Source organism: Gymnoscopelus braueri (genome assembly GCF_963280865.1).
Source record: "Gymnoscopelus braueri genome assembly, chromosome: 14".
Classification (NCBI taxonomy): domain Eukaryota; kingdom Metazoa; phylum Chordata; class Actinopteri; order Myctophiformes; family Myctophidae; genus Gymnoscopelus; species Gymnoscopelus braueri.
The window spans coordinates 16,446,970-16,519,058 of NC_137619.1; the positions used below are offsets into that span (position 1 = coordinate 16,446,970).

At 40.8% G+C, this 72,089-nt stretch overlaps 4 protein-coding genes across 5 annotated transcripts in view; 3 read left to right on the plus strand and 1 right to left on the minus strand.

Annotated features, from left to right (window-relative positions):
• Positions 1-217: 217 nt before the first annotated feature.
• On the minus strand, positions 218-8,037 carry mocos (molybdenum cofactor sulfurase). Its single transcript, XM_080449012.1, has 15 exons — positions 7,924-8,037; positions 7,740-7,829; positions 6,642-6,708; positions 5,887-6,531; positions 5,662-5,738; positions 5,331-5,530; positions 5,093-5,209; positions 4,615-4,998; positions 4,269-4,431; positions 4,070-4,151; positions 3,429-3,553; positions 1,103-1,199; positions 821-962; positions 559-663; positions 218-449 (listed from the first exon to the last, which is right to left on the minus strand). The coding sequence occupies exons 1-15, from the start codon at positions 8,033-8,035 to the stop codon at positions 354-356; spliced, it is 2,502 nt and encodes an 833-aa protein (XP_080305138.1). The 5' UTR covers positions 8,036-8,037; the 3' UTR covers positions 218-353.
• A 3,933-nt stretch (positions 8,038-11,970) lies between these two features.
• LOC308100798 (poly(rC)-binding protein 3) lies at positions 11,971-25,000 on the plus strand (the record flags this gene model as incomplete). Of its 2 annotated transcripts, none has more annotated exons than XM_080449909.1 (14): positions 11,971-12,256; positions 13,910-13,950; positions 15,533-15,641; positions 16,760-16,783; positions 16,890-16,922; positions 17,480-17,596; positions 17,819-17,950; positions 18,711-18,839; positions 19,261-19,353; positions 20,702-20,743; positions 21,174-21,252; positions 22,356-22,408; positions 22,861-23,030; positions 24,676-25,000. In XM_080449909.1, the coding sequence occupies exons 3-14, from the start codon at positions 15,564-15,566 to the stop codon at positions 24,710-24,712; spliced, it is 987 nt and encodes a 328-aa protein (XP_080306035.1). In that variant the 5' UTR covers positions 11,971-12,256; positions 13,910-13,950; positions 15,533-15,563. The 2 variants fall into 2 exon arrangements, with proteins under 2 accessions (XP_080306035.1, XP_080306034.1); XM_080449908.1 differs by lacking the exon at positions 24,676-25,000 and adding an exon at positions 23,423-23,768.
• A 14,728-nt stretch (positions 25,001-39,728) lies between these two features.
• Positions 39,729-60,250, plus strand: vwc2 (von Willebrand factor C domain containing 2; the record flags this gene model as incomplete). The annotated part of the gene is made up of 3 exons (XM_080449024.1): positions 39,729-40,403; positions 42,673-42,802; positions 60,099-60,250. 3 exons carry the CDS (start codon positions 39,729-39,731, stop codon positions 60,248-60,250), a joined length of 957 nt encoding a protein of 318 aa, XP_080305150.1.
• Positions 60,251-71,519: 11,269 nt separating this feature from the next.
• The window catches only part of spmip7 (sperm microtubule inner protein 7), a gene marked incomplete at both ends in the record, with an annotated part of 12,042 nt that continues 11,472 nt past the window's right edge, over positions 71,520-72,089 (plus strand). The window contains one exon of the mRNA XM_080449609.1: positions 71,520-71,809. Coding sequence (XP_080305735.1) covers positions 71,520-71,809 — 290 coding nt within the window. The remainder of the gene's footprint in view (positions 71,810-72,089) is intronic.

Below are 72,089 nucleotides of genomic sequence, written 5' to 3' on the forward strand. Positions count from 1 at the left end.
GTCAGAAAACATTACTTATGAATAAATAGATGTCAAGTAAATTTGCATTTAAGTGTCATATTTTGTTTTCATATTTCTTAAATTACCTATTGATATTCACTCCAATGTGCACACCACCCAGGTACAACAAATCCCATTCCTCCAAGACATAACAATGCACAGTGAAATTTTACAAGCAAATTTAATGAGGCAAACGATTTATGTGCATGTAAGTAAATATAACTGTGTGTCATATATTCAGTGCATATTCATGTAAATAAATGTCCTACACAGTATATATCTAAATTAAAATACATTACAATATTGCAGATTATAAATGATTGACAAACATGGCCATTTAAGCTCAAATTTGCTCACAAAGAAACATCTGGTAGTATTACAGAACCAACAGAGAGGGTACTGGCTGAGTCCTCTTGAAGCTGATGGGTCAGGTACACACCAAAGGTCACCTAAAAAATTATAATAATAAATGGGTTAACTGATTTCAGTTTCTATAGATTTTCTATAGCACTTCACCATAATCACCTAACCTGGTGTAGCAGCATTTCATTGACTAACCTTCCCGTTGCGATATGAAGAGAGAGACAGTAGAGGTTCCTTGGCCTTGGCCCCTGTTTCCTGGTCAACACCAATCATTTGACACCTTGCACACTGACCTGCAACCTGGAAGTCAGTCACACAGGCTACAGGTTACAGGTCTTCATTCAATCCTTTATAATACACAGCAACTCTGACAGTGAACAAATACACCAGTTCAGTTCTAACACTGACAGTTGAATTAAGATTGTGCTGTGTACATACTGTATGGTGTGTCACTCACCAGGAATCGAGTCTTGCCGATAATCAAGTGTGACCAATTATCTTCTTCAAATGGCTCCACGCCAGTAATTACTAAATTAGCCCGGAAACGACTTATAAGGTTCTGTACATCAAAAAGCTGATGGCCTGCGGAAAGCACCTGTCTGTTTAATGGCACAGAAAAAGAAAAGCCCATGTTGACATCTGATCTGTCACATGTATGTATTGTATTCACTAATTAGTGTCAGTGTGTCAAATCATCCTCATATTCTTCACAAGCGGAACACATATACAAACATTGTACCTGCTGTTCATATGCTTCTGAATGAGGTCCACACTGGCGCGGTTGATCATAAGGTATTGAGCTTCATTCACCAAAGAGAGAGCAGTAGAGTTGGCACCTGAAAAAGATACAGTAATCATCACCTGGAATGGATACAGGCCCTGCCTGGCACATTCAGTAGTGAAAAAAACATCTTAGATATCTACAGCCATTAAATACACCTTGCTGCTTTGATACAGCACGAGAGCAATATGCTGCAGATTCAGAACTGTGGTATGGAAGGAGAGACAGGGGTTAATGTACGTGGGTTTCAATGATGTAACGTCACAGGTTGCGATCGGATGACCACTAGTATGACCCAGAAAGCACGTACAAACTAGCAAGCAATTCTGCAGGAAAATATGACCTAGTACCAGTTAATAGAGATGTGGTGATGAATTCAACCAAATCATCCGCAGTGTTCAACAAACCAGTACTTACCCATGAAGCGTGAACATAATGTGGTTGAATCCCAAGTTTTGTGTGTGGGTGAGGGGTAACAGAATACATGTAAATGCAATGCCTTTCCAATCCACATATAAAAATGACATAAATCCAACTAGGTCGTACAGGTTCAATACTAGTTTGTTTCTATGTCTACACATTTGTCCACCAGAGGGTACTGAAAACACCAAAACAAACTTGGGCTGAAACTAGACAGTACCAGACACTCCAAATGAAAGGTATTGAGCCAGGCGGCACACAAAACTTTTACTCTGCAGGTGATTGTATATAATAACAGGACAAATGTTCATGACTGTGGTGCAAAAAGGCCACAGAAGGGGCAGAATAAAAACTGGAAGAAGAGGAAGAAGAGGTTGACAGAAGGCTCAGTGAGACCTGTCCCAGAGAGATTGCAGATATATGCAATTCAATGCATTTGGGGGGGGGGGGGGCAGGGCACTCTTGAGGGGACCTTCTGATAAATCATTTTAAAATTCACCGCTGTACGCTGATATCCTATCATAAACACAAATGGTCACTTATTGAGCAGAGCAAACAAGCCACAAGACAAGCTTGTAAAATGCAAAAACCAAGGACAGCACACATCGTTTGCATCAATTTGCCGAAAGCTTCAGCACCACCACCAATGGACAGCGACAGATCATGCTCTCTGTGACTCAGCACGATGCCTTTTTTACAAGGGCATAAAATACACAGGAGAGCAAAGCAGCATACAGAGCTGCCACCTGACTCTCTCCAGTCTCCACAGAAGCAGGATGTTTGTAGTTAAGCCATTAACAACACAACAAATTCAGCGATAGATGTGAAGACATAGAACACACATAGAATGCAATGATGGAATGATGCTGTTGACAAATGAGTTGTAATTTTGTAGAACACTCTCTGTCTTGTTACGCAGTTGCAATCAAACACAAATTACTAATTTCTTGTGGTGAGAAAGAGAACTTTGTATTTTGTGAGAATCTTGCCAAATGCAATGTTCTCTTTAAACTCTAAACATTAAAAGACAAAGTAGATGTGGCGGTCTACAACATTGCAAAGGCCTATTAAAAGATAGGCAAGGAGGTAGGGACAGGCGCAGCTGTGCATCATTTGATTAAATAAGCAACACAAGCTCAGATTGATTCCAGGATCCAATTAAATCAAATGATAAAGCCTTTTTGACATGTTGTATAGCACTGACGATATACGGTACACTTTGATTGGTACATCGTTGAAAAAATAAATGGTGAAAAATTGGTGACAAAACAGCCCTCACGTTCACAGGGCCCCTAGTGAGTCATGGGACCTGGAGTGCTTGCTCTCTCTGCGAATGGAGAATATATTGCATGGGTATTTTTATGTATTACTTGAATGACCTCCATCCCAGAGGAGTTTGAATAACGGAGGCTGTACTATAATACATTGGGTAGAAACATCACCAAACATCAGTGTATTGATTCAATAAATGTGTTCTCATTAGACTCACTCAATTTTCAATTGCAGTTCTCTCAACAAAACACTAATTGGGAAAACCTGAACCGCACATTTGTATTCTAGATATTCAGCTGGGGCTCTGGTCCTACAACGAGTGTAAGACCAGCTGCAAATTAACACATTGCAAAATCCTGAGTGTTCATTTAACCCCAAGTGTAGGAATGGACCTATGCAGGTCCAGGATTTTGCTGTGCAGATTGGCAACATTACAAACAGTCAATAAGGGGTGCAAAGCATGCAAAGCTACAGTATCCAAACAATACATCAAATACTCTTATTTCCCTGCTAGACAGTTACCATACATCAAAGACGTGCTTGGTAAAGAAAACAAGAAGGGGACAGAAGGGGTCAAATCGGCTTTACATACCTCTACCAGCGCTTTTTTTCATATCTCGGGTATGATCAGAACATTGTCTTATGAGGCGGCAGGCCTGTCCAAGAAACTCTGAAAGCCATGACGCGGCTTCATCCCCGCAGTCGACAGTCTGCACCCTGGGGAAAAGGAGGATTGTACTTACGGAGAGCCCAGGGAAATCTATTGCTTTTGATACCTCTTTCTTGGTTCGCTATTCTCTGCTACATCTAATCTTAGAAACAAGGAAGAAATTCTTTTTTTTCCACTTGTGATTTGCTATACACAGGTTTCTGTCAGAAGAGATTAACATTGTTCCTTGTACTGCGTTTGCTTTTGAGAGCGGGAGGTACTATTGTGTTACAGAATGGAGCCACTTTCCAGATTTCAAGAAGCTTCACCTATTTTTAACCTTATCTCCATACATCCAGGCGTGTAACGTTTTACAGAATTCACGGTTGGGTAGCCTACATATTGGGTTTAGGTTAATGGTTCAAAATATTTTCAATACAAAAGAGAAAAAAAGAGCCAACAATTATAAAATTGCTTTCTGTCATTAATTTTTTTGTAAAACAAGTTACGGCCCATTTTGTGATGGTTTCAGATATGGTCAAAATGAAAGTGTGTAAAGTGTGTTCCTTTAAATGCCAACTCACCTGTCCCCACAAACCTTACTTTGACACACCCTTTGGCTTGTGTGCAGTTCGTTTTCCAGGGGAACCGAAATGGTATTCATCCCTACAGACAGAGGGGAGAATATCCCTCTATTAAAGCTCATTTGAGGCAGAAAATGCTTGCGCAGAAGTGCACTGAATATGAATTGACTTGGGATAAAATATTCATACATCTTCCTACCTGTGGCCTGTAGAAGCAGTTTCTTTGAGGGCAGGTGGACCTGTGGGTGAATAAGGCACAGGCGTGGCTCCCTCTTCTGGCTCAGGAATACACCATTTCCATTCACCAGCATCCAACCTCTGTCATACAGCAGGCCCAAAGGACCCAGTGGCCAGTCACTGACCTGCAAGAATAAGTGTGTGTTTCAGGGAGAGAGAGAAGAGCGAAGGACAAAGAAAAAGAAAGAGGGAGCTAAATGGAAAGAGATATTGCCTTGACGAACACATAAAAGTTAGTCAGTCTTAAAAGAACTGTAATCTGATTGGGATTTAGGATTGAGAGAGAGAGAGTGATGGTCATACAGTACCTCAAATGCTCCACATGATTTGATGGGGTAAATGTAGATGTTTGTGAGATTGTATGTCCCTGCTTGTTTGTTTGCATTTGTTGTGACAGCTATGTCTCCATTTAAGTTCAACAATGGTTCTATGGGGTTATAGTTCTCTACATGCTCCATTTTGCCACTAGTGCCCTGGATTGAGGGACCATGACTTGAGGATGTTGCAGCTGTTCTTAGTCTCTCCAGTCTGACTTGGTTGACTTGCACAGGTTTCTCTACAAAGCAGTCGACAACAAAGTTGAGGAGGTTTTGACAGTCTTCAAAGGTTGACATGTAGCCAAAGGACACACGCACAGATCCTGTCGGTTGGCCATCCACAATGTCAATGCTGTCCCCACACACATGGCCAGCCTCCAACAGAAAAATATGTTATACTCTTGGCAAAAATCTCATTTATTTTGCTTAGTTAGAATACTGTATATTTTTCTTCTGATTTTCTGCTCACCTGCAGATTCCTCTTCACCTCAGCATTGCTGGTGCAGAGAAAGAATTGGCAGGCCCCAGTGTTGCAGAAACAACCTGTGCGTATGTGAATGTTGTAAAGACTAGCCAGCTTGTCTACCTGAGAAGGAACAGAATAATTGAGCTGTGGCAAAACGCATCAGCAGTAGCAGCAGCAGTGCACATGAATTGAGTAATTACATTGTTTTGAAACAGAAATGAAGCCCATTCTTTGTATGCACCTGAGAGTACCCAATCACTTGTCCATGACAATCCATCAGATTGAAGTTAAGGATCGCACCCTGTGTGCTTGGACTCTCAAATTCGCCTTCGGTGTATATCTTTGCCACTGGCTGCCCGTTGCTATGGCAAAGACTTGACAGCAGCATGTAAGTGTAGTGCGCTAAGCCAAACGTGTGCAACTGGATGTCGGCCATGCCCCCTGAAGCAGAAGAGGGGGTTAAAGGAAGGGTTGTTGTTGGTGTATCCTTGATTCTGATTATTATGACACAGCCGTAATTTTACGGCTTTCCTTTGTTCCATTTCAAACCGTCAAATCAAATGTCACAATACCTGTGAGCCTGTTCAGTGCTTCAAACCCATGATTTAGAGCAATGATGTCCAAGAAAGATATGGTGCCGTCCTCAAATCTGTTTCAAGGGAAAAGACGTACAGTGTGATATTACAAAAGCATACAAGAGCAATGAATAAATTAGGATCTTATCACTGGCATCTTTTGAATGATTTAATTTCACAGGATTTCAGATGTTTCAATTCTGTGCTTGTATAATATTTCACCTGTCAGAAATGCTTTGTGTAGGAACATAATAATCTTCCCCTGCGAGGTAAGCCGCCGCTGTACCCCCACCAAAATAAGTCTTCTTCAGCAAGGCTGCTGTGTCGTTACGGACGAGAAGGGCCCCTAGACCCGTGGGGAAACCAAACATCTTGTAGAAGGAGATGGGAATAAAGTCAGCACGGCACTTCTGGAGGTCTAGAGGGGAGCAGGCGACATGAGCGGCAGCATCCAGCATCACAAACCAACGGCCCTGGTGGTCGCACGCTGGGTAGAGGCGTCTCGCCTGGATGCCTCCAACATGGCTCAGTGGATACTTTCTGCCAGAGAAATTGCTCTGGGCTGGGTAACAGAACAGGTGTGGTGTCTGGCAACCACTGTCTTCACCCAGAGGCTCATCCTTAGCCCTGCTCTCTACTTCCCACGGTGGAACTGGGAGGGTAACTACTCCCTGGCCAGACGTCAGCCCTCGGATGCCAACAACTGAAGTATGGTTGTCAGTGATGTAGCTGAAGACACTCCCAGCCTCAATTGCAGTCTGGGGCCTCCAGGGAAAGCTCTCGGCCACTAATTTGAGAGCCGCTGTACAGCCTGGGATGAAAATGACGGAGTATTCCTCAGGGGTGGTATTGAAATGCTGCAACACCCTGTAAGAAGTTGAAGCTTTTTAGTTTTTTTCGCTCTATAATATCACTTGACCATTAATAGCTGTGAAAATGGAAGACAACATTGGCTGCTTGCCTCTAGTTGGCTTTACCTGTATCTCACATGTTCCACTGTGTCATGTGTCAGTTTGCTGCTGGGGTTATGGCTATGGGGGTTGCCTGTTGGTTCAAATACCATGTCAAGTTTTGGAGACAACAGTAGCACACTCAAATGTTTTGTAGTTTGCTAACAGTCAAAATACATTGTTACAAGTTTTTTTTAACAAGATTTTGTATTAACTTATAACGATTTGTTTTTCATGTTATAACAACATATTTTCATGTTATTTTGACACACTTATCTTGTTATATCAATACCATTTAGGCCTTTATATCTTGTTATAAAGTGAAACGTTTCATGTTATTTATAACCGGATAACTTTTTACCTTATTGTGTTCTAATGTTTCAAGTTAAAACAATTATCACTTATATTTTTAAGTTCATTATCAAGTTATAATGTGCACGCTATAAATAAATAGTATAGTATGTGATAATAAGTATATTGTAACCTGGAGTAAAGAAATGTCACAGACTCATTCATTTTTCTTTTTCTGCAATGGCAGAAATATTGCACATAGTAATAACAGAGCAGTGGTGTAAAGTAACTAAGTACATTTACTCAAATACTGTACTTAAGTACAATTTTGAGATATTTTTACTTTACTGGAGAATTTCCAATTTTCAGTACTTTTACTTCTACTCAACTACATCTCAGAGGCAAATATTGTACTTTTACTCCACTACAATTATTTGAAGACTTTAGTAACTAGGCTAGTTACTTTGAAGATTTTGATTATTATTGCAAAACATACAGTAACCACTTCAGCCCTATACATTTCCGCCATTTGAAAATAGCCGATCTACAAGCTCACAATGTGTCACATCGTAGATCTGCTATTTTCAAATTATATTTATACATTTTATACGTTTGAAAATGAAAACTTGTGAAATGGGACAACCAATACTTTTGTACTTTTACTCTAGTACATTTTGAATTCCGGACTTTTACTTGTAACAGAGTATTTCTACATTGAAGTATTGATACTTTTACTTAAGTAAAACATTTGAGTACTTTTCCCACCACTGTAACAGTAATTTGAGGTACAGTATATCCATTGGGTTTCCATTAGGCCATGCCTACTTTTCTCACCATACACATTGCTTGAAATGTCCAGGCAGAAATCTCTCACTAATGACTCTGGATAGAGAGTGGCAGCTGCATGGTCCAAATAGGTTATTCCTGTTCAAAATAAACAGCATGGCCAACATGTAAACGATCACACAGCGACAACACTGCCATTCGCCTCACTTCCCCCCCATTGTGTTTTTACTACCTTTAATCCTTGTGAACTCCTGTTCAATCACGTCTTGCAATTTTTTCGAGTAGCCATAATGACTCCAAACTTTCTGGAAACTTTCGAAAGTACACAGTTGTTGAAAATCCATGTCCTTGTCGTGCATTGATCGCAATAAAGCAGAGCCGAAGAAACGCCCCAAGTATTTGGACGTTAAATCGCTTTTAAAGAGCCTGTCTACTCATTGACATGGTTAAGTTCATTATACCAAATCGACCTTTTTTCTGCTGTCTCTGGGTCTTCACGAGTTCGTGTCCAAATGATTAACTCTGCATTCCTCTGTAAACAAACAGGAACAGTATCGTCTTGTCAGTCTTGCGACAAGAGTATGGAAATGAAACTAAATTGTGATGGTTAGAATATGTTGTAATACATGCATTAAACGGTTGAAAATCACGGCAACACCACAAAGCAGAGCAGACTTCAGTGACATGTCACTCCAGCTTGCTTGTAGTACTGCTCTCTCTGCGTGGGGTTACAATTATGCGTTTACCCCTTTGGAACATGCATGCATGCATGCATGCAGGTAAGATCAAGGTCCTCTCCTTCCCCTACGACAGCCAAACATTGACACGTGGTGTGTGTGTGTGTGTGTGTGTGTGTGTGTGTGTGTGTGTGTGTGTGTGTGTGTGTGTGTGTGTGTGATACGGTACGCAAAGCAAATGGTCTCCAGTTAGATGATTTTACAGCAGTTTCATGAGGTTATGGAAAGGATTAAAGTTAGGGTAGGCATGTTTAAAATATTTGAATTTATTTTTAAGTTAAAGCTCTATTTTAAAGCATATTCTGAGCATTGTTCAGTAAAGGTCTCCCCACCTCTACAGTTTTTTAGTAAACAGAAAATACATTTTCAGTTGGGATACAATTGTATCCAATCAGGACAAAGAACTCCACAAATATCATTCATCATCAGCTTCAAATTTGTAGTGTTCCTTCCAGTTCCAATTGTATCTTGTTTCATCACTTCCAATTTAACTTGTGTAGGCTAGCCTGTATCCTATGAGTTCTCTCTCCTGATTGGATAAGATTGGTATCCCGACCTGCACATATGAGGAGACCCCTAGTTACTGAACAAACAAAATAATAATTTGATTCCCGTCTCCTACCGGCTAATGTATCCGGTAGGAGACACAAAGTAGATTATTTGTGTCTCCTACCGGATACACACCCGGTCATCAAATTATTGGCTTAGGAATGCCACAAAAACAAAAATAAATCCATGAATTCAAGGCTTCATGGGGTGTGCAATTGATAGAAAATAAGTCATTTTTTGGGTGAACTCCTCCTTTAACACTGTTTTTTTTACCAAAAATATCACAAACATGTACTACCTTTAACCTTTAACATCAACCAGGGAAACCATTCGGTTGTGTGACATGCTCTGCAGACTGAAGCTAAGCTGTTACAGGAGAGACAGGACAGTGACTCTCTCTGCATATATATGTATGTAGACGAGAAGGGAGCAGGCGACAGGGTGACTGATTTCCTGTGGTGTAGTCACACTTCAATCTGAGATCAGTAGTTTCGTTCTGTCCGGGTGTGACTGCTTCAATCAGCCGGTGAGCACATGTGCAGGCATTCCCATTGAGGTGAGGTATAATCTTTATTTTCAAGATTTGACATGATTGTAGACTATGCCACATGGTGAATTATCTTCATGTTCTATATGGTACAATAAAAAAGATTATAATTTGTTAACCATTTTGAATCTATGGACTCAAAATACAAATTTACCCATTACTTTACATGTAATGTGTAGGCACAAGTATACTGTATACAATGTCTTTAATGAGTCTATTTCAGCATCTCCATACACATGCACACATATTACTTGGCTCAGTGTTTGTAACAAAGGACAGAGACCAAGTCGTTTCCAAAAGCGAAAAAAAAGGTTTATTGTAAATTATTAGTACAGTGTACTCTGCAGTATATCGTTGCCATCGGGCAGAAACCTCTTGTCTCCATATATATTAACTTTTTGTGTTTTTTCGTAAATGAATGCCCATGTGTTTTGAGCTTGATGATCTGCTATTTTTGCTATTTTTTTAATTGGATCCTGAAAGTTAACAGCTTTGGACATTTCCACCCGACAGAGACGATATGCAAGGTGTGTGTGTGTGTGTGTGTGCGCGTGCGTGCGTGTGTGAAGTCTGGGTAACTTACAGCCGCCACATCAAGACCCTAGAGCAGTTCCACACACGCTGCCTTCAGCGCATCCTGAATTACCTGGCGTGATCGTGTGCCTCATTCCGAAATACTCTCAAAAACCAACTGCAGGAGTATTGAGGCTACGATCGCCCAGCACCAGCTACGATGGCTGGGCCATGTAGTGAGGATGCCCTCAAACCGCCTGCCTCGCGGAGTGTTATATGGCCAACTACACCATGGGCAACGCTCAGCTGGAGGAGAGAAGAAGCGCTACAAAATCAGACCTGAGGCCCTGGAGGATGTTGCTGCTGACCGTAACGGTAACACCTGTCGTCAGCTGTGCCTGGAGGAGGAAAGGACAGCCAGGAGACAGGATAGGAGACTCAGGAGGAACACACCCACGGTTGCCATTGCCACTGCCACCACATATACATATCCTACCTGCAATAGGACCTGTGGGTCCAGGATAGGGCTATTCAGCCACCAAAGAACTCACCGATAGAAGTGGACAACCATAAGCAAGCATGTGTGTGTGTGTGTGTGTGTGTGTGTGTGTGTGTGTGTGTGTGTGTGTGTGTGTGTGTGTGTGTGTGTGTGTGTGTGTGTGTGTGTGTGAGCTTGTAGATCGGCTATTATTGGCAAAGAGATTTGGTGTAGAATATAGATGGAAAGAAGCGGTCCAAGTACAGTCGTAACTCAGGCTCAGTTTACTAAGTCTTGAGGGTCCGAACCACAATGAACCAAAACACGTAATCCAGGAGAGAGTGAGAGAGCAGCTATGTTCTACTCTGGCCTTTCTGAGGCCTTCATCTAACTTCGATGCTCACTGGTTTCATATAGGTGTCCTTGGAGAGTCTCCTGTGTCCCCCCTCCGTCCTGCATGCTATCTAAAATACTCAATAGGAATAATTTAGCTACTGTATGTGACATGGAGTAATGATGTTTTCTTACATCTTACTCATCTTACATCTTATCTTACCCCATGTAATAATACTGGCAACATGTTGAAGGTAAACTTACAGTAGTACTGTAAGTTATAATACATTTGAAAGTAAGAAAACCCACACCCGCCCCCACCCCAAAACACAATTGAATTCCCACACTTCACAATTGAATATATATATTATTACTGTAACTCTCTGAAGTTACAGTTACAGTTACAACATGAGCTTAATGTCTGCAGTCTGTTGTATTAGATGTAGGAAGCCAGAGCACTTAGTCTGAGAGAGGCTGCCATGAGGCTCACAGCAGCCATCATTGTCTTCGTGCAATGCAGTGAAAAGTAATTAAATATGCCACTTATGCTTCGCTGAATCATTTCCTTTGCGATTTTGAAGCTCAACTGAATGCCCTTTTCTCTGCAGAAGGGTTGTATTGTATCCACTATGGCCTCATTACTGGGACACAAGGGCTTGGTGTGGGGTGGGGGAAGGGCAGCTGAGGGAACGGGGGTCGAAGCACCCCGTGAAGACATTGTACTTAACAAAACTAAACACCTCAAATATGTCATTGCCCTCCCTGGTACTCAATTAGTCGGGTGTTTATGTGCCACGACTGTCTTGTACAAAGCACCGACTTCATACAGAGGGATTTATTTTTAGAGAAAATCTGGCCTCGTGGAAGCAGGAAGCTCTCTGAGAATCTAATGATCAGTGCAGCAGTCAAGCACAGACATTAGTCACAAGGCCACATCAGTTAACAACGCTTCTATTTTTTTCCCACCAAGCAATGTCTCTGCATTCGTTTTCGGTTCCTGCAAAAGGGTAGACCTCCCCGTTTTGTCATACTGTCTGCAACTGTAGCATGCCCTCTCTGAGTCGGACAGTGTCCCGCCGAACGAAGATCCACTTTGACTTACCCTCAGGCCTCTTCAGCAAGCGGATCTGTCTTCAGAGGAACGCCAATAACACTGACAGGGAGAATTAGGCGAGAGATGTGGGTTCCCTTGCCCTGCATAGGGGCTTATCTTGGGCTAAGCTGAGGGACTAATAGCAAAGCCAGCCTCACTCCAGCCGGTCTGAGGGCACAGGGAGCCATCTGTCCACTCTCTGCCCAATAACCGACAACAAAGGGGACAAACATATACACAACCTCCAAACTGAACGGGCATTCATTGAGAAGATACCACGAGTAAAGAAGCGCAACCAGCATAATCAAATAGAAGGTCAGTACTTTATACTACTCATTGTTGTTGCATTACAGGCCTTTCAGTCACACACAGGCTCTTAACTTCTAAGATTTCTTCTTGCAACAACACTGCAGGCTGGAACAGAATTGAGTTTTAGCTACTGTAGACATTTAAAATTCAGAATTATTTTAAGGTAATTGGCTTTTATCTAGACATGTAATCCATGTAAGACATTTTAACATGTAATCTGTAAAAGTATCCAAAGATGTAAAGTCTTTGCTTTTCTGTATATTTATCTGTTGATCATTGCTTTCAGACATCTTATAGTTAAACACTTTTAAACCAATAGGCTCTAGGTTAAAGACAGTTTTTTTGGTCAAATACAATGACTATACTGTAGACTGGATTTGAGACAGATTATTTGCCCCATTAGTCCAGTTAACAGTCAAATCCTTTATCTTTAAGACTTTCATACTTTTGGGTGGAATGCAATGGCCTGATGAAACAATGTTAGGCCCCATGTGTAGCTTGATGTGTGCAAGCTCAGAAATAAAACTTAAAGCTGCAATCAGTAACTTTGTCCTACTGTCCACTGACATTTCTACTGTTGAGCCATAACAGAGTTAATTTTTGGTTCGGAAGGCGGGATATTTCCCTTTGAATTTCATGCAGTACCGTGCTTGTCAATCAGTAGTTGTCCTACCCGACCACAGGATATGTGTGGGAAACCACCTCCAACCACTGCAGTTGTGTTAGTTATATTGTATTAACAATACATCATACAGATTGGTTATAATAACATTTTATTCACAAAAAGAAAAGTTAAGGATTGCAAATTTAACAGATACAACTTTTTTGTAGCAATCCATACTGTAGAATACTATATGTGATATACTATGTGTGATATAAAATAAGGTATACATTATAACCTAACATTGCATTTGTGGAAAATCATACCGGCTGTTACAGTATCTTAAGTCCTTTGTTTATGAATTAGTGGCATTATTGAGGATGTAATCCCACCCTGTTATCTTCAAATTATTCAGCATGTTTGATTGTTTGTTTTGCAAAGTGATTAGATATATTAAACTAAAAAGCCCTAACAATAATCCACTTTCATATAACCTCCAAAAAACTAAAACTAAAAAACACATAGAATTTTGATAAACAATGAATGCCCTATATTTATTGCCTGCTGCACATTTCTGACAGAGTCAGTGTGTTGGGAGTTGCGTTACATTGTCTTAATATCATATTTTCTTTGTGGTTGTAGTTTTTTGTTCTAAAGTCTTCAGTGTGCGCTGACATGTTAGAGGTGACAGAAATGGGTCAAAAGGGTGTTAGCGTTAGCTAAATAAATCCTGGCCTATAGGATTAGACGGTGATGTTGCCGTTTGTATGATGCACACTGTAACTACACAATTACACACAGAAATAAGAAAAATAACACAGCATTATTGTGTAGATTAATCTGTTTACCTTTGTCTGGGGATGTTGACATGGTACTATTCAAGGAGATGGTTTTTCAGTAAACCAGCTCTTGTTTCTAGAAATCCAGGGTCTTATTTTCCCATTTACAGTATTTTAAGCAATTTATTTATGATACCTGCATTGCACAGATAATGATTCTCATTATAATAATATCTGATTTAGTACCTTAATCACATCCCATTTTTCATCATTTCTTAGGTGTGGAATGGCGGCAGAGAACTCATTATTCACTGATTTGTGTGAGTATCTAAGGAGATTCATCAATAAAATACACTGTAAAATCCCCTGTGTTAGTTTAAGTCTGAAAGCCTATAAAAACCTTCATTTGAATGCTGGTACCTTGTACTTTTAGAATCACTTCCATCGAGGTTCCAAGCTAGTTGAGGCAATAATTAACAATCAGAGAGAGTTATCTCCAGAAACAGTCTTTGTTGGACTGTACAGGTGAAGTAGATATAGTTTCCAGACAACATAAGCTTTAGCTATGATGCCGCTATGACAGCCAGCACCATTGAGGGTGTCCATTCTGCAGTGGAAAATGAAGAAAAGCGAGTCGAATTGAGCCAAGCCCGTATCAAAGTTGTGCAAAAAGCTACTTATTTGTGGAACAGCTTGGATCCAACATTTACTGATCATCCACTTTTAACCACTTAAACCCTATATCATTGGACGGGGTCCCACAGGGTTTTGTACTTGGCCTCCTCTTTTTTTCCCCTCTATACCAAATTTCTTTGCCAAAGAAAGACGATCTACAAACTCAATGCGTCACAAACGTGGTGCGTTGTTAACTTGTAGTTCTCCTATTGCTGCATGTTTGCCTATTATGGCATGCCCAGAAAAGGGACGCGAGGGTTCATGTAGTTAAGAATGAATGCCAAGGCCCAGACTACTGGCTTTAGAGGCCTAGTGCTCTGGGCAGGCTCCAATGTAGCCTGACAGCGGTCGCGGGTTCGAGTCCAGATCCTGACGGCCTTTGGTGCGTGTCCCTCCCCATCTCTCTCCCATTTCCTGTCTACCTACTGTACTATCAATAAAGCCATAAAAAGCCCAAAAATAAATCTTTTAAAAAAAGAGGAAAAAAATAATGAATGCCAAGTCCACTTCCTGGAATCCCAGGGAAGTCCTCTTTAAATGTAATGCTACAGTGGCTGCAACTCTCTGTTGCCTGCATAGAGACATTCCTTCATGGTTCTGCAAATATGATGCATTGGACATGTGAACAGTGGGACATTGTATCCTCTCAGTGTGAGATTAAGAAGCTCCTTTGGGAGACGGTCACACAGATGTCACTTGATCTTCAGCCCCCGTAGAAAACAAAATGGCTCCTGTTTTGTGACTCATCTAATCAACGGCAGTCACAGAAGTTGTATTTAGCTAAAAACCAATGGCACAGTCCTCGCACCTAAGGATAGGCTTATCTTGACCACGGTCACAGACATGGTCGCGAAAAGTGGAATGCCAGTATTAGCATACAATGTGTCAGAGCTTTGCTGTGACTGAATGAATAAGTAAATGGATTTATTTTGAATACATTCATGTTTACTCAAGCAACTGCATAAGTTTCTACCACATGTTTAAATTTGGTCAAAGTGAAAGACAAGGGCACATGCTGCTGGTTTAATGCTCATCTTGAAATTAGTAATTAGTTCCCTGACTTCCCTCATTAATTTGGTAAATGATATCTAAAGGAATACTTGTTTTCTTTAATGAATGACTTGGATGACAATGATATATTTTTAGAGGTGAAAGTTTGCCACACAGCCTGAAGTATCCAAACATTTCTTTTACACTCTGGAGGTCTCCACATCCATCTGTTCACAGAGTTTACTTTGAAGCTTGGAAAACACTGACCATGTCTGACAAGGAAGAAATGGCTTCAGATGGGGGTCTGAACGTCATGTTGACACTGAGGCTTCTGATGCACGGGAAGGTAACCAGATTTTTTTTTAAAGTTCTACTTTAGCCTGCTTGGGCGCTAGACAGATGGGGTTTGTCTCAAAGGATAACGTGACAAGTGTTGGACAATTTAAACAATCACTTTGAAAGCCCTCTGAAAGTGAATTTACTCAGTTTTCTTCGGCTGATTCCTGAACTGCCCTGAAAAACTCACTTTTTTTCTGCACACCTATATTTGGGTCTCTGATTTAAAGTAAGTAGCCTTAGGAACCAACAGTTCCCGAACCTCGTGGCCTATTGGTCAGAGCCTATCTCCTATTTCCTTAGCGTGAGGCAGCTTGTGATACAAGTACACCCCCTGGACTTGACAGTATATATAACACAGACCAACCCTTGACACGGAGCGCCAATTGAGCAGGGAGGCATTGGGTACCATTTTTACAGTCTTTGGTATGACTCGCCTGGGGGATTTAACCCCGACCTGTCATCATCATCATCATAACCTTTATTTCAACTCGGAATACAGTTGAGGGGCAATCCCTCATTTTCTGTGACCTCCCATTCTCAGGGCGGACACTAACACAAGGCAACTGAGCTGGTCTCTGATGTGCTAACACAAACTGTGAAATAAGACAACCCAGTCAGTTTCTTGTGGGTTGCCTAGGTCAGAAAACAAGACATTCCGATTTGACTCCACCTCCTACTGTATGTCAAGTGGGGACTCATTAAAATAATCCAGCACCCCTCCTCAGTATCTCCAGTTTCTCCACCCATTCGAGGGGCAGATGAGAACTGTGCAGAGGCAACCATTTTCAGAATGGGGCATGGGGACCAGAAACTCATTTGCCAGAAACAGCCTGTCCAGAAAAGGGCTTGTTACAAAGACATGTTTTGGGGACCTACTACTATATTAACTTGTTGAAAATTAGTATGATATGTGACCTTTAAGCCACACATATCTGCTTTTCCCCCAAAAAATTACGTAGGCCTAACTTGCTTTCCCAAAGTTGTCATAGTATTTTTGGATAATTTATCGTTTATTTTCAAGGTGCAGAGAAAGGCATTTTATAATACAATGTATATGGCAATATACATTTTATAATACAATGTATATGGCAATATAACCACTCTTTGTCATCTCCTTGATAACAGGAAGTGGGCAGCATAATTGGGAAGGTATGTATCTTAATTATACAATCTATCAGTTTTCATGGGTCTAAATCTTTTTTTGTTTGTGAGAGACCTTATTATGTTTATTTTGTCATTTTCTGCATGATTCTAGAAGGGGGAAACGGTTAAGAAAATGAGAGAGGAGGTGAGTTGGGCACTAACAACTATTTAACGTTAATAAGAAGAAAATTGCTGGAGCACACAGGCAGTTGAAGCCTTTTTATTGCAGGTGCAGACTAGCGTTTGATATTGCATCTTCATCAGAGTCTCTGAAGAAGATATAATATTGAAACCTTGTCTGCATCTGAAATAAAAAGGCTTCAACTGCCCATGTACTCCAGTACTCGTCTTTTTGTCCTCACACTCACACAAATGTATGTCCTCCGTCCCTCATATGTAAAGTATATATGTCCCAGCTAATTTTGGCCAAATATGGAGTTTTTGGCCAAATATGGATTTCCACATGTCATCAAATACTTGCCCACTGCTCCTGACTGCACACAGGGAAGCCACGCCGTTATTAAACCCTGTCTTGTTTTGTTGAAAATCATGTGTCTTTTCACTGAGTGACACAGTCGTCCGGTGAAGTATACACTAGCCACTGTTACCTGATGCTTTATATATTAATTATTTTGCCATATCAATCAGTCTCAACAAATGAAAGTGATTCCTTGTTGTGACAGGTTAAATGTGTATTTACAGAGTGGTGCACGTATCAACATATCAGAAGGTTCCTCCCCTGAGAGGATAGTTACCATTACCGGGCCTACAGAAGGACTCTTCAGAGCTTTCTCTATGATCGCAGAAAAGTTTGAGGAGGTATGTGACAAAAATAAATGGAATGTGAAAACGTGTTGATCTTTAAAACATACACCATAAATTAAATGTCATAGGTTGACACGAGGATCAAAACACATTTATATTGTGTGTGTTTTGATGGTGTATATGGGCTAGTCTTGCAACAGAATAAAGACTTGGGTAAATAAAGCTGACATTTCTACAGCCTGAAAATAAAGCATATTTGTCTCAACTCTCCCCCAGGATATTACTGCAGCAATGATAAACAGCAACGTGACAAGCAAGCCACCTGTGACACTTCGCCTGGTGTTCCCAGGGAGCCAGTGTGGCTCACTGATTGGCAAAGGAGGCTCCAAAATCAAAGAGATTAGAGAGGTAGGAGCCATTTTTTCTATCATCAGGAGCCCTTTTATGTATTTATTTTTTATTCCCCTGGGCCTGGCCTAAGCAGAGACATTTATACCACAACACAATCACACCCTCCTTGTGCTTTGACAGCAAGTAAAGTGTCTAACATTCTAGTCAGATTTATCTTGCTTTTTGTCTTCAAATGCATTTCTCTCAACTGCTGCTCTAAGCTAAGCCGTAATATGAAACGTGTCACTGTTCGTGGCAGCAAAGACTAAATGGCAAACAGACAATATTTATTTAAATCTCTCAGAATACTGAACGAAACATGGCTATTGCTTATTCCGCATGCAGCCTTTTTTTTTCTCAGAGTGCTTCTTTGTCAGCAACACCCTGCTTAATACTTATATAGTTACACACATTCACCATCACATCTGGGAGCTACCTAGTACTATCACAGTTCTACACTGCAGGCCACTGAGCAACTCCACTGGAGCAATTCGGGGTACAGTGTCTTGCTCAAAGGCACTTCAACAGTGGATGTTTAGAGAGGGGTGAGTGTTAGTTATTGACTTCCCCATCCACATTTTTCCTGCTGGTTCAGGAGATCGAACCGGGAACCTTTCGGCCCCAAATGCACTTGTAACCTTTCGGCCACCGCTGTCCCCACTGTCAGCATGCCTTTCTAGTAGTCTCCCTCCAAGTAACTTGGAGGGGACAGTGGGTTTAATGATAATTGTCCCTTTTAACCAATACCTTTTTACTGCTGTGCCATGGAAATATGAAGACCACAGGTGCCCAAGTGCAGGTGGCGGGAGACATGCTGCCTGACTCCACAGAGAGAGCTGTGACTATCTCTGGCACTCCACAGGCCATCACTCAGTGTGTGAGACACATCTGCTCTGTCATGCTGGAGGTAAGTACTTGTCAGAGAGGAAAAGATTTTCATTTTCAAGAGCTTTGTAGAGCTATCATATGTGTCACATTGATGAAGATGCAGCGGTATGAGTCACGAGGATTATTCAGACAACTTTCACTTTTAGCTGCACGCTTATGGCCCTGTGTCCTTCAAAAGTTGGCTTTTCTGTAAAATAGAAAAACGGCCTCATTTTCAGGTTGACAACCATGCATTTTTTAGACTTTAATGTGGGTTTTGAATGGGTCTCATGGGCCCCTACGACCATTAAGTTTGTCAAACGATAAAAGACCTTGTAAACACTTGGCTCAAGGAAGAACATTAAAATTGCTGCAGGAGTTGCAAGATTTTTCTCTGACAACATAGGCACACACAATCCTTCCTTCCTGGTAACTTGTGGTCTGTGTGATTTCATTATTAGTCACCTCCAAAGGGAGCCACCATTCCATATCGGCCCAAGACCATGCCTGGAGGAAGCCATGGTCACGTATTAGCACAACAGCACTCTGCACCAGTAAGTATCGTCTTTATTACGTGATCAGTGGTATAATCCCAAGCCTGATACACTGTCGTACAACGGTATATAAATTAAGCATTAGCCATTGTGTAATGCACAGTGGCAGTTACATGGATGCAAATATTAATGACTTGCATGGTGTAAATATTTTATGACGATATCTAGGTGAAAGTCAGATTTTACAAGATTACGAATTAAAGTCAAACGTATGTAACCATAATGACCACTAGAGGGACACATCTGTGTAATTATATGGCAATGAGTACTCTGTGCTGTTAATAACCACTCAAGCCCCATGTTTCTAAAATAGCTGATACAAGCTCAAAATGCCTCATGATGTGACGCGTTGTGAGATTGTAGATATGCTATTTTTTAATCATATTGACATTTTTGTAACATTCCATTCCATGTTAGAAAATATTTCAGATGTTCAAAATAGGGACGCCAGGTTGAAAGTGGTTAAGGTCCTCGGTGATTCACATTTTGTTATTTTATGGACTCGTTACCCACTCTTCTCCGTTTGGTACAATCCAATATACCCTATCGTGCATATTATACTATTGGATTTCTGTACTCAAGTCAAAGAGTAGAGAAAAGAATAATTGGATGACCTTTATACTTAATTACAATTCAATGTTTAGAGATAAGAGCCATGTGGACAGCTAACCACGTGATACTTTGCATGCACACCTCCCAGTATGCCAAGGAAGGCCACATTTTTTAAATCTGCATTATAACAGACCACATCTTGGCATTATAACAGAGCACTTCACGTTTTGAGAGTCACATTTTTCATATTCCATTCCAATTGACGATTGCCTTTCAAATTTGCAGGAGGGGCCCATTTTACATAAAAAAACAACAAATCACGAATTGTCCGATCTACCCCAAATTTTTATCACACATTGAGGGGCCTCTATACAACTTAAATCAAAAAGCAATTTCACTTCCAGCCATAGGGGGTTCCGCAAATGCTACAAATATCACTGTTTGTTGCAGAAACATGACCCCACCAAATTGAAGCAGAGTTTTGATACTACATACTGTTTGCCTGTAATTGCCTTCACAACATTGTGTCTGGGGCTTATTTCTTACAAAAACGGCATATATCATGAATGCAATATCTAATCATTCCCAAATTGCAGTCTCATGTTGAGGGGCCTGCACAGCGCACCTCCAAAAGCACTTTCACTTCAGCCCATAGGGGACACCACAAACGAAAAGGTTACTTGTGTCCTGACTTCTGCACCCCATGACTGACACAGCCCTGGGTAGGCAACATGGTAAACATAATTGACAGTAGTATGATGACATAACCATATCTCTTCTCGTATTTTTATTCTAGGCCTTTGCAATTCCAGGCCAATATGCCTTTCCGCATCAAGATGTAAGTGTGTTTGTTTGATCACCTACCCATATGACCTAACGTTACTCATGCCCGCTCCTTCCAAACCACCACTAAGCCCTCTGTGTACCCCACCCAGCGAAGATGAAATTCTAACAACCCTGATCTACAGTATCAACATTACTAACACTAACACACAGTAGCAGCATGCTTTGTTTACAATGAACGTGGGCAAAAGACTGGGAGTACACAAGTGTGTCCCGTAATGATCGATTAGCCCCTAGTTAGTACAAGTAGAATTGATAGGTTACTGCTGTGAGAAGTCAGAGAGCTCCAGAAGAAGCAGAAACACTTTCTTTCGTCACTGTGATCTTTGATGTATTTGTGAACTTCAGCTCTGTATTCTAGATGTTAGCTCCACTGAAATAATCCAGTTTGATTGGTTAGTTCTAACTTCCTTCCTACCCTGCAGTTGACCAAGCTTCACCAGTTGGCTACTATGCAGCAATTCCCCTTCCCTTCCCTTGGGCAGAACAACCCCACCTTCCCTGGTACGTACCCAAGGCTCCCTGGGGAAGTCCGTCTATCCCTCTCTTTGTCCTCTTGTTTGAATCACACCATCAAAACACCCTTTTTTTCTTTGCTTCAGACGAGTCTCATTCCATCATCTCTCAGGTTACGTTGTCTATTGTTAATAGAAGACTTTTTAGAGAGTCACAATTCACATAATTATGCATCTACATTTCTTGCATCTCAAATAAGATGGAGAAAATAAGATGGTAGTTGTTGTCTTGTAAGTCAGAGATGTCCTGTTCTGTACATCACTTTCTAGGTAAATAATACAAAATTATTTATAATTATTTATCTGCCAAATTGTTCATGTAAATGGTGTGCATGTATTTAATACCTTTATCCAAAGCACTTTATAATGTGTGTTACATTCACTCATTCACACACAGACAGCAGATACAACCATTCAAGGCACCTAACTGCTTGCTCAAGGACACTTCTACGCTCTACTTCCTGAGTCACTGCCGCCCCATTCATGTGTAGCAGTATGATTGGAACAGAATCAATCAAAAAACAAACAAAAAAAGTCACAGGGAAATGTGAAAAATGCCAGAAATATTTACAGTTTGTAAATAGTTTGTTTCTCACTCTCACCAGATTTGCAATTCCATTTGCCCAGTATCCCTTTCCAAAAACGTCTCCTAATCTTTCAACCCATCCTTGATACCCCTCTGCATCATCTCTCCTCTAAATCTAACATCTTCATGGCCAAACCGTTCCTGACCTAGCCTATCCCATATACTCATGTACGTTACCGCCACTAACTGAAGGGAAAACATTACCTTAGATGTACAGTTGGTAGGAACAATGTGGTCCATCATTAAATCTATGGAAATATGTCGTTTTTTAAATTATTTTTATTAAGATAAACACTGTTTCAGTGTTAGTGTGATAATGTTTCTACTATAATAGAGATGTTTACCGCACATTTCTTGATTTAACTATTTAAAAAATTTAAAAAATATACTCATATAGTCCAATGTCCAGTTTTACACTTTCAAAGTTAAAAAGCTGTGTAATCGTCTAACAAGAGCAATGTTTCCAAATAAATGTATTCCATTCCTTGTTCTATTTTGTACTGTAGGTATGGAAGCATCTGTCCCTACAACTTCACAAGAGCTTGCAATACCTAACGATGTAAGTGATGTAATTGTGCTACACTAAGACTAAACCATGACATGATTACATTATTTATTTTGACAATACCATAAATTATATGAAGAACATTACTATACAGTCTGATAAGTTACGATAACAATGCATTAAAAGCAGTGCTGCTGAAATCCAGTATTCTGTCTTATCATATCAGACAACCATATAATTTATAAGGTCCTAGTAATATGCGATTTACATCCTGGAATACTAGCTGTTTTCATAATCATGATAAACGATCATGCTAACATTGTACCTATTCTTGGTCTAATAGATTAAAGAGGTTAACAGTATTCCAGAGAAGAAGAAGGGGGGAAAACATTGTACAATAACATTGTTGCTTCCTGCAGGTCTGACTCTGGTCAGATTTGTAATGGTAGGGCCACAGCAGCTACAGGGTGATTTTAGTTTAAATTGTTGGTCTTGTTCTTCCTCAGTTTATTGGCTGCATAATAGGAAGACAAGGCAGCAAGATCAATGAGATCCGCCAGGTCTCTGGAGCTCACATAAAAATCGCCAGCGCCACTGATGGCTCAGCCATGCGCCAAGTCACGATCACTGGCTCGCCAGCCAGTATCAGCGTGGCCCAGTACCTCATCAACGCCAGGTAAGACATTCCAGAGGTTAAAAATGACCCAGCAGGGCTTCACACTGCTGAATGTTGATAAGACAAACCAAAACACTGCATATTGTACAAGCAGGGTAGGATTTGTTTTGCTTGAGGCAAGGTTGGATTCGTTCCGGTTCACTGCTCCATTCTTAGCATGAAAATCCTTTATTTTATTTTTTTGTTAACACGTAACTTTCCTTCTTTGATTCTTATGTTGTTTCCTCTTTCTCTCACCTCCCTTCTCCTTTGTCTCACCCATCCTTCCCTGTCTCTTTTAATTTGCCCCACCTTTTTAACCCCTTCACTGGACCCTACCTCATCTCACCCTGTTCCCATTCTCCCCCTCCCTTTGTCTGCGATCATGCGACCTCGATTTGTCTCGCCTGCAGCTTAGAGATGGCTAAATACACCATGCAGGCTGCTGCCTCCGCGAGCCCAGTCGACCTCAACATGAGCTTCGCTCACTCCGCTCCCACTGTCTCCACTCCTACCTCTATGGCGGTCCTGGCCGCTGCCACCCAAGCCCCCGCTGGCATTAATGTCCACTCTCCCTCCACCATACCGACCATGCAAACCTCACACTACGCTGTTCCCGTTTCCAGTCTGCTTGGCATGAAAACTTTCCCTTACCTGGCTGTCCACCCAGGTCTAACGCAAGGTCTATCTCCTTACACTGCTAAGATGGCAACCCCTGGCATGAAAAAGTCTGAGCGACAGAAGTTTGCTCCTTATTGATATGCACTGTAATGTGTCTGTCACACAGTAAAGTCCTCAGTGTCAATTTAACACTGAGAGTGAACAAATGGACCTGTAATGGTCCCTTTGATTCCATACACTCTCAGAGTTACAAATGGATAAATGATCACTGAGGATTTTACCGTTCAGGCTGGTCCATGCAGCACACAGTTGTGGTTCTGGAATCACTCATCAATGACAATGATCAACGATGATGATTATTATGCCAATAATTCATATTTCAAACATACCAGCTACCACACAGTCAAATCCTAACCATTAATTTAACTCTGACAGTGTAAAAATGGAACCTGCAAGGGTCCATACGGATCTATTTTTACTTTCTTAGAATGTAAAAATGGATTTTTCTGTGCAGGTCCTATCGCTCTACTAACTTAGCAAAGCAGCACATGCTTTACATTAATCAGGGAAAATGTCACAATCAGACTTTTAGGTTAATTAACATATTGATGGAGGATGATATGAAAAATATCCCTCATCAATTATAGATGACTGTAACTGGGAGCAGAGCTTCATGTTACTTCAGTCTCACCTCACAGACATGCATAGCCCTTTTGTATGCATATTCATGGCCACTTGGACAGGCTTACACATATTGGGTTTTTAAATGTGATACGTGATATTTTCCTAATGTGTTCAGGTTCTGTGGAAGATATGCTCAATAATATATTTTTTCCATATGGCAAAAAAACAAACAAAAACCTAGTTTTGTATCTGTGTAAATAGTTTATAATCCTTTTTTTTTGTTTAAACAAGGCATGTGATACTATGTCACATGCTATTGACAGAGTTGTTTAGTCATGTAGAAATAAATGTGAAGTTTTGTTTAATAGGGATTGCGCTTCTCCTCTGTTCTTCTGTCAAATCTCATCCTTTCCTTCAATAGGGTCTCATCAATGGTAACAGGCTTGGGTGTTCTGTAGTAGCGTTGCACAGTTGCCGTTCTGACGGGATTATCCAAAAGCCACATTGGATTCTTGTGGATTTGACTCTACACTATAATCCTATAAAGCGGGACTGGCCTAACTAACTCATTTTGTGTTTCTTTATGCTAGCTTTTTTCTTCTTTTTTTTGAGAGGGGGGAGGGTGTTCTGGAACCTAAATGAGAGGAAATCTTCACCTTTGTTCTACACACAAGCGTCTGCCATTGATGCTGAGCAATTATTGTAACAAATGTATGTTTTATTCATGTGTTTTCAGCATGCGTTTACCCCCAGAAACTGTGTTTGTCAAATACAGAAGGACTTTGAAATAAATAGAACTTTTTATGAATACAAATCAGGTGTTTGCTCCAAAATGTGTTGGGAGTGGGAACATTTATTTAATTTCGACAGACTGCACTGACTTCCAAACACTATTCTTATAGGATTTGTGCATTGTTTTGATTTAAGTGCCAGTGAGCTATAACTGTATATGATACTATACAGTTTCACATTTCTGATGTGGGGACACAAATTTACTGCAGCTCTTTTATAATAGTTCATACTTAGGTAATGAGTCTATGCTATTTTGGTCAAAATAACCTTGCTCTAGAAACAAATTCCTATTTTTAACCATAGTTCCCAGGAAGATCCTGTAGGCCTATTTGTTGAGACACAAAGTGTTGTTTCTATGACTTTTAAACTGTACCTGTCTATAGTGAATAGCTGAATAGTGTCTGAACATCATGTATGCCCTTCATTGTTTCTTCATATTTTGTGGGGAAAGCTATTATGCTTTGCCATAATAATGGTAATATGGGTGTGTCACTGTGTGTGACTTCTTGGGATATGATGTATGGCATGATTTGAAGAATAAAAACATAACTATATATTATTTAAAAAAATAAAAATAATAGTACTGTAAAAACATGGAGGTTACAATACATGGAGACTATTCTGGCGCGTGGAGTGATGCAGCGAGTGGAAAGTCAGTCGGATCTGCGGATCTCCCAAAAATATTAAAAGATCCGCAAATTTGGGCATGCCTCACACGGAACACCATACAGGGCATAAAAGGACACAGACAGACATATACTGAAATCTCCATGTATGGGCATAAAGGGGACAAAGCCAAACAGACAGGCACAACAGGACTCTGAAACCGGGTGGGGCATGCATCATGAACTTGCATCATTCCCGACTTGTGTCGTTCCAGACTTGCATAGTCCACAAGTACGACACCGGTCATGTTATACGAAAAAGCTATTTTGCAGTATATGTAAATATCTGAAGTTGTCCCCTACCCCTACCTTTAAGATTAAGTTGATGATTCAATTTGACTTTTACTGTCACAGACATTTTTTGTGATATTTTTGTCCTCAGTTTCTGCCATAAAGTGCAACAATGCAAGTGCCATCAAAATATGAGATCATCATTTCATAAGTCTGTCCTGTAAAAGCTACTGTATCAGCTGGCTGAGTCAGCTGGTTGACATGCTTTGGCAACATTCTTTTAACGACTACATTATTTTTATGTCAATTTAGACAGATATGGACACGCTGGTATTAAAATATCCAGGCTGATTTGTGTTCCTAGTCTTCCCCTGTAGGCTACAAACATAACTGATACGAGGAGTTAACAATCAAAATCCTTGATCATACAACGAATGTGAACTGTCAAAACCTCAGTAAAAAAAAAACATTGAAAAAAACAAATCCTTCATCATAGCCATTTTCCCCATTGCTCTGTGCCATTTTCATACACACACACACACACACACACACACACACACACACACACACACACACACACACACACACACACACACACACACACACACACACACACACACACACACACACACACACACACAATACTTACAATCTTTGCCTACCTTTGGTAGTAGTTGTTGATTAGATTTCTGACTGGCCTTAGGTTTGGAGAAAGAGAGTGTGTATTCTCAGTGTCCCAGGAAGCCCTACTACACCAGTTTGATGACATTCAGCGAGCTCAGCACAGTCTGTGTGGTGATGATAATCTCCAAATTCATTTTGCAGACTTGTAGAGACAGAATGTGCTGGCTTCAGTCCGCTGGACAACAGCTGTTGAGAATTACATATCACTGAAAAATATGTCTGGACTGTAATCTTCAGTTTCTGATTCTGCAACAAGATATTAGTCTGGTAGACATGCATTTGTTACATCCTCCATGAAAGTTAAGTACTGGGGAGCTTGATATTAGCTTTTTGCAGAGCACTTTAATGCTCCCGAGGAGGGCATTGATTTTGACTGATAAACAACGGATAAAACTCAGTTGTAATATCACTGAAATATATATTAACAAAACACTGACCGTATCAGAACAACTACTCCTGTGGTCCTTAAGGAAAACTGTCAGTTGTCAAACATGTTATATTAATTTGCAGTAGGCTACAATCAAAACTATTAGCCTCAAAGTGCCTTAATGAAATGGTTTGAAAGGTGGACAACTTAACCTTCATTTGTCCCTTCAAACAAACCATGTACTAATCGCTTAAATAGCTCAAAATAATTTAAATGAACATCTAGCTTACTGAGACCTGCCATCATGTCAGTCTGGGCAACACAGGCCTTCACGCTGGTGCTGTCACTTTATGTATAATATGACTCTTTCAGTTTATGTATATGACTCTTACAGAAGTCCATTACCACACATTTCATATGTTTGATGTCTGAAGTGAAGTGATGTCTCTTACTGGGACAAGAAGCTATGGTAGGCCTACTTTATTGTTATTATATTTTTCATTATCTATTTTTAACTGCAAAAGTTGTATGGAAAAGTATTGCATCCATTAATGCAGTGCAAAACTTTAATAATCTTGAAGTTGAAGTTGGTTCTGGAGCTTATAGGAAACCTTCCGACTCACCTATGGGTCTAATTGTGGTTATTTCAGGACAGATTTGAATACAGTGAATAGTAATAGACAAATAAAAAATGGCAGGTAGTTATCTAAGTAATGAGTAACCTACTTTCTCTACTCAGTGGTGGTAAAAGTACAAACATCTTTTACTTAAGTAAAAGTATCAATACGGCAATGTAGACCTTGTATTGTGAATTTGTCTGTGTCTTACTAAATAAAGTACATCAATCAATCAATCAATCAATCAATCAGAAGTAGGCTGTACTCTGTTACAAGTAAAAGTCCGGAATTAAAAATGTACTTGAGTAAAAGTACAAAAGTATTGGTATCAAAATGTAGAAAGTACTCATTATGCAGAATGTCATTTCACAAGTTTTCAAATGTCTAAAATGTCTAAAAATATTTTGAAAATAGCAGATCTACAAGGTCACAATGCCACGCATTGTGAGCTTGCAGATCGGCTATTTTCAAATGGCCGAAATGTGTATATACTGTATAGGGCTGAAGTGGGTAATGTATGTTTTGTAATAATTAATAATCAAAATCTACAAATTAACTAACTAAAGTTTTCGAATAATTGTAGTGGAAATTGGAAATACTCCACTAAAGTAAAAGTACCTCAAAATTGTAGCCCTAGAATGTCTGTGATCTTACATACATTTCATGTATTCCAAATACACAGTCATAGATCACCCTCGCCGACGCGCTGTGTAGTCACGATCTGCGCGGCCGTAAAAGTGCTCTAAACTCTGTCTGTACTCACCCAATAATTAATTCCTAAGACTTGGAGTCAGATATTGTCCTCTAGTTTCATATCCATTTGAAAGTTCTGCCAGAAAACGTGTGTTTAGTCAAATATCTCCACTTTTCCACGCGCTGCACACGGACGACTTTCTGTACGGGCGAGGGGCCCGGAATGAGTGCAGGACTGAATATATCTAAACTTCCTTTGGGAAGCACAAATGTTTGGGACACACAATCGGCAGGTGATGTGACTCATTACCCTGCACCAATCACAAGCACCTGTCAATTGTGTGCCCCATTCGTTTGTGCTTCCCTGTGTCAATTTGTTATGACGTTTGTGATGACAAGAGGATGTTTGGGTAAATTCGGTCCTTCACTCAAGTCGTGCCCCTAGCCCGTACAGAAAGTCGTCCGTGTGCAGCTCGTGGAAAAGTGGAGATATTTGACTAAACACACGTTTTCTGGCAGAACTTTCAAATGGATATGAAACTAGAGGACAATATCTGACTCCAAGTCTTAGGAATTAATTATTGGGTGAGTACAGACGGAGTTTAGAGCACTTTTACGGCCGCGCAGATCGTGACTACACAGCGCGTCGGCGAGGGTGATCTATGACTGTGTATTTGGAATACATGAAATGTATGTAAGATCACAGACATTCTAGGGCTACTCAAAATTGTAGGCGGTCCGGGTACTAAAGTAAATGTACTTACTTTACACCACTGCAGCGGTGGGCCTTTTCCACACCATACCCGGGCCAAAATGCTGAGTGGATATAATCAATAGTTAATGGGCTACGGAAACGTGTGGTGAAGGATGACACTTCACATCGGGGCAGGACGGTGTAGTCAGTGTGTGTGATGTGCCCTGGTGCCCTGGGCAGAGTTGGTTCCCGGCCCAGCTGCTAATGCTATATTAATGATTCCCTCTTTTCACCCTGACAGGCCAGGGTGAGAGAGAGACGTGTATTGCCTGCTCTGTCTCTCTCTCTCACAGAACAGGTTAGAAGAGCTAAAAAGAAGGGGGGAAAGTTTTGTCCGGCTAACTACAGAGCATGCCCTTTTTTCAGTCAAATGTGTAGCCTAGAGATGGCCAAAAGATTCAAGATTCAAAACCAACCACAAGGGTTGGTTTTGAACAAGCCTAGGCTGGGATGTAGCCTATGGTGTGTGTGAATACAAGACAGGTGGCCTCTAGGGACATTTGGGCACAATATTTTTGGGATGACTAGGCACCTGGACGAGTGGGCACCTGGAGAGGTGGGCACCAGAACAGTGGACTAAAGAAAAGAAAAGTGGGTTAAATTAAATATCACTTACCAACAACAAAGCAGTATGCTATATAAAGTTAAAAAACACTTGTGGACACGAATCTTAATGCAGGTGCCCACTCGTCCAGGTGCCCACATGTCCCTGGAGAGGTGGGCACCAGAATTGTGGGTTAAAGAACAGTGGGTTAAATTAAATATTACTTACCAACAACAAAGCAGTATGCTATGTTAAGTAAAAAAAACAAAACACTTGTGGACACAAATCCTAATTCAGGTGCCCACTCGTCAAGGTGCCCACATGTCCCTAGTGCCCAGATGGTTTTGGTGCCCAGTTGTCCTGGTGCCCACCTCTCCAGGTGCCCACTCGTCCAGGTGCCCACATGTCCCTAGTGCCCAAATGGTTTTGGTGCCCAGTTGTCCTGGTGCCCACCTCTCCAGGTGCCCACATGTCCTTGGTGCCAAGATGGTTTTGGTGCCCACCTGTCCTGTTACCGTGTGAGTAGGTGGTTTTAAAAGGGTTAATCTCAGAAACTACACCACCTAGTGGTCAGTCGGGGTCTCGATTTGGATTGAATAAACTAGCCTACAAGTCACATGTGTGACGTAGAGCCTTTTTTTCCTTTTTTTTTTTGTCATCCTCACAAAAAAAGTGCCAATGTAGTGCAGGGACACCAGTGTGTGCACGACATCACATCACTATGTGCACGACCCTTCAGCTCCAAGCCTCCAACAGCGTGGGATCTCATCTCACTCAGAGGACAAAGCTCGTCCACTGTGGTTGTTAAAGTTAGGAGCGACGCGCTGACGAGCTGCAGCATCGTTCCGGAGCACTGAGCGTCTGGCCGGCGGTACGAGCGTTACTTAACCTCTCTCTCTCTCTCTGACCACTGACCACTGACCACTCCACCTCCTGACCACTGATCACTCCATTTGTTGCTTTCGTGGGGTTTACGTCCCCGGTGAAGAGGTTGTGATCTCTCTCAGCCCAGTGGTCAAAGAAACGGATAAAGACGGACGCTTGAAGATTCTAGGTAAAAAAAAAATCTAATAAATGGAAATGCCATTTATTAGACTGTTTGTGCAACCTTTCGTTTAATTAATCTCAGCGTGCATCTCAAACTATGTCTTCTTTTTCAGTTTTCTGGTATCGTGTCAACTTAGTTTAATTAATAACAATAAACTATATAATTGCCAGGGGAAATTGGTGTTCTAGCCTTTCATCTCTCTCTCTCTCTCTCTCTCTCTCTCTCTCTCTCTCATATATAATTATGAGGAAGCATAATCGCCCTGCCTCCTAATATGTGTAATTGAAAGAATGATAGCATATCACTATAAATGAGTTCCATGGAAACAAACTTGGAAATATTTTTTTTATGAAGCATGTGTAGACTGTTGCGCTCTTTCTTTTACCTTCACCTGTAGACTGTGTCGCCTCATCTATGATTATTAACGTAGCTGTGATCATTTAATAGATTACCATGTTATGTAGCCTAATTTAAATTTAGCCTAATAATAATAATAATGTATGTAAAAACGCCTCGCCGATTCAAAGACGCATCCAAAGGTTTGAAGTGCTTGGCGGTTTGGCTGTTATAGTATCCACTGTCAAATGTACAAGATACAGCTGCAGCTTCCAATCCGATGGGCTGCCTAAGTTACTTGTAATAGATAGCCTATACCAGGGGTCTTCAACGTGTTTCAGCCCAAGGACCCCCTCCCCCTAGCTGAGAGACAGATGAAGCAGGGACATATTGTATACAATTCTGTTGCTGTTGCAGATTAAACCTTTTCATCGATTTCAGATAGTTGGATTCATGCTAATGTGTATGTTCAGATAGTTAACCTTTTAAACTCTCAATATTTAGTGAACTTGACCGTTGGCTCTGTAATTATTTCCCTCTACACCAAATCTTAGAAAATAGCTGATCTACAAGCTCACAACGCCTAGCAGTGCGAGGCATTGTGAGCTTGTAGATCTGCTATTTTCGGCTAATGTTCTCCATCACACAAAGATTTAGTGCACACTCTGTAGTAACTCTGAGGACCGCCAAGGGGAAAACCCCTGGCCTATACAGTATGCGCTAATGAGTTTGAGACCTTGAGCCACGTGAGTTGAAAAGTGACAAAAACAGGATAATCATCATCATCATCATACATCATCATACATCATCATACATCATCGTTATCATCATTGATCTTATTGATGATTATATTCATGATGACATAACAGCCTACTTCCAAGCCTTAGCCTATGCACCATGGGATGTCAAGAGAGTCTTCCCAATAAATAAGTGTTTTGCACTGTGGCATGTATAGGCTACTGATATTAGGCTATAATGGATAACATTCTATTACACAGCCCCGAAGAAATCATTATTCACTGGCAGATGGCTTAATAGCCTTTGGTTTTGCCTTGGTGTCCCTTATTGGTCTAAGTGGATTTCTTAATTTCACACCATTTAGCCACATAGGAAATGGGAGCTTTTCAGGTTTGGGCCCATTAACTCAATGTTTTCTCAGCCCTGTCAAATCCAAGCCTGCTAGCCACCTCTGTCTAAACACTTACCATTTCACCTCTCATGATCCACATTGTCATATCAAAACTACTTCAAGTTCAAGGTAATAGTTGGATTTCAGATGTGCCATCCACGGCAACATGTTTAAATGAACAATAAACAATTTGTATAGGGAAATATTTCCAATCTACGTATATTCTACTTTGGCTTCCACATTAACCCTGGTGTCCCTATTTTTGGCAAATTTCAAGCGCACAATGCATAAATATATATGGCTTAGTTAAATGACATCCAAGTTGACTTTAGAGAAGAGCATAATGGGAACATTTCCTTCAACCTCTAGGATATTGTTACTGCAGTTATAATCCTACTGTACATACAATGTCTGTAAGCATATAGACATCAAAACAGAAAAGCTGTCATCAAGCATCATGGCTGTTGTTTTACTCTGTGCAAATGTTAATATATTCTGTTGGTGTTATTAACCATATGTTATTACTGTAATGATGTTATTCAAAGTAGTTAAACAGATTTTTCTGCCTCTTCTCCCAAATTATCTCTCCATTGATTACTGTAGCCAATTATACACAGTGTGGAAACTAGGCTGCATAGAATTAAGTATAAACAACTTAGTCATTCTCAGCTTGCCTGAGAAACTTACTGCAAGAGGAGAGCTCAACTTCTTACAGTATATTTGACCCTATTTATGGTGGAGGAGTGTACACAGCTATCAGCCATGCGGTTGCAAACATTTTAACTGACATCAGAGAAGTAGCAGAACGACTGGTTTACCTAAATTTCTGCGCTTTGTGCTATTGAACCCATGCCAGTCCAGTCTTGTATGACAAATGGTACCTTATTATTCAAGGTAAAATTGTGATTTATGTGCTGTGAAATGCTCCAAAAATTGTATTGTGACTTATGAACCCTACTTGCTATGCCAGCTAATGAAAAAGACAATAATTTATGATTCATAAATCAATGAACTGGTGAGAGTCATTGAGCCATGAACTGTCAGGCATTTTGAATCACTGCCTGATTAATCATTTGTGCTGCACCTCGCTGGCCAAAGAGTCTGTGTTCAATAACCTGAGATGTAAACACATCTTTTGACCTCTGACAGAATGATTTACATCCACACTGACATTAATGACTGAACCTACCCCTCTTGCCAAACAGTGAAGGTAATATTGAGTTCACTCTTTCTTCTGCAGGAAGGCTTTGCCCCACCTTAAATGTCAGCGAAATCATTGTCATTCCTCTGCCAGGCTACAGTAGCAAGCAATAGTACACTGTGAAATCTTGTTTTTATTATCCTGCACTGTAACATCATAAAGATGCCGCCAAAATCTCTTTAATCTGCAGTGAGATTTGGGGAAATGTATTAGAAGGTCCTTAATGTCAGTGAGTGTTAACTGTGCTTTCACTGCTCATTCTGGCAGTGTAATTATTGGCAAATTGCTAGCTTACAAAAAATAATTGAAAGTTTCCACTACTTCAACTTGCTTTATTAGGATGAAATATCTATAGGTGACAATAGTTATTTACTTAATGCAGAGAGCAAAAGTACAAAATGTCCTGAAGCTATTTTCTTATCCTGCAGTGTAATTTTGCCAGCATAATTCCCAGTGCAGCAAAGGTACAAAATATGAAGGCTGACGACAGTGTGACTTTATTGCAAGGAAATGCCAGTCACACTCACAAGCCACAGTCTTGTTCATTGAAGAATAGTTTTCTTCATTGACACACAGAATGTTGGTTTATAATGTCTCGTATTCCGTCAGCTCCCCGTTGGCCGCTTAAATCTTTATGACTTTAGTAGACCTTTCGGACATGGGCTATTTGTTGAGAAATCTCAAAATCCCCCCATTGTATATACGGTTGGGTTATATGATGTTTTTATTTTTGTTTGTTTTCCCAGTTTGTGTGGCTTGCTAGGCTCTGGATCTGATTGCATTGTAGTGTTCAGAATCCTCACAGAACCGAGGGCGGCTCTGCACAGTTGCTGTGCAGAGCCGACTGGGCTTGGAGGATAAGTATAGTGGATAAGTGTTTCAATGACATCATATCGTGTGTGTGTGTGTGTGTGTGTGTGTGTGTGTGTGTGTGTGTGTGTGTGTGTGTGTGTGTGTGTGTGTGTGTGTGTGTGTGTGTGTGTGTGTGTGTGTTTCATGTACTGTCTATTTCAAACCCTTGTAGCTTTATATCTATTCAAGGAAGAGCTGTGAAAAGAGCAAGACAAATATAAACCCATACAGTGCAAAATGTTGCTGTCGGGTAGAAACCTTTCATGTCCAAACTTGTTTCTTTTCAGGAAATGGAAAAAAACAAATCCCAAATGATCCAATTTAGTTATTATTTATTCACAAGCTCTTGTTAATACTTTTAATTTGTTAAAAATGTATAAAATCCACAGACAGACTTGCACGTCATTATAGGCAAACCTTTTCCAAAAAAAATCAAAAGTAGCGAAAATAGGCGCTCGGGTGGTGCAGTAGTAGCTGCCCACCACCACGGAGTCTGGGGGTTCGAATCCACCGTGGTGCGTCCGGCTTTGTCCAGTGTCTGATACGAAGACTATTGGTCCGTGTTCGGGGGAGGGAAGCAGGGCGAGGAGGGTGATAATTGTTACTGCATGTAATCCTACGGGATGGGGCGGCACCTGTCAGCAGAAGAAAAGAAGAAAAAAGATCCCGCGGGGGAACTCCACTTTTCAGCTTCACCCAGCTGAGTGCTGCCCACAGAGGAGCGCCGAGGGGGGAGCAGTTAGGGGTTAAGTGTCTTGCTCAGGGACACTTTGACACATTGCTGAGGGCTGGAATTGTACCTGGGACCTCCGGGACCTCCTTTATTTATAGTCACTGTGTAGAGAGGAAACAGGGAAAGAGAGAGCCATGGAGTGACATGCAGCAAAGGTCCGCCTGTCCGGGGAATCAAACCGGGGACTAACTGTCAGGCGACAGAGGATATGTGGTACAGGCCTTAAAGTCATACTTTGTAGCATTAATTTGAGCAGTGTGTTTTAGTGACACCCCTTGTAGCTCCACTGTCATTACAGCATTTTTCTATACGGATTACGGAAGGATGGCTGAAAAAGGATTGCTGTAGGGACCTATAGCGGCCAAGCATATTTTGTAAAGCAACAACACGTCGTCAGAAATGGTATTTATTAACTGTAAAATACATAAATAAATACATTTACGGTGCCTACGTCATTTTGTCGCGAGTGTCGCGAGAGAGTGAGTGTTGGTGAGAAGTTTAGAGCGGGGGTCATCAATATGTCCATACACGGACAAATGTGTCCGTGGCAAAGACTTGGTCTTGTCCATGACAATTTTTTTATTTTATTTTTTACACACCATTGCAATGTTCTTATTTTGATCATAAGACCCAATTACTGAATGTCAAGTCTCCAGGTTTTCTTCAGAATATGTATGACACTGATTTACTATGACACTATGGGCACAAAAGGAGTCCAATTAGTACTAGTGGTTCTCAAATGTTTTATTTGCAAGGACCCCATTATCTCAGAGTAAATGGAACCAAATGGACAGGTAAGGGTCCATTTGGTTCCATTTGTATACTCTCAGAGTTACAGACCTGTTATGGTCATTCAGGGCTAGCTCTTTATGCGTTTCTGGTAATATTATTGTCCGCTCACTTTGTATGTCCGTGGCAAAAATTTTACAAAAATGTCCACCACGAGCCAGCATGGCGATGAATCCTGGTTTAGAGAAGTTTTCCAAAAACATTATGTGGAATAGTTATTGTGAAAAATATACCAGTGAAAGATAATATAGAAAATATCTTTTGTTACATTTTTTTATTAAAAGTCACACAGTATGACTTTAATCACTTGGCTATAGGCTTTCCCAAATAGGGCATTCTTTTATGAAAAAAAAAACCCTACAAAAACATGAAATATGGAGATACAAGGTTTCTGCCTGACAGCAACAACGTGCAATAAGGCTAAGACTTAGTCAATTATTTAAAATATTGTTTTAATTGGAACACAAGTGCATGGTTGATCTAAAATGCTTGTAAGAGACTTTAGGAAATCAAAGGCTTGAATATGCTATGTCGCAGACAGTGTTTAACCACTCTATCCCCAGCATCCCTATTCTGGGGAGACATTCGCTGAAAATAGCAGATCTACAAGCTCACAATGTGTCACGTTGCGACACATTGTGAGCTTGTAGATCTGCTGTTTTTGGTATGGGGGTTTAAATGGTTAAGTACTCTGGGAATGTTACCGTTGATTAAGATGTAATCTGATAATCAGTTAGCAAGATGGCATGTGGGTGTATTCAGTATTAGCGGGGATTAGATGTAGCAATCAATTTGCCTTCAAGTACGCAGTCAAATCCTCAGTGTTAATTTATCCATTTACAACACAGATTGTACAAAAAATGGAAATGGAAAATTGGTTAAATTAGAGCTAATTGGACAATGAGGATTTTATTTTTGCAGCTACAATAAAGGTTGCAGGGCTTGGGTACACTGACAAACGTGTCATTGTTTCAGGAGCGCTTTTGGCATTAAACGGTGATGTAGTGTTACGGTGATATAAAATATAAAAGGTAAACATTTGGATTAGCATTAAGCAGCAGCTGTGGGCTGTTTCAGCTCTGTAGACATACAGTACACAGAGCCCCGGCCCTGTAGAGAGACAGCACAGGCAGCAGCAATATCAGCATAACAGCCAGTAACAGCTGTTAAGGTGGATGAGGTGAGGCTGGGCAAAAAGGCAAATGAGGCCCTTTCGCTAATGAGACTTTGGCTCTATCCGTCTGTCTCCCCACTCTCTCTCACTCTCTCTCTCTCTCTCTCACACACACACACACACACACACACACACACACACACACACACACACACACACACACACACACACACACACACACACACACACACACACACACACACACACACACATACGCTGAGTCTTCTCTAACCCTGCTCATCTGTCTCTCTTGCTTTCACTGCGTTCCTCTCATTCTGTTTTTCTCTCTCTCTCTCTCTCTCTCTCTCTCTCTCTCTCTCTCTCTCTCTCTCTCTCTCTAACCCATTCAATCCGGGAACACATCTACAAATGTCTTCTAAATCCTTACAGGTTTCAGAAAAACCTGTGTTGCTATATCAGTGGTTCTCAAACTTTTTCATGTCAAGGACCCCCAAATTTATATATATTTAGCCGCGGACCCCCAATTAAAAAAGATTTAGTTCCAAGGACCCCCCCCCAGAAGCAAAGATTTGAATTACAAATGTTCCCTTTAAAAAATATGTATTCATAGATCTGCTTGTATATCTGCTATTTTTGTATTTGCCACAAAAAAAGTATAAAATAATGGTATAGCTAAAATCTAAAATGACACAGATGCGTTCCCGGATTGAATGGATTAATCTGTCTCTCTGTTTCTCTGTCTCTTTCCCTGTCACCCCCCCCCCCCCAGCTGCAACACCATCGGTATGCACCTCATTCTTCCTCTTCTCAGTACCACCCCAGCTCCAAGGATCCTGTCTCTAACGTGGCAATTCAGCTAAAACACAGCTCAAATGCGATTGGTCTGCCATAAGTCAATTTCTTCCCTCTCCCCAGTGGATGCATACGAATTCATGAATAGCAAAACTTTCACTTCATTCTCAGAGGAGGAAAGAATTAATCTTTTGAGTTTGTCTTGCTGTCTGGCTACATTTGTATCGCTCAAGCTGCAAATAGAGTTGTTTTTGTTGTCGATATCCTTTCTACTCATTATCATCACAACCAATTCCATGTTACGAATATAAGATTCTGATTTTGCCTATTTTTAATTAACGTGATTGCTTTTGTTCGAGCAGCTCTTGGGTTAGGAAGCTGTCTCTGTCCAGTGCTCCTTGTTCTGTCTACGAGAAAGTAGTCCTGTCCACTATGGTTGACAAATGAATCAATACTGCATAGACTGCTCTTAAATACGGCCAGAGAGGACTTTACAGCTAATTGTTGAGCCAGTCAATACAAAGTAATCTCACCTTCCTTGAATCAAAGCTATAAATGTCAGTGTCAAAGTGGAGTTTCCAAGAGAGGCCCTGCTAACAGATTCAGCATTCTGTGTTAAGAAAATTAATGGAAGTATACCACAGAATACAGAGGGGCTTCATAGCAGGCACTTGAATTCAAGATGTTGCATTAAATCAAATTAGCCAAAACAAACATGAATTAAATCATACATTCATTAATTAAGGGAAAATCTCTGAATTATATTATTGTTTCCGCCAGGCCGAAAGGTATGGTCGAGACTATGTTTTGCACCCGTCCGTCCCCGTGTGTCCATCTGTCTGTGAGCAGCTAATCTGCCCACTGTTGGCCCGGTCGCTGCGAAACTGTGCACACACACTCCCTGGATGCCAAAGCCGAACCTCTGCCACGAATCTTTCAGATTGGCCTGTTATAGCGGCATCAGGAGGCCGATGTTTTGCCACTCGAAATTTTTCAAATCAGCCTCATGGTGGCGCTATAAAAGGCTGATTCGTGTTTTTACCTATAACTGCACAGATCTGCGTGAAACTTTGCACGCACACTCCCTAGAGGCCATGCAAAAATTATTGCCCTGCATTTTTCACAACTGCCTTTTAGAGCCACCTGGAGGCTGACTTTTGTAAAACAATTTTTTTACTATTACTACTTCAGAATTCACAGTATCTCTATAGTCATGTGTTCAAGACGGATGTGTCCGATATTTCATATTCCATCCTAATTGGCTAACATTGGCTTCCAAAGTTTGGCCTGTTATAGTGCCACCATCAGGTCTAATTTAGCAAAACAATTTTTTTGAAACAAAATGCCTCAAATCATGAATGCAGTGTCCGATTGCTGTGAAAGGCCTAGGAAGAAATTTTCCTTTCACATTGGCCTATTATAGCGCCACCAGGCGGCCACAATAACGTACCTGACCTGTGCTCCGAGGAGCACTTTTTCTAGTTTTTGAATATGTTTTTAGACAACTATGGCTTGCATGTGCAGCTGGAGCAGGTCTGACTTTTTTTATGAAATTGATAGGGCTCTCTCCTCTGAGAATAGAAAATGCATCCTTCCAGGGAAGAATTAAGCTTCATTTTCAAATCAATTTCTCCTTTTGCACAGTTCACTGCAATTCATTTTAAAAAGCAACCATTGATCTTTGTTCTTTGTATTGTTCTGAGAGTGCGAGAGTGTCAGATTCACATCCTTTCTTGCCATTTTCCTCCCACTCCGTCACTGCTGGAAGCGATTGAGGCCAAGAAGTGTTATAGTATAAGGCTGTATTGATTTCCTGACAGGGCTGTATGAATACTTCCAATTGTGACGGTCCAATTCACTGATCCTATACAAGCTTGCATCAGGCACTGTTGGGTGTCAGCTTGACAGCATAGGAGCCACGAAAGTCATCCAAATCCTTTGCACTGCTGCAGAGGGTCAACTGAGGCACATCACTGATGTCAGCAAGGCTAAATGTGACAAAAAGCTTTATAACTGTGGACCAATTCTCTTCTTTACAGATGGACTGACTCACACCTGGGATGTGAAGTGTGTTAGCGAGGTGTCATCCCACCTCGCTGGTGGTGGGGAGGTATGCTACACCCCGTTGCCATGGCAGCAGAAGCCTTCTTTGTCCTTTGGTTCCTGATGACCGGTGCTCAGTGTAATCCCATAGCACCCTTGCCGGCGAGCCGGGAACGTCTGGAGAGGGTCCTGACCCAGAGCAGGGCAGAAAAACAGCAGGACAAGCAGGCCTCTGACGGGCCACTGGGATCCAGCACACAGCAGCGCCTGGTGGAACTCAACGCTCTGGGCCTGGAGGCCGGCCGAGACGAAGACGCCAACAGAACTGCCGCCGGCCGGGCGCGGACGAATTCGAGTTCCCAGAAGCGGGGCTCAAAGGGAGAGAAGTCACAGGAGCTATGGAGTGTACAGTATGGTCTGAATCAAATAGACGAGGGCCCCACCAGTGAAGTCAACCTCTCCCTTGACGCCATCGACGAGTATGCCTACCCGGATTACAGGGGGAAGGGTTGCATGGATGAGAGTGGCTTTGTGTTTGCAATCGGCGAGCAGTTCACCCCGGGGCCGTCCACGTGCCCATGTCTGTGCACAGACGAGGGTCCACTGTGCAGCAAGCCGGATTGTCCCAGGGTTCACCCTCGTTGCATCAAGGTGGACACCAGCCACTGTTGTCCTCAGTGCAAAGAGAAGAAGAATTACTGTGAGTTTCGGGGCAAGATCTACGCCTCACTAGAGGAGTTTAAGGTGAGCCCGTTAAACTGCAGTCAGTCACATTTCTGACATGCTCAGAGTCAGGTCTTAAGGAACTGCTGACAGAACATTGCCCAGGCTTTAATGGAGTTTGTCAAAGGCACTACACAGAAACTAGTTCTCTAGCCATGCAGCAGAGAAGCAAGCAGGCAGCCAGATTTATAATGGCAAAGGTCAGCACTTGTATATATTTTTTCCACACATAAAGCTTGAGCATGACCAGGGGCTATATTTCAAAATGCAACTTCAAAGGGGTGTTTTCAGTAAGTTGAAGCACTTGATACAGTTACAGAGTTATTGTAATACACTCCTTCTGTAAGTCGCCTATATCAAGTGCATCTAGATGTGGAGATGTGTGCAGTCAGGGATGAAGCAGAGTATCTTGACTTCCTCCAAGTGTGAAGATGTGAGTGTTGTGTGTGTGTGTGTGTGTGTGTGTGTGTGTGTGTGTGTGTGTGTGTGTGTGTGTGTGTGTGTGTGTGTGTGTGTGTGTGTGTGTGTGTGTGTGTGTGTGTGTGTGTGTGTGTGTGTGTGTGTGTGTGTGTGTGTGTGTGTGTGTGTGTGTGTGTGTGTGTGGGGTGAGAAAAATAGACAGAGTGAGTGTGAGAGAGAAACAGACAGAAAGAGAGCTTCCCTTGGCTTACCTTTCTTTTGGGCTCTTTTTATTAGGGTCACCCCACAAGCTTTGCTTTGTGTCTATCACAAAGGTATTGCATTTAACAGTGTCTAATGTTTCTATCTATGTTTCTGAGGCTCTCAAACCAGGGCAGGAGATTATGGATTTACTGTAATGTCGGTCAAACAAACATCCGTCCTAAGGGAAATCTACAGTACATACAGTTGTACTCAGACTACTCACAAAAGATAGTTTATTTGTCCCCAAGGATGAAATAATTTTCCACAGCATGCATAGAAGCTCTGAAAATGATCCAGCGATAAAGCGGATGTGACGCCTCCTCCCCACTTTGCGTGCGTGCGTGTGCGTGTGTGTGCGCGTGTGCTTGTATTACTTTACTTATGAGGCCTGAATGTCTCCACAAGTATATAGTATAAATTAAGAAACAAACTTAGTGCGGACTTTCCTGGTCCTCACAAGATTTGTATTTATTTTTGTGGTTAAAAAAAGATTTTTAGAGTTAGGCTTATTGGGGTTAGAGTTAGGCTTAGGCAGGTTAGGTTTAGGGGTTGGGGTTATAGTATTCCCTATTTTATAAAGTTGTGAGCTTGTACATCAGCTTTTTTTGTGGGCTATTTTTGTGGCTATTTTCAATGACGTCCTAAAATGTCCTCACAAGTATAGTAATACAAACGTGTGTTTGTGTTTGTGTGTGTGTGTGTGTGTGTGTGTGTGTGTGTGTGTGTGTGTGTGTGTGTGTGTGTGTGTGTGTGTGTGTGTGTGTGTGTGTGTGTGTGTGTGTGTGTGTGAGAGAGAGAGAGAGAGAGAGAGTGCGTGCGTGCGTGTGTGTGTGTGTGTGTGTGTGTGCGCGCGCGAGCAAGCAAGCGTGTGTGTGCGTGCGCGCGTGTGTGTTTGTGTGTGTGTGACACATAGAAACAGGCAGGGGGCTTTATGGTTGATTGCAGCATTTCAGGCCGTTCGACTGACTGCTGCAGTGCTCCATCTTTCACAGTGGCAATCGACAACCAAAGAACATCTCGCCTAAAAGTGGCCGCAAGAAGTGAGGCTTTCAGCAGAGAAATATAAAAGCCAGATGAGGGGAGTAATCAGGGGCTGTTATCATCATCAGCTCATGACTCTGTCCCACACTGGCTCCGTTCATAAGACGCGTAAAGCTCAGTTAACCAAGCAATTGTGTACTCTGTTCACGAGCAGGCAAAATTGGAGGCATCTTTCGTTCGTTTTCCCATCCCCTATTGATTTCCCCATTTCCCTTGATTGTATACTGAAGTTCATTCCCCGAATTGGCTCCCCCTAAAATGAACCATTCATTTCCAATAAAGTCTTGTCGGATGGGCCCTCCCCTGAGGATGCAGGTCTCACAATGAGTGCACACTTTCGTTAACTAGCCACGGCGACAGGTGTGTGCGTGCGTGCAGCATTAGTGCATGTGTGTATGTGGGGGGGGGAAGATAGAGAATAGGGATTGCGTGATAGGGACAGACAGGCAAACAGGAAGACCGACAGAAACAAAGAGGAGGGGAGCGAGATAGGGAGAAAATTAATTAAGTCGAAAAGACAGGGTTTTGTGTGTGTCTGCGCAGTATGCGGTGGTGTTGATTAGTATCTCTCTGTCTCGCTCTCCAGGTGTCACCATGTGAGAAGTGCCGCTGTGAGCCCACTGGTGAGGTTCTGTGTTCAGTGGCAGCCTGCCCGCAGACCGAGTGTGTGAACCCAGAGTATGAGCCCGATCAGTGTTGTCCAATCTGCAAGAGCGGTGAGTGATCTTGGTTTACGTCAAACCCTCATTGTGCAGCTACGGTGCATGCAGCTGCATTGATTTAAGCCAGGGGACTGCAAGCCCCCGGTATGGTCCTTGACTGTGTTCCACGACGAGCACAAACCTTGACCACAAACCTCGAGCACTGGAAATGTTTTTTTGTCACCATCCAGTGACAAACTCATGCCTTTGTAACAAATGAACAATTGTTAATGTCCTTCAAAGATGTAAGGTTACCAGATTTAACAAAGGAAGTTTGTACTCATCTTCACACCTCTGCACTTTATTAACACATGAGTCTGACACCTGATTTTCCCTCCGGGGATCAATGCATCTTATCTTCTCTTATCTTCTCTTCTCTTATATTTATAGTAGCTGCTGGCTAACTTTATTACTACTGGTGTCGGAGTGATAAATACCATGACCTATCAAACATGGTATTAAAATAGGTGCTTATGGACAATATTGCCTAAACATTCAGCGTCAGTCAAGCCTTCTGGTGGATACCAGGCAGTTGATATCATATATAATTAACTTCTGCAAGCCTGAAGCTTGTACCTTTACTCGTGCATTGTGATCCTATCTACTGTATGACATGATTATGACATATTATAGATAAGTGATTAAAGCATACTGTATGTATTAAATTCATTGCTACTGTCTGATATGTTGGCCTGGGTGCAGATACAGTAGGTTCAGCATTATCCTAGGGGTGGATAAGATCCCATTGGTTTTTAAGACATTGCCTCATCTTAGGAGAAGTTTCTGGTTCAGAGTAGATTATCTAAAGTTGTTTCTGATGATTTCAGACAGCATGTCCTAGATTATGTCCCCTTATTTTCTTGGCGTGACTCTAATGCAACATGGCAATGTCAGCAACATCGCCTCCTTCAGCAAAAAGAATGATGACTTGCATTATTTAACTACAACTTGGAGCCTCAAAGGACCATACCAGTCACATTTAGACTTCTAGCCATTAGCAGATATTGCCACTGTCTCCAAAGAATGTGTGTACAAACGTGTATGCAGTGTATACATTAGTTGCAGATGTAAGCCTACATTTTATTTTTAAACATCACTCACTTTAATTCGAGAGAGTAACAAGACTGTAAAGTTGCTTGGTATACAGTAGGTACTTCAAACTTTTGAAAGTCACTATGCCATTTATTTTATCTACAATTACTGTAAATTTGTGCATGATATCAGGATGCCTGGAAAAATAGTTCCGTACACGTGCTGCATGTCAATCTTGAATTTTAACTTGCCGTTTACAGGCTCAAGGTTTCTTTATTGTCACGTCTTGTGTGCAGGCACATAAGAGAAAAATAAAGACATTGTAGCAGCATAATAATAATAATAATAATGATACTGAAATTATTAATAGTAAACATATACAACAAGAAGAAAAATCTAAAAGGTGGGTACTCTGTTTGTCTTATGACAGTGTCACGCGTCAAAATAGCATATCTACAAGCTCACAACGTGTGGTGATGTGTTAATTTGTTTTTTTTGCAACACCTGTAGTAGTTATCTGGTAATTACAGCAATCGTCTATCAGTAGGAGCATTTTATTCACTGACATAAACTGCACACACAGTGCACTGCTGTGTTCACAACATCACTGCTAAAAGGCAAATTTATACATCGTAGTATGACATGCGTGTGAGCGAGCAAGTGTGAACAAGCAAAACTAGATGAAGTACATTGCGATTGATTGATTTAACATTTTGTTATCGTCACTTTTGATTCGATTTATAACTGTCTTGTGATGCATCGTTACGTCACTAGTTACAACATGGATTTCACTTTACCATCCCTTTAAAGTAATGTGGGGCTGTTTGTTACAATATAAATGGTAATATAATTTTGCATGAATAATTCATTTTGATGCAAAATTGCAAAACATGAAACATCTTGCTGAGACAACACTGTGGTCATTAGTCAGCTGCTAGACTCAAATATGGCAAACATACAGTGAGCGCCAAGTAACATTTTACCTTTATTTACCCAGGGGAGGTTGCTTCACATTCACACAGACACACACAAAAATTACTATTTACAGCTTCACCGATACGGTGTATAAACAAATCACTTTTACATTGTTTGATTTCTCGTTTGTTTACATTTTCTCCAAAGTCATTAAAACTTTACAGAACTTACCTGAATGATGGAGTCAATGTTGGCTAAACTGTGAGTTTCTTCTCTAAGGCCTATTTTCAACTAGACTTTTCATATCAAAGCTCTTTGAAATACATTAAACCATTAAAACCGGGAAAGCATCTGTGTCATTTTAGATTTTTGCGGTGGGTATTCAAAAATAGAAAATATACAAGCTTGTACATTGTAGCTTGTACATCTGCAAGGCATGTGTTCGATGTCTGCCTAGCTGCAACAGTTCCAACACACATACATACATACACACACACACACACATACACACGCGTGGCCGCAGACCCGTCGCTCCCACAACCATGAGAAGTTGATGTTTAAGCTGTTTGAACGAAGCTATGTGTGGTAATAACGCAACCTGGATTAGAACATTGCACGTGTGAATCTGCGTGCTAGTGCCATGAAGATGATATTCAAAGCACCCTCCTGCTCATAAAACGCAGTGTGTGTGGACACGGGCCGTAAATGAAAGTCCTTTGTAAGTTTGCAGCATTCTCTGTGTGGCAGTAGCCACTCGGCCGCGTGCAGTAATTCCACGCATGAGCAGTTTGATCATCCCATAGCTTGCGGGGCTGTAACCATGGTGACTGCTGTAATCGTGGCGACTGCTGTAACGATGGCGACAATAGATCCCATAGCCCGAACTCTGAATCTCCGGCGTTTACTCAAAAACACTAATAAGAAGCTTACATTTTGTTTGTTGTAAGCAAGTTTGTTTATTTACACATACGATATTAAACACCAAGAAAATGATAATGAAAACAAAATTCAATAGAACAAGCGTATGACGCAGTCATATTATATCAGGTTGCTTATTTCTCTCACTAAACATGGCAACGTTTTTAGATCCCATATGGTTGCTTAACTACTAAAAAAAACGAATCCCAGGAGGTTTACACAAACGTGTCACCTCAGAGAAACAAACAGAGAGCAAACAAAGTAATAGAGATGACAACAGCAAAGCTAAATTGGAAAATAGAAACTAAATGACAGCAAAAGTCAACCAGGTGTTACTCCACACATTCACTATATCAATATCTGGCTGCCTGCAAACATCAAGGGGAAACACATGGCCTTTTGTTCAACTTATTGAAATTACCAAGTGCTCACCAAGAGATTACCGAGTGCTTTGTGGAGAGTTTTGGCAGCACTCCATATCTTCCCTGTAGAAATGCCCAGTGGATTTGCTGGGGCACATTTACAGGCACATCAATCTGAAACAGACAGATATGGGGAGACATCAATGTGCACAAGTGGAGATGTGACAGACTGAAAGAGAGTGTGCATGTATATTCAAACATCCCAACAAATCCATGTGCTTATTCAGGCAATGGGGATTTGTGGTTTTAAAATGAATCGAGGCTCTATGGCATTAGTTCTTATTACCATAAGATTACCACACATTACCATTTGTTGAGTAGGGTTCATATGTATTTTTTAAAAATGGAAAAAAAAGGGGACCGCAGTGCACAGTTGAGCAAGAAATACTAGTATCACTGGATTAGCCTATTTCCAATCCATGGAGTTATATTGTTCAACTATTTGTGTTATTGCTTTTTACACATTACACACCTCAAATATTGTGAGGAGGAGCATACTGTGAATGTGCAGCCATTTTCATGACATTCCAGTTTCAAGGTTTTGCTCTCACATATTTCCAGTCACGTACAGTACACTGATATTTACTGTGATATGGAAACCGTTTGTGGTAATATCTTCATATTTTTTATCTCGATGGCATTGAATTGTCTGGAGTCTGAGCTATTATCGCCACAGCGGTTTCGCGACCTTGTCAAAATAGAATAGATTAAAGTGTATATGTTGAATTTCACTTTTACGTTTAATTTTACCGTGATAACTCACGCTGAGAGACTGACATTCATACATTGATCTCAAAGTGTCAGAATCCGCCACATCACCATTGAGCGTTCACCTATCAATACTGGACAGCACATCAATGTTAATAGCTGCAGTCCTGTGATGGACTATGGATTTTGACAAATAAATGCAGAGGAGTTTTGCCTGTAATGTTGTTGTTTGTCTGACTTGCCTACAGATGCTGTGTGTGAAGGGCAGACAGATGTTAAGACCTCTAGAGAACTTTGATGCATCTGAAGTGTGACATCAAAGTCGCCTCAGCCTTCCCATGCTGCTAATGGCTACCGCGGTAGAAATAGAACGAGAGATGAGATTCTATCATGGAGTTTATTTTGGGGCTTATCATATCAGCCAAGCTCAAATCAATAGACACTTTAAGTGTTGAAGATAATAAGTAAGTTTGGTTTGGGCTCTTAGCGTTATCTATAAACTTAATTTATACTTTGTTACACAGCCGCATCACTCGACCAAAGTAACCATTTTCCAGCTGACACGTCTCGCAATGCGGCATGTATTTCAGCTGAAAATCTTGATTATTTTTGTTGAGCGACACGGTCATTCAACATCTGTATAAATCAGCCCCCACAATTAACTGTGCATCTCTGTTTCATGATTTCCCTCACAATATCGTTATAAAACATATTGCACTATTTCAGAGTTATGGAGTTTGATAAGTTCATCAATTATGCACAGACAGTATCGTGGCCTTTTTCAGGCTTGCTGAATTACCGCTCATGGCGGAGCACCCTGTTTCACACATGTTGTTCAGGGCGTATGCGAGCAGACACTTGAGGAAGGGCCAGGGGAGGAAGATGAAAGTGAGAGCTATCGCTAACACCCACCCCAGACAGTTGTTCATGAATATCAAAGAACAGCTGTGAATAGCAGCTCCATGAAATGAAAACAGGTTCTCATCATTTTTTACTCATTAACGTGAATCAGTGTAATATGTTGCATTTAAATAGTTTCATTCCCGTTTTAAGGTTTCCTACTCACATCCATACAGGCTGATTAAACATTACATGTAAAATATGGGCAATATACATGTCTGATGAAGAAATGTCCTCTTGACCCATACTGCAGAAATATACAGTATAGTTCACAATTTCACATACACAAAAAAAGCCAAAATGAAAACTTGGACCATGGAAATGTGTATGGATTTATATTCTTATTTATTGTATTATTCAAAAAAATAATTCTGTATGCAATACACCCTAAATATTTCATCATTTCATCATCATTTTCATCATGTCACTTTTCTCTGAGCAACTTAGGGATTCAGTTACATGACATTTATCTTCAAGACACGTGTAAGGAATAAATCTTTCACTAAGGGTTCTTTCATAACATCTGCCCCCAAGATTGCTTGGGGAAAAAAAATCAATTCAGGAGTGGTCTCTTTCCTCTGCACCTCAGAAGGTGGCCCCTCCTTCTCGACCCTGTCTCTCATAGGCTATCGCCTTGGCAACGGACGAGGAAACAAGTAGTGCTCAGACACTAGGGTCAACACTAATCTGAGGGGCTTGTGATACAAACAGGCTGAACTGGAGCCAAAACCACTTCACCATAACACTTGGTAGCCTGGTTGACAGGAAGCATAGACAATTATTTAAATTAAGTAAGATATATACTGTGTGCGTGCGTGCGTGCGTGCGTGCGTGCGTGCGTGCGTGCGTGCGTGCGTGTATATATATATATATATATATATAATATGGATGGAAATTTACCATATGGGTGGGTGGTTGGATGGATGGATGGATAGATAAATAGATAGATAGATGTCCTTTTGAGATGTGGTTATGCTTTTTAAGAGCATATTATACATCATCCTAATGTGAAAGGAAAGTTACTGAGATTTTGTGGCTGGTTTGGTCTATCGATTGGCTTTCTTCTAATCCATTTTGATGATAGAGGAGAAATTGTTTGCAACAGAAATAACATTACTCTCACTGAATTCTGGCTCAATGGCTGAGGTTCAATATGCATTTGACTTCCTTTTCTTTCTATAAATATTGGTAAATATTCACTGCACAATCAACATTAATTTGTAACTGCGAAGTATACATATGCCAATATTTTGAATGCGTTCAAAAACAGGAGGGTGTGAATAGCAGAGATTTGACAGAGCTGAGAATGAGCAAAAAATAAAAAACCTCACTAATGTTAGAATGGATTTAACAAATAGGGTTTAAGGACAATATGGACTAACAACAAACACCTCTTAGAAAATCTGGCATCAGGGCAGCAGCACTATGCCCCACTGAGGATCTAATGAAATATGGTGTCTTAAAAAAGGCAGTTTCTGAGTGATCATAGCTCTGCGACCCAGAAGGACATCGTATTCACCTTGTATGCAGCTGGGGTTTTAAGGGAGTGGTGAGAATGTAGCTATTTACAATGCTGCAAACAAACGGCTGGTTTCCTGAAACACACAAAATCAGCTTTTTTCCCCAACTATTTTGATTTAGAAGTCCAGTCTCATATGGTGCAACATTTCAGAATGAAATTATTCATACAGCCAGAAAATCACTGCTCCTGTACAGTAGTTTTGCCTCTCAAAAGCACTCCCACATACCATCTCCACTGGATCAGGTTATTTTTCTGGTCATTTATAATGCATATTTACTAAAGAACTGCATTAAGACAAGTCGTGTCTATTATTCTTCAGTTTCCATTACATTGGACAAAAAGCTCTAAAGGCGAGTTGGGATGACTGCATTAGTGGGAGCGTGATGACTGAGAGAAGTGTCTCTGCTCTTCTTGCCTTGTGCGCAATGTTATGGGTGATTTATACTTCGTTGCCTGCCAGTGTCGCACACCAAAGATAGACGATCTACAAGCTCACAACGATTTGCACTGCAACACGCTGTGGGTTGTAGATTGGCCATTTTCGGTATGCGACACCATGCGCAACCAAGTATAACTCAGGCTTTAATACTAAGCCAAGAGCCACAGGTGCTAATGGTCTTCTTCTTCACGCTGTTGCCCATGCCAACGACTCACATGCAGTAGTGACAGCTTGGGTCCGACTGTTCAGGCACATGGACAGTCCATTTGTCACCCGTGCCACTATTAACACATCCTCTACAGCCTAATGTGTCTTGGGGGAGGGGGGGGGCTTACTGCCACAACAGAGAAAGAGAGAAGGGTGGGGAGAGTGTTGTATATTGTATTAACGAAGCCATGGCGAATAGGTGGGCGTTCAAATGATAAGCAGAATAATGGGGTGATGGCAATGAGTAAGCACCACAGTGATGAATCCATGCATAAATTAGCAGAAATGAGCTCCATGCCAATGTGACTGACTGGTTGACAGGCTTCTGTTTAATCCGTGTTATGAGGAAGCACCCCCCACACCCCCGATTTATTTTTTTATAAAGCATGCAATGACTTACCCATTAAGTCTCATAGCATGCCCCTGATGTATGTGTATTTTATTTGAGGCAGTTTGCTAAATGCTGTTAATGATGATGAATCAATAGCGACAGTGGTCCAGGCTGCAAGGTAGGTTGTTATTCAGATAAGGCAGCGTGCATGTTCATCTGAAGGCTTATAAATGCGTGAGGGCTGACATTTTGACAGGCCTCTGCAAACTGTTCACATTGATTGATGTACCAGCAGCACACTCCTTCGGGTAGTGACTCTGTCCAATGAAATGTTGAGGCTGCAGCGGAAAGACTCCCCATTTATCAGCATCTTAATTCCAGTACACAATAGTGTGGCTCAAGACCTTGTTAGCCTAAGAAAGCCAGCCATTGTTATGCTATACCTGATGTCATGGAAGCAATTGCTGCAGTGTTTATATTTGCATGTGCTGCTGAAGCGAAGCGATAATGGATGATTTATAGTAGGCTCTTTTTGGCCAGTTGTGGAAGATGAATGGAATTTTACTACACAATAACAACAGAATCCCACCCAGAAGGCAGTAGCCAATACTACAGGTTAATGGTTATACAGAAGAAGCCTACCTTTAAGTTTTATGTTACGAGCTTTGGCATATATATACTGTCATGTACTGTTGTATACACTATATGACATTGGCAAACTATTGAAAACTAGTCCATACCCAAGGAAGTGACCCCCAAACTATGTGCAGCTTAAAGCTGCAATCCATACTGTATGTGTTTTGGTGTAAATGAAAAAAATCTGTATGGTAACAGTATGTTAATACAGTATAACACAACTTTGGTGGTTGGAGGTGGTCACCCTTAGCCTGACACTGACAATTTTCATTTCGTTTCACTCCATTATTCTGAACATATTTTTTTAATGGGCGTGGCTAGCGATTCAGGGGCTGGAGCCAGGCTAGGTCACCCTGCTTTTCTATTGAGAAATGTAGATCCTGTGGCCGGGTTGGAACACTACTGGTTGACAAGAGGGGCGGCAGTGGTGGCAGTGGCGGCAGTGGCTCAGGGGTAGAGTGGCCGGGTAGAGTGGCCGGGTAGAGTGAACTGGAAACCGCAAGGTTCCCAGTTCGATCCCGGGCTGGGGCGCTCCCCCAGAGTTAGTGTCGAAGTGTCCTTGAGCAAGACGCTGAACCCCTAATTGCTCCCGATGAGCAGGTTGGTGCCTTGCATGGTTTCCTCTGCCATCGGTGTATGAATGTGTGTGTGAATGGCACAATCAATGTAAAGCGCTTTGGATAAAAGCGCTATATAAATGCACCATTTACCATTTACAAGAGTTATTGCATTAAAGTCAAAATGTAATTTAGCCTCTCCTCAAACGAGTTGTCCCTAGGCTTAAAGCTCAACAGTAGAAATTTCAGCGACTGCACAGGGGACCAGGGGATTTGAACCCTGGGCATTTCAGTCATGAATTGCAACTTTAAATTTAGGAAAAAAAAATCTGCTTCAATCAATTTACGATCTCCACTAAGGAGAAAAATGCTTGTTGCATATATACTGTAACTGTATAAAAACTATAGCACGCTCAGTGCTACTGTGGATTATTGCCACATGAGACCGTTTTGTAATTAAAGCTTCTGCACTTTATTGACCACACACACACACACACACACACACACACACACACACACACACACACACACACACACACACACACACACACACACACACACACACACACACACACACACGCACACACACACACACACACACACACACACACACACACACACACACACACACACATTATTGGTGCACCCAGTCTATATAGGGCCTCCTGCTTGCTATGCTTTTAAATCAAAGTCCTTTATAACTTTGCACCAAATGAGCCAGCTCGCTTTCTCTGCTGGCGTTCTCTCTGGTGTTACTGTATGTGTGTGTATATCCCTGCATGAGCCCTCAGCATGCTTCTATAAAGACACGGTCACACATTATGCTTCAGAAGTGTCTGCGTCCGGTTCTGTTCCATTCCATTCTATGGAAGCAAGGGGGTGAAGCATCCGTTTTTTTACGTTTTGATTTCAACATGTCTGAAGCGTAGTATTCAACATTGTAGTTTTCTTTCAGTTAACCAACCACTCCAACGTAAGTCATACAAACTACGCAGCAGAAAACAGGCACTGCTTCTATAGACTAAATGGTCTCCCCATGGCTCACACATGTTTTCTCAATTTTTGCTTTATGTCTGCTATTAGTGTACACTACTGCTGTGGAAGGGGGAAGAAGGACCCAGTGTCAAAATGTGGCTTTGCTGACCTTGTGAATACATTTGGAGGTAGAGAGGATTCGATATCTGAAATTAGATGAAACCGATGAAAAAAGTTTGATCTAATATGGCAACTTTTTTTTTGTCTGTGTCGAAGTGTCCATGAGCAAGACATGAACCCCTAACTGCTTGCGACGAGCAGGTTGATGCATGGTTTCTTCTGCCGTCGGTGTGATTTTATGTGAGAGTTCGATCGTTCTAACTGTCATGCTTGTCGTCATGTTTGAATGGGTGAATGTGAAATACACTGTAACGCACTAATATACAGTATCTGCTGGCTGAAACACTTCTATAGATGACCATGCCCTTAGAGCAGAGCACAATTAGACAATTGGAAACACCTGCCAATCGATTAACCCTGACACTGCTCCTGTCAGTCACTCCCTCTTTCTCCCCCCACAGCAGTCTTAATTGAGTGAGAGTTCACAGAAATGCTAATAAACAGATTAAATTAGGGAAAGGTCACTCACTCCCGGCATATATCAATGCCCGTTACAAACTTACCAACAAGCATCTGTATGGGGGCTACTGAGGGTGAATGAGAAGATAGCAGCAGGAGAATGAGGCTGGCCAGTCACGAACACAGACAGGAGCTCCAAGCCTGCAAACCTTTGCTATGGGAACCAACACACAGGCTTCAATCATGAGGGCATCCTCCTAGCTACATACTAAAGAAATATGCAAGGGTGGAAAGTAGTGGCAAGCTAGCCAGATATAATATATTCAGATGCTGCTGAAGTGCTCTTCCGAGGATGACCTAGAGCAGTGTTTCTCAAAGTGGGGTCAGAGGCCAAATATATATCAATTTGGGGGTCCTTGACATGAAAAAGTTTGAAAACCAATAACCTACAGAGAGATCGGATAGTATACTAGGATTTAATAGTAGGATAGGATTTAATTGAAGGATAGTATGATAGGATAGTAGGATTGTAGTAGAATTCATTATAATGAATATTAGGATTGTAGGATAGGATAATTGCCTAAAGCATATTACCTGCAAAGAAGCTTTCCAATGGGTCTGCCCAAGTACTTGATGCCTCTTCTAGCATGGTTTGGTGGCGCTTAAGATGGCTTAGCCAATTCTAATGACTAACTTAAACAACATTTTTCATTAGCTAGCTAATTTACCTAGAAAGATATATAGATAGACCTTCATTGATCCCGAGGGAAATTCAGTATACCGGCTCCTAAAATAACAAAATGGCAATTCTTCAGAGTGTGATTCGAGACTTCATTAAAGCAGTGTGTAGTGGTGCTGCTCAATTTGTTTGTTTTTTCATGCACAAATGCATTTCTGCACATTCCACATTGTAATTATTATGGGGAAAAGCAGCCTTGGACAAGGTGTGTACTTGTCCAATATCAGGGCTATCCGACCAAAGTGCAGAGATAAGTGAAATCTAGCTTGGTTGGATGGTTGTTTTGATAGCATGAATGTGCCAATTAGAATGGAGTTAATTAAAACAAGAAAATTAACACGTTTCATTAAATGTGGTTGTTTACAGAGGGCATGATCAAACAGCTCTGCTGATATCCAGCTATCGTCAATTGTAGTGTGGTGTGGTTTTAGTCACCATTGTCTTAACTCCCATGTTACTGCTAGTTGCATTGGATGGTCAGAACATAACATTAGTAACCATGTGTGTTGAGGGCTTTTTCAGAGTACTCGCTGTACATGTCACGTCTGTCTACCTGTGTCCCTTGTATGCCCATACATGGAGATATCTGTATCTGTCAGTGCTTGTCCCTTTTATATGCCCATATATTGGAATGCCCTATATGAGCATATTAGTTGGATCGGCGGTTTAGACAACACACTCCATATTTGGGGGTAGCTGCATTGGGAACTCCTTATATGGTTATGGCTGAGGTCTGCCCGCCCGCCGGATGGTTCTGACGTTCACATTAATGCTTGCATCTGTTCCATTTTTGATGCCAGATAGAAGTTCTTCTAGTAGGTGACTTTATTACACCAGAACAAAGACAAACAAAAAAGACATGTAGGCCTACAGTGCTTTAGCCTGGTAAACCCTCCCTCCGGAAATCTCATTTCCATTTGATTTCAGGAGTGAGTCTGGCCTGATCGCCCATTCTGCAATATTGGCTGTGTACACCAAATGGACGAGCCTATCAGCGTCGTCGCACATCGTTCTGTGATTGACAGCGACAGTTGGCCAATCAGGTGGCGAGTTCGAGTGAGCCCGAATGGCACCGAGTGCAGCCTGAATGCAGCCGACAAAACACGAACGGCAGCCATCTTTTCTGTCCGCTATTTTCTCCGCTGTTTTTTTACTTCAAAAAGCTCTCAAACTTCTATTTTGAGGCATGGGATTTACTTATAAGATATCGTTTGGATAGAATTTAGTTGTTTAACTTAATCATGACAGAGCCTATTTAAAAATAAAAATTCAGAGAACCGGCAGGGGCGGGCAGTGACACGCATGTATCCGAATAAGGCAACCTATTTTGGGCATGGCCGTCTCAAAAGTCCCGTTGCGTCACATTAGTCTGGTGAACTGCTGATTGGCTGAAGGGGAAAAACGATCATTGGCTGAAGGGGTTGTCAGTCAACGTTATTACTCCCGCCCAACTCCAGCCCACAGCCAATATTGCAGAATGGGCGATCAGGCCAGACTCACTCCTGAAATCAAATGTAAATGAGATTTCCGGAGGGAGGGTTTACCAGGCTAACAGTGCTTGGCTTTTTATATGATTCTTTTGAGAGCTGCTTCTCATTCTGATCGCCATATTAATAGTTTTTGTCTGTCTGCTGGAAACTTTCACTTCTTGCACTTATATTTGTAATGTTAATCTTGTCCATTTCACATAAGACACATTCATGCAATTTGTCTGGTCTAATGGTTCGGTACTTATTTCTGGCTAACTTATTCGTTTTTTACTACAACAGAACAATGAGAACCAAAATGGAAATGGAGCTTGACATTATTTTCTTATAACTGTATTGTTCTAGTAGTCCTATTTCAAGTAATAAAGGCCCTCCCCTTTATACTATGGTCCAGCCAAATACTGTGCTAGGTTTTGACATAATTTGTTACAAATATACTGTATAGTTGAGATTATCTAAATGTACTGCATATATTCTATTGCCTAAGGCACTAGAGCTAATTACATTTCTATTGATGTTTATTTTTTTAATGAATAATAATATTTACATTTATAGATATGGCAACACTATAAAATAGTACAGTGTGTCTGTCCTCAAGGTCCCTTTGAGAAAGTTCATAAGAATTAAAGAAATGGAGGGAATCAGAGACACAAAATATGATCCAATTCAGAGTCTTTCTATTAACCTGCTGAAAGCGATCGAGAAATGGATGAATTTAATAACCCAACCAATATGCAAAGGCAGGGACAGTCGGAAATCTCAGCAGCTGCATTAAATGTGCCAGGTCTGGTGCAGGTATAACTCAACCATGAATATCCCATCCAATGAAAGAGAGAGACAGTAGGAGAGACAGCTGACCTGCACAAGGCCCTTCACAATGCTGTATAATCACCAGTGGTGGAAAGTGCAGTTACTCGAGTACTGTACTTCAGTACAACTTTGAGGTACTTTTACTTTACTTGGGTGTGCCCATTTTTCAACCCTTCGTGTACTCCACTATATCTAAGAGGCAAATATTGTACTTTTTACTCCACTGTCTACAATATTTGAAAACTTGACTAGTTTCTTTGTAGATTTAGATTATTACGCCCTATTTTTGACTTTGGCTATTCAAAAATAGCAGATCGACAAGCTGTGAACGAGTTTGACAAATGTTGACAATAATGAGTACTTTTACTTTTGGTACTGTAATTATATTTTGATGCCACTACATTTGTACTTTTACTCAAGTACAACTTTCTACATTGTGGTATTGCTACTTTTACTTAAATCTGTATTATCTAAGTCTGTTTAGTCGATAAAATGTGATTTTGTCCAATCTGTATGGTACCTGTATGTTAATCCAATATAACATATACAACTGATGTGGTTGGATTTGGTCTCTCTGCTGTTCTATTGAGACATTTACATCCTGTGTCTAGGTTAGATACGACCTTTGACACAATCCTGTTTCTGGTTTGACTCAATTTCTCCCCTGAGCAAGCAGGCAGGCTCTATTAGCGCTGTGGTAAAGAAATTCAGCAATTGTGCACGAGTGTTCAAATCCGGGGTAGAACAGGAAATTTCCATAGTGCAGCTTTAAGTTAAAAAAAAGCGGAGTACCTTTTCCACCTCTGATAATCTCTGAGTGAGCCAGGACACTTTACAGCATGTCCTGATAGGAGCATGGTCACCTACCGTAGCATGAAACTGCTGCTCTATGATGCCTGGGTGGTCTCTGCTGTCAGCCTTAGGCCAAATTAATATTCCATTGTACACCTGTGTTACTTGCCGACCAGAGCTGGTGTGATGCGTTGTTAGCTTGAAAATCTGTTTTCCCTGTCAAGCAACACAATCGTGTAACGATGTATAAATTAAAGCTTTTACCCAGCAACATTTATGCTGTCCTCATGCCCACAAAACTGCCCCACTGTTAACATTTATTCCTTGTTTCCTATTATAAACCCCCCAGTGGAGCATGCATTATGCATGCCAGGATTGGGCCTCAAACGCATGGGGCATCAACTTCATGAAAAAGGGTCCTTTTAGAATTTAAGAATATGTTCTATAAGAAATTTGGAGCATTAACGATGACCTTTTGAAAAAACAATGAACTTTATACCAGATGGCCCTGGCTAACCAGAATAATTGACTCATAACAAATGCTCAGAGTCTAGGAATAGGGCATAGCAGTGCCGGCCATTTTGTGGTTCTACAGATAGAAAGCCTGTTAATTGTTCCCATAGAGATTTCCCAAAATATTTATAGAAATTATTTTAAGCCTGGAACCAAGCCATCCAGGCTCCTGGTGAATCATGACCATAAAACATTTGATTCTGTGTAAAACATATTTTAATATTAAAATTATAATTCTATTATATCTCTGCTATTATATCTCTGGAGTTAGGAGGTTTTGTTCATCATTGATAAGAACAGCCGAATGGACCTGAATGAAAAGGGGGTGGAGCCTGGAGTCAGCAAAACCAGCTAACTCCGGTGGAGTTAGCTGGTTTTGACAGAAGCGCTTTTTAATGCTTTTCATTGGTTAAATATTTTTTTACCAACACACAGACGTAAAGGGTGTTCAATGGCCCTGATTTATGGAAAAAAATGCAAAAGCGTCAAAATGGAGCTGGTTTCTGCCGGACAGCAACGTTAATAAATATCCTTTTTTTGGGCAGTTTTCAAACATTTTTTGACACAGAATCAAATGTTTTATGGTCATGATTCACCAGGAGCCTGGATGGCTTGGTTTCAGGTTTAAAATGATTGATATAAATATTTTTGGAAATCTCTATGGGGGGAATGCATGGGATTTCTATCTGTGGAACCACATACTGGCCGCCACTGCTATTGTTATGGAAACATGACATACATGATCAAAATAAGGTTAGAAGCAAGGGAAGAGGCTCGAGTGTAGAATAAAGGGAGATAAGCAGTCATCAACACAGAAGCAATATAATGGGAGAGTGATAAATGTCAGGCTGACTTCAATCTGTTGTAATCATTGTGTGGTGTGATGTGTTGCAATACTTGATAATGTTCTTCCTGGAATAAGATATGCTTCAGGTCACAGCACATGATTATCTACTTGATTGTGAAGTGGTTACAATGCTATTTAAGAAGGAGGCTGACGGCTTCCCAGTTCAGCTAACCCGTGATGGTCCATGGACGGAGCTTTGCAGGGCTCATCTTATCAATAAACGACCACTAATAATTCAACACTTCTAGTCTGTCATCTTTTGAGAATTCCTCAACGCCATGACCTATAGACTATTTCAATTAGGCTCAGAATATCTCATATTGGAACCATTCATATTTTTTATGAAACTTTAGAAAGTGTTTTAGTTGTTAATATGAACTTTCTAGGGATTAATAAGTTTGAATTAAACAGTCGAATTTTATAACCAAAAGAAAATATGATCACTATGCCAAAGCCAAAGCAACTTTACGTTTCATCTGGCATGCTTGATTATTCATAAAGTTGTTGGTATAATTTTGACGGGGTAAACAAGTCAGGGGTCTGAGGTGTATGAACAGTGTATTAATGATAGATGCTGTCAAATAAGATTTGACAGCCGGGTATGACTGCAATACTGAGTGTTTTTGCCTTTATAAAGATGGAGGGCCAATTATTGTGCTATGAAATTGATAGGAATTTTTTGAAAAGTATTCAACCAAAACCATGGCAGGTGCAACATTCTAGTGCGCTTAACCACATGAACCCTTGCATCCCTATTCTGGGCATGTGAAAATAGGTGAATATCTGGTGAAGATAGCACATGTAAAAGCTCACAACGTGACATATTGTGAGCTAGACCTGCTATTTCCGGCAAAGAGATATGGAGTTTAGGGGGGAAAGGAGGGGACCAAGTACAGACCCCTGGGGGATCCTAAGGTCAACTAAGTATATAGGGTTTAAGTGGGGACATTGTGTCCAGTGTATTGCTTGTTAAAACAATTACTTTGTGTGGCAATCAATGAGCATTCACACGTCACAGACCTTTTAGCTGAAAGACAATGAATTGAAGGGCAACAAATGGGCCTGTCTCTTCCATTCATCCTACTCTTTGTCTGACGTTTGTCGTTGTCTGAAGTGCGCCAACATGCCATGGGAATGTTTGAAGGAAGACACAACTGCTTTTACGTTTTAGCTCGAAGTTCCTTTGTTGATCCTTTGTTTACACAGATGTCACAAATACTTTATGACAGAGCAGTGTGGGGAGTCAGCTGAAGTTCAAAACAGCCTTCGCTGCTTTTTATGTTCCACACAAATAAATTAATTATTGAGCTAGCGGAATAGAACAACAGTATGAGTGCATTGGTTCAAGTGCTATTTATCCAGAAACTCTCTGTTTTTCTTCAGGCCCAGTCTTTAATAACAAAGGACAGAAACAGAAATTACATTAGAGAGTTCACAGTAATGGATTCCATAATGCACATGGTTTCAGAATCACAATGTTTGTGATTTGGTGGCATTTGGTAGCCTATGAGCAACATATTTTTGAACTGCGTACTGTATCTTCTAACATGCGTTGTGCATTGACCTATGAACTTGGTAGGCCTGAAGTAGCAGAGAAATATAGCATTATACTTTTCTTGCTGTACAGGGGAGTTTGGTATTTTCAAGAAACAATTTTACTGCCATAATATCAGTGTAGATGCAGAATGGTTCCCAAAGTGCATCACATTAAATCTACATTAGTCCCACAGGCCTTAAGCAAGTTGAATACTTCGAGATGAATGTCCTGGATACAAACACAATAACCTACCTTCTCACCCCAAAAGAACAAAGGGAGAACATAAAAAGAACAAAAGAAGTACATTACCCCCAAACCAGAATTATTCCTTAAACATTGCCAGATGTTCTGGTCAGTGGGCAATTTTGTTTCCGAAGCAAATATAAAACCCTATTTTCTCCTTTGTCTTATAACCATAACATGACTCTTCCTTTGCCTCGCGCAGGGCCGAACTGCTACGCCGACACAGCAGTGATCCCCGCCGGACGAGAGGTGAAGATTGATGACTGTACAATCTGCTACTGCACATATGAGGAGGGCACCTGGCAGATTGAGCGTCAGGCCACCTGCAGCAAGAATGACTGCCAGCACAGCTAGAGACAAGTGTGCTTGGTGACTGACGCGGCCAGGCGGGGCCTCACGATGGCCGCCACCAAATCGGCACGTCAAGCTCTCGGCCTCCACCGGACAACAGGGTCAGACCCCCCCCCCCCCACCACCACAAACCCACAACCATCTCAGCATTTATAATCACTTCTGTATTAATGAACAAAGCTTTTATGAAGATTTGTAATCCACATGCAGAAAATCTATTTATCTATGTATGAAATTATTTATGAGTATATATATAAATAAATGAACAAATAAATAAATGAACATAGGAGATTAACTCTGAACTAGTAGGGGAAAAAATATTTTTTCTAGGCACTGTATTTTAATAAAACAATGTAATAGACCACAGGTCAAATATAACAGAATGTATACTGTAGATTACCTGGACCTGTCTTTGGAGGTTGAAATCTCCTGTCTCAACGTGGTGTCAACTTTCACATTTTTTGACACCAGTCCCTCAACCAAAGTGCAGACTAGACTTGTACTGTCCATTTTTTAAATTAATTAATTAATGAATAAGTACAAGATTTGCTGTGTAGACCTGATCAGAAAAAGGGGAGAGAGAAAAACCTCACAAAGAGCTTTTAAAGGAAGAAGGGAAACCCAGAAGTTAGACTGTTTGACTGTTTGTCAATTTCTTTGCGTTCTGTATGTTCTAATATGCATTGATTTGAAAGTGATTTTTGAATTTGCATTGCTCTTTGTACTGTGCGTTCCTGTTTGACATAAATACCGACCTGTGCTCTGTAAATGCTCTAAAGGTACAGAACTTTTAACCCTATCTGTTGAGAGAACTTGATGTTGTCATTGAAATTGGTGCTTCTAATCAACTGACCCAGAATAAATTGCTTACAGTTTTATTCAAAGTACTATACTGTAGTAGATTGACACTAAGTAGTTTGACTGTACTCGGTATTGCTTGCTTCAGTGTAATTTTCTTGCCATTTTCATAATATCAAAATGGAGTTACTTTTGAATCCAGCCTGTTTGACAAATCCACTTCTGAGATGGGAACATTAAGTGGCTTCAGACAGATGGAGCTTTTTAATTTGCAGTTCCTGGATAAGGAGACAGTTTACATATTATACATAATGCAAGAGTTACGGCTACATTTTGCATTAGTCGTCTTGAGCACAAGATGGCATTTAATGGCTATAATAATTCAAATCTGCAAATTAATATTCAGTAGCAATGAGCATCACAGTAGCAACCAGTGAAAACTCTGAATTTTCATAGTTGCCCGAGGACACCGCGGCTGAAACCCTGTGTTCTTTCTCTTTCCACTGAATTAATAAGGACTACTCTTTAGTGTTTCTCTTACACTGATTCCACTGTCCTGCAATATACAGTATGGTGTCTGCAAAAGTCATCTGACTTGAAGACATCAGTTTAGATCAGTGGTCTTCAACGTTTTTCAGGTCAAGCTAAGGGGTCAGATGAGAGAGAGATGAAGCAGGGACCCCCACTGTCTACAGATTGTATAAAATTGTGTTGCAGATTAAACTTTTTCATAGATTTCATAGATAGCTTCACAGACTTGTTTGACAGCAATATCAATATCAATATCTTGGATTCATGTTCATGTATATTTTCTGACATTTAACCACTTAAACCGTCAATACCTAGTAAACTTGACCTTTCACTCTGTACTTAGTCTGCTCTTTTTTCCCTCTATTGAGCTTGTAGATCTGCTATTTTTGAGAATCCTCAGAATAGGAATGCTAGGGTTCAACTGGTTAATGTAAAAAGAAAATCCTAACAAACAAAGATTTGGCGGCCCCCTGTAGTAACTCTGAGGACCCCTTAGGGGTCCCGGACCCCATGTTGAAGACCCCTGGCTACTGTATCCCTGTCTAGCCGGTTAAAACACTTCATCTTCATCGCGCATTTGATGATGAGGAATCACAAATTAACATTTATGGCTGAGCCACACACAGCCAGTTGGCCTCTCTACCAGGAGATCAAAATGATGATTAATAATTCAACACCTGGGAATGCATGGTGTGGAACCATCCACGATAAAGGGATACGGGTGTGTTTTTTATATAAAAGGGTGGGTGATGGGTATTCTTTAACAGCTTGGCACTCTTGATTCCATAGTTCCCAACATGCTGCTGGTCACACAAACTCTTTGATCAGGGGTTGCCAGACAACAGTGTTGCATCTCCAGCAGTGAGACGTGCCTGCAAGGCAGCCACCGGGATTGAGGTAAATAAGCCTAAATGCATGTAGCCTACATTCTACATGACAGGCCCTCTCAAACAGCAGGGGATAAGAACCCGTCACACCTAATACCTTCTCCTATAGTTCTCCCTCAGCTTCCTCCATTCTAATTCTCCATACACACTCTCAAGTCACTCAAGAGGTAGGTATTTGTACATACTCTTTTCTGAACATACCGGTAATTGCTTATTTATGTGCATGTTGTTCCTCCGAACACTTATTCGTAAGAAGGATAAGCTCTGTCTTTCTCTCCCTGTCTCTCCATCTCTTGTCAATCCTCTTCTCTCCCACAAGATGTGGTCTCTTAAGTGTAATTACGCAAGCTGCATACCTGCTGTGTATAGGCGTGAAAAGTAATGAGCATGACTAGATGTCTTATTTATGATCCCTATCTGTTCTATGTAGGTCATTAACATTTCTAATTGCTTTTGGATCAGTTGTTCCTATCTATCTATCTATCTATCTATCTATCTATCTATCTATCTATCTATCTATCTATCTATCTATCTATCTATCTATCTATCTATCTATCTATCTATCTATCTATCTATCTATCTATCTATCTATCTATTCAAAGTGTATAGTATTGGATAGAACAAAGGCGTGATTAAAATTGGCTGTGATGTCAACATGTCATGAAGGAGACTAAATTACAGTTTTACTTTGAAATCAAATCCCCACAGTAACCTGCTTTTAAACTGGTCTTCCTTCAAAGACAGCCCATTAATTGGAGACAGCTGTTGAAGAAACCCATAAGAGATTAGTTTAGTCTCACCGTCACTGTAACTATGCAATTAGGCCTCTGCCCTGTTCTGGCCACTGCGTTTTGCCACTGCTGCAGTGAGACTGGATGTGTTCATATTAAGTGATGAAATTTATTATTCATCCCTGGCAATCAGCCACCTCTGTCATTTGAAATTGGAGCCCGTGAGGTTATGAAATTCCCATTACTGTGGTCAAGTCTTAATAAAAAGAGACATGAAGACACCATCAGCGTATGCACATCACAACGAGGATTTATTAATGCTTTAAAAAAAATCAAAGTATTCTCCAGAGTTATTGGCAGACTTAAAACAGATGAGCCAAGCATGCTGTAAAACTTACACATACTGAGTAATGAGCTATACTCTATGTAACTGATTCAAAAGTGCTTTTCGGGTAGAAAAGAAAAAGTTCCAGTGCATTGGAACTTTTATCCTAAATGGCGGTTGTAAGTTGCAACACATGTCCTTTTACTGTAAAGCTAATTATGTTGTCTGTGACATTCTGTAAAACTTAGCTAATTTAGATCCACTTAGATTTAACTACTTTAACTATAGTGCATCGTAATCACGAGTTTCATAATATCATTATTTATATAATAATGCAGCTGGTGCCTCTTGCATTCAAATGCATCCCAGTGGGCGTTGTGTGTGTGTGTGTGTGTGTGTGTGTGTGTGTGTGTGTGTGTGTGTGTGTGTGTGTGTGTGTGTGTGTGTGTGTGTGTGTGTGTGTGTGTGTGTGTGTGTGTGTGTGTGTGTGAGAGAGAGAGAGAGAGAGAGAGAATCAGGTTCACCTGTTGTTGGCTCTTGCAGCATTTCAGTTAATTTGCCTAAAACCACAATTACTGCACCACTCTCTCTGGGGGGATATTAGCAGTGAGATCCGCTGTATAAAGAATCTGTAGGCCTAACGTTATATAATTGAATGTCTGAACCTCATTTTCCACCCTCATTAAGATAGAAAGCCCAGATGAAAGCCCAGAATCATTCCAAGTGTATCCAAGTGTGGTATCAATTTGTGGGGCTTTTGGCTCCACAGAGCCCCAATGCTGACATTTCAGGAGTCAGCCCCATAGTCACTATGTAATAATGCCAATGTGTATATAGTATTGTAAATCTATTATGTAGATATTTTCCCCCCAAGTTTATGATTTATTATTTTATCTTCTTAACAGATACACTGAATGTGTGTGGATTTTTATAATGTAGGAACACTCGCAGAAGCTTTGTCACAATCACTAAAAGAGTTTCTGAGCAATACAGTATAGATAAATATACCTCATTATACAGTATGTGATGTGTAAAGAATATTAAGTATCTGCTGACTTTGAACAGAATGAAATTCCATATTACTCTACGTAACAAGGTCTTATCTTTTATAATAAAAAGATAAGACCACCATTTAATTAAACCATACCATATTAACTTAAAGCTGTGATATTATATCATTGTGCCACTACTGTACTTGTTCTTTTCCCCTTGCTATACTGAAAAATAAAATGTTATCTGATTCATTAACATATGTAATGGGGTTTAGATTAAACCAGGGTACGATGGTTTGTTGTTGTATGTAACCCAAAATAGGCATAGCCTACCAGGGTTAATGTTGGTAACATACATTTTTAATTACATCATTAATTGTGATATCAAACATATAAAATATTTCAGACAGTCTACATTTCCCAAAAGGAGATGTACTGTAATAAAGCAGGGATAAATCATATCCCCACAGGCTATAAAAGTGAATGACCAGAGTGGGGGTATCAAAAGCAGAGGTATGGATTTCCCACTACCACCCCGGCAAATCGAACACTGCATCGTAGAATCAACCATAATCAAAAGTTGTGAAAACGTTGGCCATAACAGTTTAACCTACGTTCATGAGTTGCCATAGACTGGCTTTATTTAGATTCACATTTGATGGGAAAAGTTTGAGGTAGGTGAAAGTGTTTGCCAGGTCACAAGTCATTTAAACAAAGATACTGCAAGACTTTTGAAAGACTTCAAATCAAGTGTGCACATATCTATGCCTGTCTGCTTGTCTATACAGTTCTGTAGGCCAAGATGCATTAAAGCATTTCATGCAGCCTGTCATATCTCTGAATATCCATTGCTACGTTCAGAACTAGCTTGAAGCTGAGAAATGCCACTAATTCTGCAATAGCCTAATGTCATGGGCTTCCTACATAAAATACATTTACTTTTAAACATAATACATTTATCTTCAAAGATCCCACAGCTACTAATTATGGTTTCATAATGATATAAACAGAATTTCTTCTAATTTCTGTGGTTGATCAGATCAAATAAAGAAACCATGTTATCTGAAAATGCATTTCAGTTTTATGCATAATTTGGGACAACTAGCAGTGTGACTCATTAGTACATTTCATATTCGGTATTCCCAGATAGCCCAGTCAGTTGCATCATAGTCTGACTCTGAACTCAAAGGAAGACCCCAGCCTCTGATTCTTTGATGCTGTCTTTATTCCGCCTGAATTCCAATTTCTTGTACTTTAATTTCACTCGACAGCTGCTAAATACTAGCAAAATGCTTTGAGAATTCTATTTTCACCTTCAAAAATGATTTCTAAGCACATCAATTCAAATCCATTAAATCCAGCTTTGATTCCCTTGACAGTCCTGTGAATCGTCCTCGGAGTCACATGTAACGTTCCCATGTGATTACGATGCTCCTTGATCAATTCAAGTGAGTTGCTTCGTGATTGAGTGGCCCAGCTTTCTGGAGTCTGGGTGCCTGAAATGGTCTTTATAGATTTGGTATTAAATATCCAGCATTCCACTGCCATCTGGAAGATGGCATTCACATTTTCAATTTCACCTCTCTGCCTCGTCTTGCCTCCAGATGAAGGTGGCAGCCTTGTTGCAGTGGTGAATTGTCTTTGAACCCATTCTAGGAAATACATCTCACAGTACTATAATGTATAGCCAAAGTGAGAGATATCGCTCCAATTGAGTGTGAATGAATTGAAGAAGGACGGGGTGTTGCAAGAGTGTATCCAACTTTGGAGCTTATATAAGCCTTAGAAAACGATAAGCAAAGGATCTGGACACAAGGGAAATACACATCTCCTCGATTTCCCTCAATAACAGGACCTGGATTGGGTGCCGTAGGTCCAATCTAGCCCTATCCATCACAGACGGTTTTAGGCCAGATAGGTGAGTGATAAGACTTGGAGGATACAGAGGGACAGCCAGAATTCATGCCTAAAGAAGCAGACTAAGCTGCTGTGACCTGCTTGCACAATGATTTTCAAAGGGAGTTCAGTCGAGGAGAGCATTGTTATGATGCACACATCTGCATAACGCCCTGTCAGAGACTAGAGTCAGATGGTATTGTGGATTACTTTATCGTATAGAAAGCAGCTTTTTGTCTTAGCCTGGATGAATACCAAGTGTTTGTGTTGTACCACAACATTCATCTTGGGGGATTTTCCACTTTCTGTGGTCCCTGTGTTGTGATTCATCAACTAGTTCTGTCAGAATGCACAGTGCATCTATTAGCAAACATAACTGTGTAAACAGTGGCTCCAATGTTTATCGCAGTTCCCCCTGGGATGTTGTGGGTGACTGCAGCAATATTAGACTTCAATACAAACAACACTTGACACAATCTTTTTTGTAGCTGGGGCCATCCAAGAACATAATATGGCCCCTGCCGAGCTGACAGCACCTCTAGATTCAAGAAAGTAGTGTGCCACTCAGAGAGGATAGTTTCATTGTACATTTAAGTTTCAAAAGCAGGTAATTTCACTTTAGTCAGAGGGAATGGAAACAGCTTGACTTGGCAATATGGTGAAGGTTTAATAATGGAAACAGAGGTCTTGGGGGACGAGACTATTTCTCTGAGCAACAGAGAAAGTCCATTACCCTCTGTGTTTCTGTGCTTAATGCAACGTCTTATTTGTAATTGAAAATCAGAGCTGTATTATTGCATACAGATAAAAGAATCCCAGACACATCTCCCTAAATTGGTCTCCTCTGCACCACTGTAAATATACTAAAAATAACATAGTTACCTCATATTATATAATGTATACTTTATCATAGACTTATTTCAAGTTTGACAATATTTATGAATTTGAAAAAAATTGAGTTGATTAACTCCATTATTTACATAATGTCTCAAATACAGTACACTTGCATTTATCTTTTGAACATTATACTTCTCTTTCATAGTTAATAGTCCTCCACATTTGGAAACCCAAGGGTGTGATTAGTAATGAATTCATTAATTACTATAATGATGTGCAGCACAGATAGGTGAATTGCAGTAACATAACACTGTATTCTCCAGTAATGACCTGTCTAATTTGCATGGTTTCTCTTATGCCTTTGTAAAACTGGACAGGCATCATTACCTCAATTTACGGCATTATTTACAGCTGTACGTATATCTGCCACAGCCAACATATTCATCACTGAAAGTGACTTTGCATTATGCAGATTCTCCCTTGAGGAATGTTAGTATTAAACATCATGCTCATATGCAGCATCATGGTCGCCCAGAGGTGTGTGTGAAAAGTTCCATAATATTAAAAGCATTACAAAGAGCAGAGAGTTTTTCACTCCCACCTCCCTCATGAAAAATGTACGGCAGCATTTTCATTACTTCACTGAGCTAACTGAGTGTGACAACCCACAGAGCTGCAGCAACCGGGAGCATGGAAGCAGCACTACAAATAAAGCCTTCGGCCAGTCTCCGAGCAGGACATGGCTACCCCTGGTGCTTATGGGTGTATTCATCTCCACATTCCATTTGGATTTTTCCAAATGGTTGAAGGTGCCGCACACAAGCATGACACAGAGTTTTGCTTCAGCCAAATCCGCCCTCTCTGCTAATGCATGGGCACCGGGGCAGCAATCAATTCGCTCCCTTTACAGTATGATGAATACAGCCCACGAGCTGTGACTTGGGGCAATATAGGCCATAAATAAAGCCATACATTTTCATGACTATACAAGACATATGGACATAACCCATGCTGTGGATACATAAATAATTATTACATAGGCTGGTTTCGTTTCCTTATATTTCTTAGCCTTTGAAAACAACATCACTACTGTAATACTGCACTATGGTGCCTTATGCATACAAACAGACAGCCACATCTAGATAAGACGCTAAAAATACAAGGTTTTCGCCTTCACACATCCACAAAGAAATGACAATAGATATGAGAGACCTGATCATCTAGATCTGCTCTGTATTATCATTTTATTATCTTGAGGCTTGCCAACATACACACCTCAGTGTTCATTTACACTGAGTGCACAAATGGAACAGTTAAATTATCACTCAGGATTCTACTGTGTACTGCCTGTGCCTGCGTGTCAGAGAATCCTGTCTGTGTCATTTTGGTGTGTGCTCTATACACTGCTGAATCCATGGCTTACATGATCCATGCTCTCTTTGCCAGTAGCAATGTCACCTCCTGACCCACTCCGGTTTGATCCCGGGGTGTCATCGTGGGTCACCCTCGCTCCGTCCAGCTGTCTGATGAACAAACATATTCCCCATGCCTGGAGGAGCATCAGCCCATATTTTCTCCAGACACAACACGGCTATTATGACTTTGTTCTAAAAATGATGACCCTCAGCAGCAGCCACGACAATGGCAACTGAAACACAACAACGACAAAAACAACAACAACAAGACAAACGACAAGTGCTAGAGCGCGAGCAACAGTTTTTTTTTTTTCATAGATGAAAGCAGCCTGTTCAAATTAGTGGCTGCTGCACTGTATAGTGTTACTCGGCACCATGGGAGATTTAAATAATTTCTGAGTCTGTGGAGGAGAGAGGGAGACAAGCTGACTATAATAACAGAGAGTTCTGTAACAAGGACTCCTCCAATGGAAATGTTTCTTGACTCCAGAAATACCCATATAACTGTATTCCTGCATGCCACAAATACCATCAAGTTGAGTGTGTGTGCAAGTGTGTGTGTGTGTGTGTGTGTGTGTGTGTGTGTGTGTGTGTGTGTGTGTGTGTGTGTGTGTGTGTGTGTGTGTGTGTGTGTGTGTGTGTGTGTGTGTGTGTGTGTGTGTGTGTGTGTGTGTGTGTGTGTGTGTGTTGTGTGTGCTGGTGGGGGGTATTTAAATTCCTGCAACAGCGGAAGAAGCCTGGAATAAGGTATAATTGGAATACAAAGCATGGCAGCAATATGAAGCATTGTTATATGGGGATAATGAATGTGCGCTGCAGACGTAATAAATCATTCGACCTCAGGACCTATGCAACCTAATTCTTTGCCAATGCATAAATATTAATATGCATGCACTGTGAATGGTTCATAAGAGAAATAAAACTAATGCAATAGATAAATATGTTTTATTTTTTTTAAATGTTCTATTCGTTTGTATTAGCAAACAGCAGATTCAAGAGGCTCCATTTGAATTCAAAAGGTCCACATTTTATCTCGCAAGTGTCATTTGAGACATTTAGCGACGAAGCACTGCGTGGGAGTCAGGCACAATCACAACTCAGTTATCTGAATAATTCTAATTAGGCTATTTTTAAAACCCGTTTTAACAGCTCATGGGGTGTTTACATCCTCTCTGAGTAAGAATCAGCAAGCATCACCATCATCACCAATGACACATTCACTTTCATTCACTCCTGTGTCAATTGCAAACAGACTACTAAGAGTGCCACCTTAAGGAAAATATGAAAAATCGTAGTAGCCCAGTATTCAAGCATGTACTGTTTATGTATGTAACATGTCATATTTACATTTGATGTGACATTTTAAACAACCCAAGCAAACTAATTAATGAGCACTGAAGCACATGGCATTAATGTTGTTTTGCTCCACTGGACACAAGATAGCCCTTTCTAGTCAGCACACTCACCAGATTAAACCGTTATAGCCTATTACTGTACATCACTTGTGTATAGGATTTACATAATTTTCAATTTTGAGTGTCAGCTACGTATCAAAACGCAAGTTGCAGACAGTACAAGTGGGCAATAAACATCTCCTGTGTTTCACAGTAAACCTAACCCTAGATAGACCATGACCTCACTCCCTTCTCGAAATAGATAAATAAATACTTTGAATAAATAAATAAATAAATACTTTAAATAAATGAATGAATGAATAAATAAAAAGTGTTTTGTTTACTGTAGCAACAGCAGCGCATGAAATATGATCGTTTCAGTCTGCCACGACCTTCTAGTAGCCTACCCTACAGAGCTTTTACGCCATCTAGCGATTATAAGTAGGTACAACAGACATGTATGTCCCTGCAATTAATATCAAGTGCACTGCACTGCACTGCCCAGTGGTAGGTGGTGGTGGAAAAAGTACTCACAGTTCTTACTTAAGTAAAAGTATCAATACTGCAAGGTAGAAATACTCTATTACAAGTAAAAGTCCGAAATTCAAAATTCACTTGAGTAAAAGTACGAAAGTATTGGTATCAAAATGTGCTTGAAGAAACAAAAGTAGAAAGTACTCATTATGCAGAATGTCCCATTTCACAAGTTTTCAAAATTATAACATTTATTAAAATCATTTGAAAATAGCAAATCTACAATCTCACAATGCCTGGCATCAGACACATTGTGAGCTTGTAGATCGGCTATTTTCAAATGAGTTGAAGTGGTTAATGTATGTTTTGTAATAATAATCAACATCTACAAAGTAACTAGTATTACGTTTTCATATAATTGTAGTGGATTAAAACTTTTAAATGTTGTACTTTCGATTTAAAAGTACAACATTTTCCTGTAATGGAGTAGAAGTAAAAGTACTGAAAATTTGAAATACTCCAGTAAAGTAAAAAATACCTCAAAATTGTACTTAAGTACAGTGCTTGAGTAAATGTACTTACTTAGTTACTTTACCACTGGCAGGTGTGTTACCAACGTGGTCAGGTTGCTCAGAGATGTCAGTAATTTGATCCAAACGGCAAACAAAGACTCTGGACAACAAGGGAGGGCAACAACTTCGCCGTTAGAGTTGATAATTTGTCTGTGAGTGACTCTTTAAAGCTACGTTGTGTGGAACTTCCACTGGATTATTATTATTATTATTATTATTATTATTATTATTATTATTATTATTATTATTATTATTATTATTTTAACTCTTCATGGCCCCCACGTAGCTATCCGAGCTATGAATGCTGTTTTGGGACCAACGCTGTCTTCCTCTGTACAACCGTACAGAGTCAGACTGCTGAGTTCCAATGAGGCTGTTGGAGGAGGTAGGGCTAATAATGAATTATTGGTGCGTAAGCGCATGAACTTGCCCCGTGAGTGTGGAAACTATGATTTCCCTAGTTTACAAATCGGAGGAAACGGTGGCTTCGTTAAATCCAACCCACAGGCCCGTCCACCCGCGGACCACGCACCACTGGCACCATTAAGACATGACGTTCCTCTGCTGGACCCATGCTCGGGCCAACTTAGTCTTGGGGCACAGGTGGATTTGGAAATCAAAGGTAGAGCTAATTTCATTGATGTCCATCACGTGTCCTCTGGTTTATGGGTTCCTCCAAGCTACATGGAGAGACCACAAAACCCATCACGGCAATCGGTGGCACTCGAGGTTGACGAAAAGATTTGGAACTCCAGAAAAATCCCTGATGCAGCCTTGAGGGCAAGCCTTGGTGGTAAAGTGAATACATGATGAATACACTTTCAACTGCAATTTTATGCTCGGTACTCGGCTATTAACTACATCCTACTAGGTATATGGGATAAACTACAAGGTCCTTAAAGTACGACTGCAGTCATTTTCAACCTATCTTCATATAAATGTTCCTCTAATACTCATTGTCTCCGCCAGGCCGAAGGCGTGGAGAGACTA

Excerpts from the sequence above, each read along its gene's own strand:
- mocos (XM_080449012.1), bottom strand. The coding sequence starts at position 8,035 with ATGGATTTTCAACAACTGTGTACTTTCGAAAGTTTCCAGAAAGTTTGG. Across the intron at positions 5,210-5,330 it reads AAGTGATTGGGTACTCTCAG|GTAGACAAGCTGGCTAGTCT; the intron begins GTGCATACAAAG and ends GTTCCTTCTCAG. Across the intron at positions 963-1,102 it reads CAGAAGCATATGAACAGCAG|ACAGGTGCTTTCCGCAGGCC; the intron begins GTACAATGTTTG and ends GCCATTAAACAG.